This window comes from Onychomys torridus, chromosome 1, assembly GCF_903995425.1.
Source record: "Onychomys torridus chromosome 1, mOncTor1.1, whole genome shotgun sequence".
In the NCBI taxonomy this organism is placed as follows: domain Eukaryota; kingdom Metazoa; phylum Chordata; class Mammalia; order Rodentia; family Cricetidae; genus Onychomys; species Onychomys torridus.
In genome coordinates this window covers 82121978-82194066 of record NC_050443.1, presented here as the reverse complement: position 1 = coordinate 82194066, position 72089 = coordinate 82121978, and the positions used below count along the sequence as shown (strand labels likewise).

The 72089-nt window shown below is 36.9% G+C and overlaps 5 protein-coding genes, 1 non-coding gene and 1 pseudogene across 6 annotated transcripts; 4 read left to right on the top strand and 3 right to left on the bottom strand.

Moving 5' to 3' along the window:
- Nucleotides 1–1140: 1140 nt before the first annotated feature.
- Nucleotides 1141–2171, bottom strand: LOC118585218 (olfactory receptor 51A7-like). Its single transcript, XM_036189501.1, has one exon. It carries the CDS (start codon nt 2150–2152, stop codon nt 1214–1216), a length of 939 nt encoding a protein of 312 aa, XP_036045394.1. The 5' UTR covers nt 2153–2171; the 3' UTR covers nt 1141–1213.
- An 11834-nt stretch (nt 2172–14005) lies between these two features.
- Nucleotides 14006–14953, top strand: LOC118576471 (olfactory receptor 52R1-like). Its single transcript, XM_036176720.1, has one exon. The coding sequence runs from the start codon at nt 14009–14011 to the stop codon at nt 14951–14953; it is 945 nt and encodes a 314-aa protein (XP_036032613.1). The 5' UTR covers nt 14006–14008.
- Nucleotides 14954–23357: 8404 nt separating this feature from the next.
- Nucleotides 23358–32285, bottom strand: LOC118572546 (olfactory receptor 51F2). Its single transcript, XM_036172268.1, has 2 exons — nt 32258–32285; nt 23358–24316 (listed from the first exon to the last, which is right to left on the bottom strand). Exons 1-2 carry the CDS (start codon nt 32283–32285, stop codon nt 23358–23360), a joined length of 987 nt encoding a protein of 328 aa, XP_036028161.1.
- An 8893-nt stretch (nt 32286–41178) lies between these two features.
- On the top strand, nt 41179–42132 carry LOC118571410 (olfactory receptor 51F1). The gene has a single exon (XM_036170401.1). The coding sequence runs from the start codon at nt 41182–41184 to the stop codon at nt 42130–42132; it is 951 nt and encodes a 316-aa protein (XP_036026294.1). The 5' UTR covers nt 41179–41181.
- Nucleotides 42133–48333: 6201 nt separating this feature from the next.
- Nucleotides 48334–49263, top strand: LOC118576101 (annotated as a pseudogene).
- Nucleotides 49264–55766: 6503 nt separating this feature from the next.
- Nucleotides 55767–55931, bottom strand: LOC118576922. Its single transcript, XR_004944114.1, has one exon. It is a non-coding gene; the product is annotated as a U1 spliceosomal RNA (small nuclear RNA).
- A 6505-nt stretch (nt 55932–62436) lies between these two features.
- LOC118576011 (olfactory receptor 51F2-like) lies at nt 62437–63399 on the top strand. The gene has a single exon (XM_036176436.1). The coding sequence runs from the start codon at nt 62437–62439 to the stop codon at nt 63397–63399; it is 963 nt and encodes a 320-aa protein (XP_036032329.1).
- The last annotated feature ends 8690 nt before the right edge of the window (nt 63400–72089 follow it).

The following is a 72089-nucleotide window of genomic DNA, read 5'->3' as shown; positions in this document are numbered from 1 at the left end:
GTGAGATGACCCAACTCACTACAGGCAGCACTAGCCCTAGAAAGGTAGGTCTGGACTCCACAAGAAATATAGTTGAGCTCAAGCCAGTGATCAAGCCAGTAAGCATCGTTCTTCCATTGCTTCTGCTTCAAGACCCTGCCTTGAGTTCCTGCCCTTACCTCCCTCAGTGATAGACTATGACTTTGAAGTATAAGCTGAAGAAACACATTCTTCCCACAAGTTGCATCTGGTCAGAGTGTTTTATCACAGCAAAAGAAATTAAACTATAACAGCTTCCTAATTTTATATCTTTTTGTGCTACCTTTTTACCAACATTTCCTCATTTACTTCAATATTTCAGTGGGAACTGAAATATATCTACCAGGCACATATGATAGAAAAGATCCTTTACTAATAAAAGTTTTAAAAGTAAATAATCTGCAGTTCTTTGCTGCATAGGAATTCATAGTACATTTGAGTGACAAACATACATATGTACAACTAGAATTACAACTGATCCTCCAACTCCAGAGATTCAGTTCCTTAACTTTCACTGTGATGCTGCCAAATGCTGAAATCCTTTTATAATTTACCTCTCTAAAATTTATTTCACCATAAATCAGGATGGGAAAATGACAATTTTTATAATTTCCTCTTTCACATCACCCTAGAACATAATCCTCAAACGTTAATTGGCATGTCAATTACTTGGGATCTCCCTAAGATGAGCTTTGGCTCACAAGCTTGCAGTAATGCTGATTCTACAGTGTCAGCAGCTCTCTAGGTAACACTATTGCTACAACAACACTCTAAATATTAAAGAACCACTCAGTCAAACTCAGACATGCTATAAATGGTTTAATGCAACATAAGGAGGGATTAACATAAGAGACAAGATGGTAAGCAGTTTCAGAAGCTTTCAGGCTTCTCCCAGACACAATGAAGACCATATGTCCCATGTTTTCTTCAGAAGATTGTGGAAATTCTTATTCCTCCATTTTTGCACCTAAGGATAGATGTCTTCCACCATCCAAATAACAGTGAAAGGATTCATAGAAGCTCTATGAAATATGAAGCCTCTTCCTCCTTTAAACCAGAAAAATGACAGTACTCGTTGATTGAAACAAAAGATGGGCCTATGAAGTAAATGGATCTCCTTTGAAGAAGAAACACTGTCCTGTCTCTAAAGTAGCTAATTGTAGAGAAAATGGAACATTTAAGAATGTTGTCCCCATTACTTAGAATGCAGACCCAGTTTTTCTAAGACTTTTACTCTAATCTGCCGAGTTTTTACACAATACACAATGGGATTCATCAAGGGTGGAACCAGCAAGAAAGCATCTGCTATCAAAATCATAGCTAATGGAGACTTATGCTTTGCAAAGCGATGCATGGTTGCTAAGGTAATGATAGGTACATAGAAGATGAGCACAGCACAGATGTGGGAGACACAGGTATTGAGAGCTTTGAGCCGCTCCCCATGGGATGCAATACCCAACACAGTCTTCAAGATGAACACATAGGACACAGCAATGAACACACTGTCTGACATCATGCAGAGTGCAACAAACAGCCCATAGTAAAAGTTAACCCTGTTGTCAGAGCAGGCCAGCTTCATGACATCCTGATGGAGACAATAGGAATGTGATAATAGGCGTTTGTTGCAGTATCTGAGTCTCTTTAAAGTAAATGGAAGGGGGAGCACCAGAAGAATGCTTTTAACAGCAAAGACTAGCCCAATTTGCACAACTCTAGAGCTTGTGAGGATGGAGCTGTATCTTAGGGGGTGCCGGATGGCTACAAAGCGATCAAAGGACATAATAAGGAGCACTGAGGACTCCATATCTGTGAATCCATGGATGAAGAATTCCTGGGCAATGCAGGCATCAGCAGAAATTCCCATGGCATTGAACAAGAATATTCTTAGCATCGTGGGGATAGAGGAAAAAGACAAACCCAGGTCAGATAAGGCCAACATGGAGAGGAAATAGTACATGGGCTCATGTAGAGAAGGCTCTGTTCTGATGACACAGAGGATAGTGCAGTTACCCAGGATGGCTGTAAGATACATGAGGCAAATAGGAATGGAGACCCAAATGTGCACATGCTCCAGGCCTGGGATCCCAATCAGTAGGAATGAAGAGATGTCAACCTCTGAGGTATTGAGAAGCATCACAAGTACCTGTCTTGTTCAGCTGTTCCACGATCTACAGTGCCATCAACAAATAGACACATATTATCTCTTAGTTGTCATGATTACACATGGATTAAATTTAATATAGCTCAAATTATGAGATGAATATATATATATATATATAAACATTTTAAAAATATGGAATGTACTTAAACAGTTTCTTCATACTATTTGAGATCTTTATATTATTTGAATATTTTATTTTCAGATATATTTATACATAACTCTAAAGCTAGAAAAGTACAAAAGTGTTTTGGTTTCTCCATTAAACAACAACAAAAACCCTACATCTTTCTGAATTCATGTGCATGTGTACATATGGGTACAGGTTCCCTTATATGTGTTCATGAATATGGACACCAGAGGTCTACATCAAGTGTATTCCTCTATGTCTTTCACCTTACTTTTTTTAAGATAAAATCTCTCACTGAACCCAGAGCTCTCCATTTCAGCTAGAGTAGCTTCCAGTGAACCTCAGGAGTCTTCCTTTCCCTCCTCCTCAGTCCTGGGATTATAAAAACAATCCCACATACCCAGCTTTTATACATGGATACTGGAAAACTGAACTTATATCCTCATGCTTTCACAGAAAACCCTTAAGTGACAGAACCATCTTCCCAGCACCTCAAACTACATCTTTTAAGATACAAATTAAGTAAATTAAATATAGTATTTTAAAGCATGGAAGATCTCCCTGAAGTGAGTATGTGTTCACACAGACCACAGTGTTATGTAAACAGATCCGGACAACTGAAGAAATTCTTTGCTATTGACAGTATTGTTCAATGCACTCATCATACATTGTAATTCATGGCACAGGCTATGGTACTGTTAAGGGATCTATCATAGAGGCTTGGCACAGCTCTTTGACTGTTATACAAATAGGTGCTTTTTATATTTGCAAAGAAAGAAAGGGAACCAAGAAAATAAACAATTGGGACAGAGATCATAAAGTCATATTCACCTAAAAATTATAAATCATTTAAATTCTGACCTTATAGAAAAATTTAATGACCTATAGGATAGAACATATGTACTCAAGGTATGATATTATAAACAAATATGTGAGGATGGAAAATGGGCCAAAGGGAACTTCAGATTTAAGAGTGATATTCTATTTCTTTCATTCAAATGAGCAAAATAAAAGCTATATGGAGCAAATAAACAAATTTTTAAAATTAGTTATCTGAGTCATAAACATAAAGATACCCTATGTCCTCTATGCTTACACTCTGAAGGTTCTTGCAGAGCATCTCCCAGACCCACAGACTCACAACCTCAGTGAAAACTCAAGTACCCCAAACCATCTTCCAATGCTTTACAGTTGCCAGCGTGTAAGGACATCCCCACAAGGTGCAGTGGAGGAAAGACACCTTTGACACTAGCTATCACTAGTGAGTCTGGGAGCTGTAAAAAAAAAAATGACCTGCATAAATGCATGTCCCTTCACAGGGACTCTGAGCATTTTGCATTTATGTAGAGAAAAGGAAGCTTAAAAACACACAGAAGAAGTTAGCTGGTAAAGACTAGAAATAGAGCACAGTGAAGAAGAAATGAAGGAAAAAGCAGCTTTTATCACTCATGACTTTTTTTTGAAGACTTTTTCCTGAAGTTAACTTGAGTTAAGAACTATTAAGAGGGTTAGTAGGATGTATGAGCATTCCTTATGCGGAACAGAAGTAATAAACCTCGGTTAGGAGAATCTATTATCCATTCAGTGCTGGTAGTCCATTTTATCTCATTGTCTCAAACTGTGACAATTTGGTTCAATGAATGTACCACAGCTGCCACTCGCATGGATTTAAAGCACTCACGGTCTTGCCAGGCAATTGCTATTGGCCCTACTCAGAATGATCACAACTCTGTTTGTTGTTGTTGTTGTTGTTTGTTTGTTTGTTTTTGTTTTTGTTTATTTGCCTAGCCTTGGGTTCTTTCGTGGATGCTCTTGAATTCTGCGTCTCTACATTAATAATTAATCTTGATCATCAACTTTATTGGATTAAATTGGATTAAGATCTACCTGGAGAACTCAGCACACTTCTGAATGAATCTGTAAGTTTATCTCCAAAGACAATTAAGGAAATTTCTCATGTAATGGATAAATTAATCCCTGGATGTATTTATAATATGATTGTGTTATTGGGACGTAGTGAAATGTATACACTGGGATCTAGTTAGAGGGATGGATCACAGAGGATATAGTCCTATACCTATATTTTGTCCTGGCCTCTTCCTGTGTTTCCAGATTTTCTCAGCTTCTTGTCCAGCATAAAGATTCTCCACCATACATCCCCATCCCCATGATAATTTGTCTCACAATAGGTCTAGAAACAGAGCCAAGTGATGATGTATCATCCGTTGAGCCATAAAACAAAATAAGTTTTTCCATCACTTATTTTTGTTAGGTATTTGAATACAGAAATGTGAAAAATAATAGAAACTACTCATCATAGTAGCGGTGAGTTTTGGTTCTTGTCTACGTGTTTTAAACTGATTCTGCCTCTAACTCAGTGTCTCAGGAATCCCTGGCACCTGGGAGAGGCATATGAGAGAATTTGGAGGGAACAAAGGGGAGGAAGAATTGCCAAAACTGTTAAAATCTCAAAAAGAAAAATGAAAGAATTCTAAACCAAAGAATCCAAGCAGGCCAGCTGTTAGTCAGTCTTTAGGACAGTGGGATTCACACAGAGGGAAAACTGTGCTACACATGTCTTGCTCCCTCACCTCACAACAAACCTTGCCAAGGATTTATGTCTCAGTCATACTTGTCAAACTCCCGAGCTAACTCACATAACTAAAGAAATGAGTAGCCCTTGACAAACAGGGTTGTTGTTGTTTTTTTTTTTTTTCAGCTACATTCATCATGCAAATACATAGCAGTACTGTGGCACTCAGGAAGATCATAGTAATTTCAGGCATAAACTCTTCCTCAAAGTTATCTTGACCCTTAGATTGTATAATCTCAGAAGCACTACATTTTTGGCTTTTTATAAATAAACAAACAAAGAAAAACTATATCATTGATAGACTAGATTAGAGGGACTTGGTTACCCAATTCTGCCTGAGGCCTCACCATATGTAAAACCAGGACTTCAAAAATATATCTAATGTGCCTATTTCTAGTTGTTCATATGATGACCTAAAAGTGAAGAACTTAATTTGATGTGTTTCTAAATATGATGAGAGCTAGAAAGAATCTTATAACATGAAGATTTTATAGAAGGTATATATAGAGAGAAGCTTATTTCCTAAGAAACATGGGAGTTTAGATGCAACCTAATTTAAAGGCCACAAGAGGAATAACTCAAGTACACAGTGCCACATTTGGAGCCTCCATGAACTATAAAAATTCTATCCCAGACTTAAGATGTAACTGTCCTTGATGTTTTATCCTGGAAGCAAATATTTGTTTGCAAATTTCATACAAATCTCTCATTTAATTACCACAGTCTCTGTTTTCTGCCTCTTATTCCAGGACTCCCTGTCCAATACTTCTGCCCTTTGCCTCTAATTTGTCTTCTTTCATCTCTGAGTACTTCCTGCTCTACTATTGCCTCTTACCTTAGCCCTCAACAACCTCTATCTTGTGTGCTTGATCCTAGCATCCTACCTGGCTTTCAATCCAAGGAGAGGTATCTGTTCCACCTGCTGCCAAGCCAACTATGTGTTAAGTAGCTCATGATCCTGCCCCTGTATAAGGAACCAGCCATGTAACTTTCATTTCTGCCAAGAGCTCTTGGGAGTCTACAACTGGTATCAGCTGGAAATTCCTAGGAGACTACACACACCTGAGGCAGGTTAAAATAATATGTTAACATCTTCCTTCTAATTATCTTATTATCCATGACAGTTTTCAGAATTCAACATGCACTAATCTGTATATTAGTGTGGCTTGGTGTGGTATTTTAGCATGGATATAGCTTATACTGACCAAGGAAGATAATTGGCATTTTCCTTTCCCTGTAGTTTTTTGGAACCTTCAGGCTTCTTTATTACAAATTTTCATAAAATGTATGAAAGATAATTATGCACTGTGGCATTGTTCTGTAGTTTGGAATTCCAGAACCTAATCTATTTAATTACGTTTTGTTACCTGCTATCCAACATCCTGCCTTTCATTTATCCACCTCCACCCTCCACACTTCTCAGTCTTCTGTACCCACTATGCTACAGCCAAGAAGGCATTTTTAGGCTTCTATGTATGTAAAGAAAATGTGATATTTGTCTCTCTGTGTCTCTTTTTCACCCAACGGAAAGTGTTTCAGTTCATCCATTTCAGTGCAAATGATGGGCTTTGACTCTGTGACTTTATAATATTACATTGTTCATGTAAGCCATGTTCTTCATTCATTCATCTGGTGATAGAAACCTCAGTTAATTCTGTATTTTATATGTTTGTTAGAAGTAGTCCTGCCACAAACAAGAGAATGCAAGGCTCTGCATTGCAGTGAAGCCATCTTCTTTAAATGCCCAGCACTGTATACAGTTGGATCCTACGGATCTATGCTTAGTCTTTAGGGCACTCTCCATAGCATTCTCCCTAATGATTACACTAATGTATATCCTCACAGTGTAAAGGGCTCTTTCTGCACATCTTCACCAGTGTTCACTTGTAAGAAGACAGGTCTGATTGTATTTCCCCCATGGACAGTAATACCAAGCATCAGTTCTTTCTTCCTTTAGATTCGGGTTCTACTTTCTACTATGTAGAGTTCACATGCTCACATGCTTCCTTGGTTCTCTTCTTTCTCCTTTCCCATTCAGCCAAATACAGCATGACGCCTCCCTGGAGAAGATATATCAAGTAACATACAGTCACATAGCTATGTTTTCATATTTGATTTTATTTCACTTATCCATATTTTAAAAGCAGTTAACATTTAAACACAGAACATATATTATGACTAGAGAAAAGGAGGTCACACTATCCTCTCTCACAAAAATCCCTGAAAGAAACATCACCAGGTCATCAAAAGAAAACTGATCCTTTCCTTTCTTGATGAATCAATTGTCCATAACTATGTCAAATTTCTGTTTAACTTTGATCATAGCTTTCTGAAATGCTATTTATGTATTCTCTAGAATTTAAATTTTGTCTCATTTGTCTGCTCACAACTTTCTTCAGTATCTTAGTAGCAACTGTGACTGTCTGCTCATAAGGATAAGCAAATGTTTGGTATAACTTAGGACCACACAAATGCATTTTCTTGTGGGGAAAATTTGGATTCAGTGGCTCTAGACAGAGGCCTGAGTTCTGAGTTATGGTGGTATTGCTGCTCTGAAACCACATTTGGTATAGATTCTAAGATGATTCGTGAGTTTTAGTAATTCTTGGCATTACTTGATATCCTTAAGTTCAGGTAACTTATGTGAGATATTAAATAATTAAATTTTGTATACTTTAAATCTTGACTATATTTTATTTTGCTTTGTTTTGTTTTTAAGAGAGCAAATATGAGGGAATGTGAGTAGGAAGGTGGGGGAGGATCTGAAAGAAGGGTTAGGAAGAGAAATTAGTATGATCAATGTAATTCTATAAAGTTCCCAGTGAATCAATAAGAATGTTTAAAGCATAATAGTTTCATATGTAGCTAGTCTTAGTAGTAATTGCAATAGGAAATATGATTATAGATATGTAGAAATATAGAAAAGTAATCATTTACTTTTCCATGAAATTCTTTTGAATTTCAGTATGTACTTGGTGAGTGAAGTAAGTACATAGAAATTAATCTTGAGGGTAGCTTACATGCAGGTTCATTACATAGTTCTGGAGGGCAGAAGTCTAAAATCAAGGTGTCGACATGACTGGTTTGTGTTCTAGACCTTGAGGGAGAATCTGTACACACCTGCCTGTCGGCTGGCTTCAAGGGAACCTTGGATTATAGATCTAGCACTGCAATTTTTGCCTTCTAATCCACACAGTACTCCAACAGTGTGAGTGTCTCTGTGTCCAAGTTCCCACTTTGACACAAGGACTATAATCATATTGGAGGAAGAACAAATTGCCATCCAAGATGATCTCAACTGAAAAAGTTACATCTACAATGATGTATTACTAGGTAAGTCTCCCTCTGAGGTACAGGACTTAAGAGATGTGGCATCCTAATGTGAGATGAATAAAAGTAAAACATATATACTCCAAAGTAAATAAAGAACTCAAGAAACTAGACATCAAAATACTGAACAATGCAATTAAAAAATGGGCTAAAGAGCTAAACAGAATTCTCAAAAGAAGATTCACAAATGGCTGAAAGACATTTAAAGAAATGTTCAACATCCTTAATCATCAGAGAAATGCAAATCAAAACAACTCTGAGATACCACTTTACACCTGTCAGAATGGCAATGATCAAAAACACTAATGACAGTAAATGTTGGAGAGGATGTGGAGCAAAGGGAACACTCTTCCACTCTTGGTGGGAACTTGTACAACCACTGTGGAAATCAGTATGGGGGGTTCTCAGAAAATTGGGAATCGATCTACCTCAAGACCCAGCCATACCACTCTTGGGCATATACCCAAGGAATTCTCAATCATACCACAAAGATACATGCTCAACTATGTTCATAGCAGCACTATTTGTAATAACCAGAACCTGGAAACAACCTAGATGTCCATGAACTGGAGAATGGATTAAGAAAATGTGGTACATATACACAATGGAGTACTACTCAGCAGAGAAAAACAATGACAGCATGAAATTTGCCGGCAAATTGATGGAAATAGAAAATAGCATCCTGAGTGAGGTAACTCAAACCCAGAAGGACAAACATGGTATGTATTCACTCATAAGTGGATTCTAGATATAAAGCGAAGAACAATCAGACTGCAACCCACAGAACCAGGGAGGCTATATAGTAGGGGGGACCCTAGGATGACTGTGGCTTATAATAAGTTTTGGTTTTACTCAATTACTGGGCAAGTCTCAATGAAACATTTCACTACTAGGATAAGAATTTGTACTGTATCAAGCTAATAATAGAAAAATTAATTAATTAATTTTAAAAAGTAAAACATAATAAATGACCTGTCAGGAAGGACACATAAGTTTTCTGTGGAAACATGGGTGCTCATTTCACTGCCAATACAAATAGGAATCCTCTAGAAATGAGAAGATAGAGCATAGACTAATATTCCTCCCCAGCTAATTTGATCAGATTTGGAGGCAAGGAGAAAACTAATGTAAACACTTTCTTTGGTGAGAAGAAATAAGGCAGATAAAACCTGTTATACTTCTGCAGGCCAAAAAAGAGGCAGTTATCCTGCCTCAACCTCATCCAAGTGCTGGGATTGTAGGGGGGCACCTCCTGGTTTTATTTTGTTTATAAATTATTTATTCTCACTATTCTATCACCTTTTAAAGTTCAGGATTTCTTGACAGCAATAAAAAATATAACCAGAGAGGGAGTCTGTGAAGGCTTGGGATATTCATGTTGAATGAGGAAGTCCTTCCAGCCTTAGAAAAGCTCAGAAATAACTAGCATATTCTCTGCTGAAATCTTTTCTTCTCTGGATCATCAGCCCCTCATAAGAGAGAGGCCTTGTAACCACAGCTACCACAGTGTACACTGAACCATTGCGACGTTGATGGCATACATCACACACACACACACACACACACACACACACACACACATACACATGTGCCATCCTACACTGTGATCTAGGCCCATGCATTCACAAAGTACATGTATTCCATAACCATTAAATCAGAAATGATGTTATCACACTAGTTATGTATCACAAAAGCAAATATTCATACTTTTGCATGCTAACTTTATACATATATATAAATTCAGTCCCTTATATACATATTTATTAACAAACCTCATTTACACATGTCAACATGTATTAAATACAAACTTTCAAATTTCACATATAACTGTAAGTGTATACCCTCAAATTAATTAAGCAATGCATATATATATATATATATATATATATATATATATATATATATATATATATATATAATTGCTCACACTCTTGTAAGCACATCACACCTCCTGCACATGCATTCCTATCTCCAGCCTTTATATTCACTTGCACAGAGGAAAAAGGAAAGTTAGGAGTTAACACCTCCAGCTTCAGAACCTACTCTCAGAGGAAGCCAAGATGAGACAATGAGCCTTAGAATGGAGAAAGAATTATCAAGGGGAAGAAAAAGCAAGGCACATTCCTTCAAATAGACCCTAATTTAAGATCTCTGCCAAAAGCTGGATCCCAGGGGCTTGTTAGAACTGCTTGTAGTCATGCTCAGCTTAGTTAACAAAAGAGAAGTCTTCAGGTTAAGAGATTTCCTGTGCCATAGGCATATCTGCCCTTTCCAGAGGGCAGTGGGACTCATGGAGTCTCCATGAGACTAGAAGGCAAAGCTTTGAACTGTACATCCCTGGGTTCTTGAGTTCCAGATGTCTGTGAACACTGAACATCACTCTGTGATGGGAAGAAAGGACGACAGTGATTCCCACTGCTCTCTCCAGTGAGACCCAGAAAGGTAGGAAGACCACTCCAGACACAACCTCTCCAGAGTGGAGGTTATGCATGGACCTAACACACTCAGTTAGTTATTAAACTTTACAGTGTAGATTAAACACTTTAAAGTGAGAAGACAAAGCTTCAGTTTCCTTGAAGCTATTCAGCATCAAGATCTTGTCCAATTTCTTCTATTACCTCTTAAACTAGCCTCAGCAGTGTTTTTGCCTGATGCATGCGGGCATTTCCCTGCACAGGTGAAATAAAGGATATCCAACAGAGCTGGCAGGTACCTAAGATTCAAACCCATACTCACTGATACAAGATAAGCTGTACTTAATTTGAGGCCGTATTTCTCATAATTAAATTTCTCCAACCAAATGCTACACATTTTTTAAAAGTTAGATTTTATGTGGAAAATTTAAAAATTGAGTCAGTAACCCACAATGTGATCATCCTAGTGATAATGCTCCCAAAGTAGATGACTCAATTTTACCAGCACACATTATGATGGTAAGAACTCTAGCATATTAGAAAAAATAGATTATATTTAATAACAACTTAGAGAAGGAAAGGGTATTTGTAACAGGAGATTATATTGTTCTTTTTCTTATATGCTTAGAAAATGCATATAATCCTCAAAGCTAATAGCAATTTGGTAAACTGTGTTTGTTTCCGTGTTGAATGTTTCTCACACTGAACATAATTGGCCAGATATTGGTTAAATTCCTGTTTACTGTCCATAACATGTCTTTGATTTTTAAGTATGTGTGAGGGAGACAGGCAAAGGATTTTAAAACAGTGAAGGAACTGGATTCCATAAAACCCAGAGGGTGTATGTAGCATGGTAAAGAAACAGAGGCATCCACTAATCACCCAGACTCCCCCTCCACACTCAGGTCCTACTTTGGCTTTGTTTTTCTATGGTATCATATCTATGGTATGGAAGGAAAAATGATTCTGAGCTAGCAAATGAGAACAGTAAGCACATCTTTTCTGTGATGGTCCGTTGTTGAGGATGATTTGTAAGCAAAAAAGAAGAGACAGACAAAATAGATTTTCAAAGAAATTGTTCATGAGTAGCTGATAGCAAATGGGGAAATTACCAGACTATAGAAGTGTACAAAATAAATAACTCCTGCAGCAAACCTCCAGGACCGAGCCCACTGGTGTTAAGAAGAAATGACATCTCAGAGAAAGTAGCACATCTCAGAGAAGCCCATAGTACAAATTGGAGCTTGGTCCATAGTCTTCAGGCCAGTGAAGTAGCATAGGCCCTAGTTCAAATGTATGTGTGTCTCCAATTCAGTACACAGTTATGTAAATCCTTTTCATATAAGCCTTTATCACAATGAGGCAACAATCTCTACTTGACCCAACCAGGATGGGAATTCTAATAACTCATGGCTAGTAAAAGTGGCAATATGTGCTTCTAGAGGCCCTGACTGTAAGAGATTTGTCTCACACAGATTTAGTATGTAATACTAAATAAATCATTTAATGGTTCTGCATTTACTTTTCTCATGGTAAAATAAAGATGAAGGGGTTTGCATAAGTTAGAAACAATTGATTTTATGCTTTGTAATGCAAACTCTCAAAAGGCAGCAATGCTTTCACAATGGAAAGTTGTGCTTTTAACCAGCATCTCTCCCACTCTCTTCAACAGGAACAAGGAAGGTCTCATCCAGGAAGCTTTTTTTTTGTGAATGGCTGGGATACTCAGTGGTTAGGTCCCAATAAGCTCACTGTGACATACACCAGAAACTGGTGAGAAGAAAGCCCAGATCCAGCTGCACTTTTAAGATGAGAAGATGAGACCTGGAAAGAGAAAACAAAGCGCAAGCCCCAACCCCAGGTGTGTGCTCATGGATCTTCAACACCCTTTAAGTAGGAAGATTTGTTTAAGCAAACACATGGTTAACAACTATTCAAGGCAGTACAATTTCCAACTTAGAGAATGCATTATAAATTCTGAGCCCCAATTTCTGTCAAACCACAAGAAATCAAAGGAAAAATAGAAGGAGGTTAAGCACATTTGTGATCCTGGAAAAAATAAATAAATAAAAACATTTTAAAAAACTCAATTTTAGGCACTAGTTAGACGGGGAAACTACTTTCTTGCTAGAAGTTTGTTTCTATAGAAGGATGATAACTAGAGCTTCCATGCAATAAAACAATCCCCACTGAAGCTAAGGAGAGGGAAGATGTGAGGGAGAAGCAAGAGAAAGCCCCTGTACAGCTCATTTTGAGGAAAGTTGTAACCCACAGTACAATCAGAACAGAGCCAACCCATGTACAACACAAGCAGAGAGGTTTTTTTTTCCCAAAGTACACTGACGCAAGGTAACTTCTAGAAAGATAAAGAAACCTGCCTTGGTGCGGCTCAAAGCAGGGTTAAGTGAGCTGTGGTGAGACATGTAGGATATTGCTACCTAATGAAAAGTATCTGTTGCTACTAAATAAAAAAGTTCTTTTGTCATTTGCATTACAAATATTTATTAAAGTCCTACTCTGTATGAGGCACAGAGGTAACTAAGGTAGAGCAAGGCTCCAGGCTGATTTAATATAAAGAACAGGGCTGGTAAACTGCAACCTGATGGATAAATACAGCTTGTAGGCTTTAAAAATGTAAAATCTTATTGGACTGCATGGACACACATGCATTGATGAGCTGCTTTGTACTCAAGCTTAATGTGATTAGTTGCAATGTAGAGTATACTGCTTATGGAGCCAGGAATATTTTAACTGATCTCTACAGAAAGCATTGCCTGGCTTCTGGTCTAGGAAGATGCGTATAATGATGGTATTGTGTTTAGTTACAGGGTTACACTCAGTCAGTTAGTTCTACTCTTCCCCAAAATCTTCTTTAGGTTTCACTTAGACTTAGTGTTAAGTCATCATCTCTAAATAGATAGGAACATTTAAGCAGTATTGTCTTCCCTGAGAGGGATGTGGTCATATGGGTGAGACTGAATTAACTCATTTGTTGTAAATAATAGAAAGATGAAGCTGACTGCAGCATTATTAGTCTATTTCTATTTCCATTAGTGTAACTTGCTGTCCAAAGTAGATGATATATACTTCCCTGTGGCAATTAATAACATTCCCTGATTTGTTGAGCAAAATTACACTTACAACTCATATGTTCAAAACTTCTCCTGATCAACATGTGACTAAAAGTAATGAGTTACATCACTTCATGTTTCAAAGTTGTTTGTATTAACACAGTTAACCTTTTGGATAAACCCCCAATAGAATCATTCAAAAGATTTATAATAAATAATATTCATTCCATTGTCACCATCTACAGAGAATAGATTGCCTTTGCTGCTGAGAATACAGTAACTAACCATTCTCTCATGGTGGCTTCAAGGAACAACTCTTCCCATCCTCTGTTCTTCATCTTGCTTGGAATCCCAGGGCTGGAGAATTATCAATTTTGGATTGCCTTTCCATTCTGTGTCATGTATATTGTGGCAGTGACTGGAAATGTCACCATCCTGCACATAATCCGAATTGACCACACATTGCATGAACCTATGTACCTCTTCCTGGCCTTGCTGGCTATTACTGACCTGGTCCTGTCTACCTCCACACAACCTAAAATGCTGGCCATACTCTGGTTTCAGGATCATAAGATTGAATACCATGCCTGCCTCATCCAGGTGTTCTTCATACATGCCTTTTCTTCTGTGGAGTCTGGGGTGCTCATGACTATGGCCTTGGACCGCTATGTGGCTATCTGCTTCCCACTCCGACATTCCAGCATCCTGACCACATCTGTAGTCATCAAACTTGGGGCAGCTGTGATGGTCAGAGGGCTGCTGTGGGTAAGCCCCTTCTGCTTCATGATCTCCAGGATGCCCTTCTGCCCCAATAAGGTTATTCCTCAGTCCTATTGTGAGCACATGGCTGTACTCAAGTTGGTGTGTGCTGATACCAAAGTCAATCGTGGATATGGACTCTTTGTGGCTTTTTCTGTGGTTGGCTTTGATATAATTGTCATCAGTGTATCTTATGTGATGATTCTGAGAGCTGTGCTGAGATTGCCCTCAGGTGAAGCCCGTCTCAAAGCTTTTGGTACATGTGCTTCCCATGTCTGTGTCATCCTGGCTTTCTATATCCCAGCACTTTTCACCTTCCTCACCCACCGCTTTGGCCACCATGTTCCCCGAATTGTGCTTATCATGTTTGCTAATGTCTATCTGCTTGTTCCTCCCATGCTCAACCCCATCATATATGGAGTTAGAACCAAACAGATCAGGGACAGGGTCAGCAGAGGCATCTGTAGAAAAGACCCCTGAGACAAGGATCTCAGTAGCTCCAGGAAAATGATCAAAGGACATAATTAACAAATTTTATCAATTCATTAAACATTCTTTGGAAAATAAAAAAGAAAGAATTCTTTCATAAAGAAAATATATCATAAGGTTTAAGTCATAGGAAAGTCTTTAAAATTCTGGTCATACAATTAAACATTAATTTCTTTCAGAATTATCATCTTAAAGCATTTTTAAAGTATGTTTCATTTGAGTCTTTGCAAGAAAATAGTTGAACTTTCTTTCCTACCAAAGCTAAGGGAAATGACTTTTCAGAACATCCTTGAAAGCCTTAGAAAGCTTTCTAGTGAAGTCTTTCCTCAGATGGATAATGGGGAGGAGACATATAAAGCATGCAGTCTTTGGATCTGGTAAAAGACTTAGAAAACTATAGGGGAGAGACTATTAAATTGAATACTGTTTGTTTGAACTAGGTAATCATTTTCTTCAGACTGACAGGCAAACATTCCTGAGGGTAAAATGTCTACACACTGTACACTATAGTTCTCAACCTACTCTAAATTCAGACATATAAATCATTTGCTTGTGAGTAAATGTTTTATATGGTCAAGTTTAGAAACACTTGAAAATTCACTGATGGTAATTTCTACTCCTAAATGTGAGCCATTTTTCTGAATTCCCAGAGATAATATCCTGAGATCTTAATTTTCAAGTCTTTCAGGTAAAGATGAACCCTATGGTGTCCTTGCTTAAAACATGTCAAGACAAGTAATGAAAATCTGTGGAGATTCAGAATTGACTTATGTCATGAATTCTAACCACTCATAAAGATTGAATAAGATCCATAGAGAGGTTTATATCTACATTTAAGATCTGTGGCTCATCTATTCATTTATGTTCCTTGGGTTATTATGTCTCAGCCTTAGATGGTATTTTTGTTTTGTCTTCTATTGCTCTTAAAAGTTCTTCATAGCATAGCATATACATATCTCATAATGTATACAACTTTGTATATTGCTTTGTTAGGTAATTTATCTATGGGTGTTATCTCTTGTCTCCACTGCTCATCACTGAAGATGGTTCTGTTAGTGCATTCAGAGTTGATGTGGAAATAGTGGGGCTTTCTCCAAATATAGAGTGACAGCTGCTGCCTGGAAAATGAGCCCACTGTCTCAGCCACTGCTTCCCAACTCTGGTGACTAGGCAAGATGCTCTTATTATCTTTCTATCATCTAAGGTTTTGTATCACATTCCAGTAAGATCACATCTGGCCCAAAGGTAAATATAATTATAATTTCAGGTAGAATTTTGTTGTTTATATTGTTGGGGTGTCATACATTCTTGTATAATATTAGTTGGACCAGCCTTAATACTTCTCAGGGGCTCAGGAGATAAACTATGAATGGCGAGGACTATTTACCATTTTCGGGAAATGGAATCTCAGCACACCGAGGTCTTTAGTCCATTCACTTTAATTCCTCTGGCATAACATCCTATATACACAGCTTCAGTTCTGTTCTCATGCCTAGCTCCTTTCTTGCCTGATTTCTCTCTATATTTATCTACTTCTCCCTCTAAGTTCTATCTTAATTCTCTCATCTTAATTCTGCCTCATTTAGGTCCTTTTCACCTTGTTCTTATCCAGCTAGGACTTCCCCATCTGACTCTTCATCATCTTCCATCTCGTCCAAACATACACTCTAGTCAAAATCCTCCTTATCCCTCTCCTTTCTCCACCTCTAAGTTCTTCACATCTCTCAGGAGTCCAGCTGTAAACCCAAGCAATAGCAATCCCCTGGTTGAGCAAGGTCACCAGGCTTGAATTCTACAGGGTCACAAAGGTAGTTAAGAATTTTCCACAAGCAGTGACCACCAGGCTTCCAAGGTTAAATGGAGGGGTAGTAAGAATCACATACAGAGGCAGTAATTGTTAATTATCATTTGCAACCCAAAAGAGAAGTGACTAATGGGGAAATGAATTAACTAAAGACTAAATTTGGGTAATATCTAAGAAGAGGGATCTTATGTGCTCCACTATAGTCTTAAACATGATTGGTAGAAAATATTAAGAATCTATAAGTTGCTACATCAATGGGAAAAAATAAAACTGTCTTCTTTCTTCCTGTGGCTCCTATCTGTCCAAGCTCTCTGCCAGTTATCTGCAGGGTGGGGAAAAATGTGCAGTAGAGAGGCAACCTGTGTACAGCTAGATGCCTCTGGTGATAGTTAAAGGGAGATCTGGAACTAGGGGTAAGATTTGGGAAAGGAGGAAGTTAAACTTAATTGACACACCCACCACGCCTTCTCAAATGGGTAGTCTGGACACTTAAGTCTGTTCTTAGAGAGTTCAGAGGTATCTCTGATAAGGTACTTTCCTCCATCTGGGAATGGATCTGGCTGGATGCTGCCAATGATGATAATTACGGGGAGGCTTGAACTGGGGTTCTGGCTGTGCATAGCTGTCAGCGCAGAAGGTTATCTAAATATTCCTTTAGTAGAGGGGAAATGGTGCCCAATAAATGATGGAAAAGCTATAATAGCACACAAGAAACTCATAGCAGGAAACGGCTGATAATCAAAAAACAAATATCACCAAGGCTCCTTGAGCCTCAGCTTGACCTCTGGAAAGCCCTTGGCTTCTTCCAGGTATTAGCTTTGTCATAATCAGCTGAAATCCTACTTTGTATATTTTTGCAGCTTGCAGCAATACATACTGCAAACAAATGCCAAGAAAATATATGAACCCTAGCTGAAGAACTGTTGTTAGTGAACTGAGCCCCCATAACATGAATACATTTGTATTCTAGTTCCTAATACTTCTGAATGTGATCTTTCTTGGAGAAGAGTCATTGCATATGAACTTAGTTACAGAAACAAAATGTCATACCAGTCTATAGTGAACTGCTCCTCTGATGTAACTGGAGACCTTGTATACATGAGGAATTTGATACAGACAAACACACAGTATTAATACTATACAGACAAGGAGACACCAAGTTGATGCACCTAAAATCAAAGATTTTTTTCAAGTCAACAAAGCCAGGAGCAACATAAGAGATAAAGGTCAGAAAAGGAATCAATTCTCTTGACACTGTGATTGTGAACTTCACATTCCAGAACTGCAGCACAATTAAATTCTGTTCTTCAAGTCACTCTGTATAACATGTTGTAGAAGTGTTGGGATAATAATATAAGAAATATGTTTGTATTTTCCCTGATAAATTTGCATCTATAAATTACTATGTCCCATCTGGCTTGGAAGGCTTTTAAACAGGGTTTCAATTAAATTGTTTCTACAAACAAATCCTTCAAAACATTTGTCAAGGACTTCCCATTCACTAAAATTGAGCTTGGATTTATGTAAAGACAAATGAATTTGTTACAAAAATTGATTAAGAAATGAACAATCACTCCAAGTATGCAATTAACTATCAGTAAAGCAATCAGTACAATGCAACGACAACTTTTTTCCTAGAAGAAATGAAATCTGTAGGAAATAAAGCAAACTGATTCTCAACTTCTAGCTTGAGGTTGAACATATATTTATATGAGATGAACATATAATTAAAAATATTAACACAAGGCTAAAACTATAAAGTTTATAGTCAAAGTTAATACTTAGCCTCTCCCTTTCCTCTCACTTGCGCCTTCCATAAGGGTGGTCAGTTGTGTGTGTGTGCAAATGCACATCTCTGTGCAAATGTACTTGCATATGTAGACAAGTGTGTGGATACCACAGAACCACAACTGACATTGTTTTAGACACTGCTCTCCATTTTCATTGTGACAGGGTTTTTATTTTTATTATTATTAATCAATTTTTTCATTTATTTTTCATCTCAAGTGCAGTTTTCCATCCACTTCTCCTCCCTTTCCTCTCCTCCAGCCTCCCTTTTTCCCTCCACCAACCCACTCCCCCTCTGTTTCTGTTCAGAAAGGGGCAGGCCTCCCATGGGTGTCAACAAAGCATGGCATATCAAGTTGATGTAGGACTATGCTCCTCCCTTTGTATTAAGGCTGAGCAAGGCAACCCAGTATGGGGAATAGGCTCCCAAAAGCCAGCTCAAGTGTTAGGAACAATCCCTGATCCCACTGCTAAGAGTCCCACAAATAGACCAAGCTAAACAACATGACAGGGTTTTTCAGTGGCCTGGATTCTTTATATAGCCTAGGCTATCCGAGGAACCACTTGTCTCGATATCCCTGGATCGTTAATTACAAAAGCATGCTACTATGCCTAGCTTTTATTTATTTTATTTTTTATATTTATTTATTTTATGTGTATGAATATTTGGCCTTCATGTATGTCTGTGCACCACATGCATAGAAAAAGGCATTGGATTCCCTGGGACTAAAGTACAAGATTAAGCCAGCCAAAGTCCCAGCATGGATAGTGGAGGGACTCATGAAGTCCCACCCCTAGCTGAGAAGCTACTTTCATTTGATGCATGCTAGGGAAGGAAGAGTAAATTTTCTTCAGGGATGCAATCCTGGAAAGGCTATCCTTGCTCCAGTAGATGGTTCTATAGTCATGCAATAGTGATACCACTAAATGGGCATGGTAAGCATAAGAGAAAATACAAGAACACATCAGGTTGAGAGGGAAAGTGGTAGGGAGAATACAGAAGAAATTAAAGGAGAGGAAATGGGAGTGTATTTGATTAAAACAATACACTTATATGCATTGTAAAATTCTCAAACAATAAAAAATACCCAGATTAACAATATCAAAAACAACAAAACAGACCAAACATGGATTCCCATGACAGCAGGAGTAAATAATGACTCATGATATGACCAGATCTGTGAATCTATATGCTTTGAGTTTATCTCATTATCATTTATTTCTAGAGCATCAATAACAAATTATTTTGCCTTATTTTCTAATCACTGTTACAACAACCATACCTCCATGGTCAATTTCAACTGCTAATATGATTGCATTAAGACATGAGACTCATGAGGGATCTTAATGTGGCATACCTTTGAGTGTGTCTATATGATGGTATTTCCATAACTGAGGGGAAGTCCAACCCTAAATTTGGATAACCATAGATTATGGGCTGGGATGCTGGAGTCAATAAAGGGGGTGAGGAAGCTGGCTCAGTAACAGCATTCATCTTTTTCTGATTCCTGGAGGCTGTAGTCATGATGTAACCAATTACCTCACACTTCTTCCACAGTGCCTTCCTTATTTGATGGTTGCTATCACCAGAACCCTGAGTCAAATAAAACTTCAAGTTGATTCTTGTCATGTGTTTGGTAACAGCAACAATAAAAGTAACCAATAAACATGCAATCATAAGCTGGATAAGCTCTGGAGAACTTGAAAACACCTCATGATACACCAGCACCATGCACCTTTTGTGTTTTTCCTAGCTAACACGGAGAGTGTGAGACATCCAACATCACTTCTTAATACTCATTTATGAATAATCCAGATGTGTGGAGGAAATTAGGGAGCTGTGAGGTAAACTCTGTCCACAGAGAAATAAGATCTGACTTGTAAATCATTTCCTTTTAATTTCCTGGGTAGACAATCATCAAGCATATTTGATAAACATGCAGACGTAGTTATGCAAGATTAGGCAATATCCATTTGTAATAGTGCCTAGCTTGTTTTGATTTGCCAACTCTCGGTTCCACATTTCTTTTCTCTGTTCTATAATAATGCTGTGGACATAGTAACATTTTTTTTTCTTTTGCTATCTGATACAGTGTTAATTCTTGTCTGTCGATGGTAGTGAAGAAACACAGGAAGGAGAGCTTCTCTACCTAATTTCTTTGTAATTTGCTGGAGTGATGTTAAAAGATAAGCTTTTGATACAGTTGATGGTCATGCATTCTTTTCCTAAGAAAAATTTCCAGCAGTGCACAACTCTCTTCAACACTAAACCACTGACATTGTTCTCTACCTATCCTCTGTGACAGCAACGGCTAAACCAGAAGACTCATGTACATAATGAACAGCACTCTGACTGGGGTAGCTTCTTCTACATCTATTCTGCCCTTGGTATGTGCATGTACCTTAAAAGCTCCATATAACAAAAAATCTGGGAACCTGAGCACACAACGTCATGCTGAGAAGATGGCCTGTCACCAGCTGTCTGATCCATGTAGAAAGCATCTACAACTTTCAGGCACAGCAGTGCTCTCCTCCCAGTAGCATCTTTGTATGGAAAGACCTTTTCTGGCAATAGGGAGGGTGGGTATCTTTTCAAGTGTCAAAAATAAGACACCTCCATGACTTCATGGGCACAGAACAAAAGGAGAGCTTCACCTTAGTAGCTGCATCTTGCCACTCGTTGTTCCTTATATCTATGTCCACTAGATTATGTAGTTCTGGTTAATCAATTTCCTTATTACTTTGCTTCCATGTTAATGATTGTTTATATCGAATTCTACCTGTTCAAACTGATGTGTGTTTTCTGTCTGCACACTGGACTCTGACACTGCATCTAACACAGCATCTTAGTCTTAGCTTCTATTTGACATGAGTCTTCTCCCACTCATGCCCTACAGTCACAGTATTGCCACTATAGGCAAATTGTAACTAAGACTCTATTGCCTATGCTCAGAGGCTGGGTATAATCTTTGGATTGAAATGGCAGGCTAAATTAGGAAGACCCTCACTTGTAATTGACCTGGCAAATTTCCTTCCAATTTTTTTTTTTTTTAGAGACAGGGTTTCTCTGTGTAGCTTTGTGCCTTTCCTGGAACTCACTTTGTAGACCAGGCTGGCCTTGAACTCACAGAGATCCGCCTGCCTCTGCCTCCCGAGTGCTGGGATTAAAGGCGTGCGCCACCACCAACCAGTGCCTTCCAATTTTACCTGCAAATAATAACTCTAAAAATTATGGAACTTACTATTAGCATCAGAAAACTTGAAAAAAAGAAATAGTTAATTAGACTTTCCAATTGAAAATCAAATCAAAGGGATTCCTTTCTGTAGGAAAAAAACTATACACATAAATCATACAATGCAAAATCTCAGAGAGATGGTTTAATGAAAAGGGAGTCAGAGCTATTTGATAAATGGCTGAAATGGTCTTTGGGGGAAGATCTTATAAAGTGGGAATATTGAAAAAGAGTAAAGTAATGGAAAATATTATACTTTATATGTAATATATGTAAAAATGTTCTTACTTCTGAAACAGTTAACTGTTGACTTTTTATTACATAGCTTCCAAATATTTAAATCTTCCAGTGTCCCAGGCCAGTAAATAGCTTTCTTATTTTCTATCAGAAATTTAATTTTTCCTATTGTGGGACACACAAAAAATCAAACCTCCACATTGTATCTCACACATGATATCTTTCCTCCAAAAGAACTGCCCAACCAGTTCCCACTGCACCCATGCCAATCACCGTTTAGTTTTAACCAAAGCCAGAGCCAGCAAGGAAACTTATTAACATCTCAGGAGAAAATAAGCTATCTGCTGAAAGTACTAGGAAAAAAAACTGCCAACTTGTATTGACTGAAACCAAATGAGTCTCAACCACCAAAATGGATAATTATGGTTTCTCACTCCTATTCACAGAATGCACCAACTGAACATAAGTCCTGGTCTATGTGAAGTGAATTGCAATGCCAATACCAGTATAAGATAAAAATTATCTAATGTTTTCCCACAAATATATGAACCCATATATAAATTTTAGACAAAGGAATATCTGGACCCTTTGATGACTCTTGAATGTAAGCTGTAATTTATCTAATAATAAGCACCTAAATAAATTAATCATTTTTGTTTTAAAATTATTAAAAGGATTGATTACTAGAACTTTAGAAAAAAATTTTATTTTATAGTGAGCCCAATAACTTCAGATCTACTGTGATTATCCTTCAGCTGCTTAAGCATAGAACTGAGATTAATATAATTAGCATCTGAGAAAAATCTCAGATTTTATCTAGATCTGTTTTCTTCAGTATATAATAAAAGACAAGACAGATTCACTGATACAAGACTCAAAGTTAAATGCTGGTATGTATTTTAGGATTTAATCAATAATATAGTAATTTAGGAAGCAGTGAGAAAATCAACAATTTTCAGTAAAACATATAAAACTGATTAAAATAATTTTCTGTATAATTAAAAATAAAACAACTGACTCTTCTACAATTTCCCACACTAAATTCATATTTAATTTTCTGGAGAATATGATTTATTACTTATACAGATTAATAGTGCTATTGATAAATATGAGAAGTTATTCACCTACAGTAGTTCATGTTATATTAAAATTATAATTTAAATGGCATTAATATAAATTTATTGACAGAGAAAGTGAATAAGCAATTATTATACGATTTAAAAATTCCATAGCTTGACATCTTAAAAGTATTTTGGGTTACTTTGAGTAAAATTACCTCATTCTATAAAATTATTTATTCTTAAATGTTCTTTTCTACTGAGATCATTATTGTTTAGATTTGGCTCTGCTTGTGATTGAAAACCTTGATAATAGCCTTTCGAATTTGCTTTGTCTTCACACTGTAGATGATAGGGTTGAGCACAGGAGGAATGAGCAGGAAGACATTGGCCATGATGGTGTGAACAAAGGCAGGTGCTGAACGGCCATAGCGGTGTACAAGAGACAAGCTGATGAGAGGGATGTAGAAGATGGCTACAGCACTGATGTGGGATATGCATGTATTGAAGGCTTTCTGTCGCTCCTCTGAGGAAGCAATGCTGAGGACTGATCGAATGATCAGTACATAGGAGAGCAAGATACATGGGCAGTCAAACCCTGTAGTGGAGAACAGTGCAAACAGACCAAGAACGCTATTGATTCTGTTGTCCGTACATGAGAGCTGAATGAGATCAACATGGTAGCAGTAGGAATGTGAAAGAACCAAAGATCTGCAGAAGGACAGCCTCTTAACAAACAGCACGACTGGCAACATGACAGCAACATTCCTTATCAGCACAATTATGCCGATCTGGGCAATCCTGCTATTGGTAAGAATTGTGGTGTATCTTAGTGGATCACAGATGGCCACAAAACGATCAAAGGCCATGGCCAGCAGAACCCCAGACTCCATAAAAGTAAACCCATGGAGAAAGAACATCTGGGCAATGCAAGCATTTAAGTTGATCTCTCGAGCTTCAAACCAGAGAACACCAAGTGTAGTGGAAAGCGTGCACAGAGACAGGCTTAGGTCTGTGACTGAAAGCATAGAGAGGAAATAGTACATAGGCTCATGAAGGCTGTGCTCACGAAGGATCACCAGCAGGATCATGCTGTTCCCAGAGAGGGCAATTATGTACAGGAGACAAAAGGGAATGGAGATCCAGACCTGAGCTGCTCTCAGACCCGGGATACCAGTGAGGAGAAAGGTCGGAGGCTGGGAATTGGTATTATTGAAGATGAGCATAATGGAGGCTGGGAAAAGAAGGGTAATTAGACAATTGAATGAGTTTACCACATAAACATCTCTCTGGTACTTAGTCAATACTGCTTAATTATTAAAGAATTTTAATATTTCCTGATATCCTAGAACTATAGGCTTCTCTTCCAGCACATGTATTTTGCATTGAAGCAATTATATCTCAGTAATTGAATCATTAATTGCACTACTACTTTAACAAATCACTGCCTGACTCTTAAGAGAAACGTTAGAGAAAAAATAAGAAAGATAGAAAAGGACCTAACAGAACAGAATGTAAGGAAAGACAGACAAAGAAAGAGAAGGAGAAAGAGGAAGAGAAACAGGGAAAAAGAGGGAAAGGGAAGAGAGAGGGGAAGGGAGAAAAACATCCTTGCCCTTATTTTTAATGCAAAAAAATTAAAGACTGTGTTATAACAAATGACACAGTATACTATTGAAATCCAGAGGTTTTGTACCAGAACATATACAATGTGTCAGATGCTATTGTTTTCTTATCTATATTTATCCGATCATCAAAACTGTTCAAGGAAGTAAAACTTCTCCTCTTCCTCTCTCATACATATATAGAGGGTGGGGAACTAGGTAACTCTCCCCAAAGTATGCAATTAGGCAACAAAATAGATGTTCTATATCTTACACTATTTCCTTACACTCCTTATAGGTCAGAAATGCATAGGAGAAGCCTATCTACCACCCAGGATGACAAAGTTACTGAAGAACTGTTTTTAAGTATGTACTTTTCCAGAGACATACTGTAGTCAATATGCTTCCTTAGGTGTAGATTACTATGTGTTAAATATAATCCCAGGTAAATTGTGTAGATGTGGCATTCTTTAGTTTTTCTGGAAAGTGACCTTGGTATCTGTGCTCCATTATGTGCCAAGACATCCAAGCTACACTGTCAACAGAAGCTGATGAATCCAGTGGTCCATTTTAGTGACCATCAAATTCTTAGTGTATGCTGTTGAAGATTCCTCCTAAAAAATTTCTCTCCCCATCCTCTTAGGAAGCTAGTATCTATTAGTTGTTTCAAGACAGTAGATTCCTTCTTTCTTTTTGTTTTGCTTTTGTTTTCTCCTGGTAAAACCATTTTTGTAGTTTTATCTATGTCTTTTTCTGACATCGATCCTCTGCCTATTGTCAAGTCATTTTATAAAAAAGTACCTTGCTCATTTTCATGACTTCTAATTCATCTACAGAAAGACAAATTTCAAGTAAAGACTGAAATTCCAATTCTGGTTGCCGGAATCTAAATGTGAAAATAAAAGTTCTTTGAGAAAAATCTGCATGGCTTCTCATAAATAAAAGTATCAACATGTTATGAATTTCATCACTCTGTCATACTCAATTGCTTTCTCCCATAATTTATATCACCATATAAATACATTATATATAATAGAATCATATATTATTATTTTCACAGAAATGACCCAGCTTTTAGAAATATTACTGCTATGTTTTATTTATTTAACTGGCACCATTTCCAGTCAATTATCAAAACACTTTTACTCAAGCTTTAGTATTTCTTTCTATATCTATCTCAGCTCCCCTGAACACAGTATATCTTATAAATTTTTGTACAATCTAACATAAACTATTAAATTAGCTTATAAATAATTACAATTTGTTGTTTTCTAAGGATAATACTAGGATATTGGTATAAGATGGAATGCCCCCAAAGCAGAGACAACTACCACTATCAGTTAGTATTTTATCCATATCAGAAAAAAAATAAGTGACTCAGGAAAACGATCTTTTAAACTGAATAACATTAGAAAAACTACATATCAGCATGTAAGTGAAAATTATAACCTAATGAATATACATTTATTAGAAAAGATATTTATTCAAGTTATCAACATAAAAAACTAGGAAACTATTAAATCAACATCAAAATAGACAATCAATAAAGATAAGTTGTTAATATAAATTCATTGACAATAAAGCCAGTATTATATGAACTTTTTAAAACCTCATCCAGAGCCAGGCAGTGGTGGTGCACACCTTTAATCCCTGCACTCAAGAAACAGAGACAGGTAGACCCCTGAATTCAAGGCCAGCCTGGTCTACAGAACAAGCTTCAAGATAGCCAGGACTACACAGAAAAACTGTTTTAAAAAATGAGAAACAAAAACAAAACAAAAAACTCATCTAGAAAAATAATGTAAAAGATAGTTAATATATAATTAAATAAATATATATTTAAATATGATAGAATCGTATGTGAAAAAGTATATGCATGTATATATACACATATATAGTATGTATGAAGTAGTTATTTTGATAAGAAACATCAATTATCAAATTGACATAGGGATAAAATGGCAGGGAAAAATGAAAGAAAGAATATGAAGCCATATCTCAGTCAGCATCAAATAAATCCAATATCTGGGAAAGACTGGCCACTAATTTGCAATAAACTAAATTGTGTCTAATGAGGGTGAGGGAGTTAGACACAGGAAGCCATAACACTAAATACACTATCTATACCCAAGACTAGATGTCAGGTTAAACCTGTCAGAGAGCTTACTTCCTGACAAAGGAAAAAGGGATACAGAAATGACCCCAATCTCAAAGCTAAATGAAAAGCAAAAAAGAAATAAAATACATGGTGAATGTCACTTTTAGGACTGCTTGAATAATGACAATTCTGGTTACTTTCCCCATCTTTGATGATGTCACCTGGAAAGAAACATGTCTGCCATCTTCCTGCTGATGCACTTAATTCCAACACCCCGTGGGTTGTTCTCTTCCACCTCACACCTGTGGTCCTTCTGCTGTCGGCATCCCTCTCCACTCTCCTCTTTTGTCTGGTTTCTCCCACCCTCCAGTTAGACCTCAGCAGACTATTTCATGGGCTCTGTTGTAAGGGTCTTAGTGTCTTACCTGACCCTAGTGTTTTACCAACAAAAGGACCAGTGCACTTCCCACATATATGTACGGTTTGCTCTAGTGGCTCATGGATCTGACCCTCTAACAAGCATCCCAGCATGTACATCAAGCCTGTTGTCAAAAGGCCCATGAGACTCCAAAGAGGTGTGACAAGGAAAATTACCCAGGAGGCTCCTCATACTGCACTAACCAGGTCAAAATGCCTGTTTACTTCTGCCTCTCGTTTTACTATCTCCATAATATGTTTGAATATAAGTGTTCTTTGCTTTTCCATTACCTTCAGATTATGATTTTTGATAGAGTTCAGAAAAAGAACTATCATGAACTTTCCTCCTTCTCTTTTCATTCTTCCTCAAATTGAACTACCATACCATTAATGCTTTTCTCAACAATACATCTAAACTAACATACATACTCATAGCTACTATTTCATGTTTGTGTTTAAGTTTTTAATTAACTTCTGACTGGAATACAATTTAAATTTCAGTTGACACAGACATTCAGCATGTTGTGTCCATTTGTAATCTGAGCCACTTGGGAGAAAAAGTCAGGAGAATTAGGAGTCTGAGTTTATCCTTGGTTACATACTCAATTCAAGGACAGCTTGAGTTACATAAGACTCGTCTTTAAAAAATGAATTTTTAAATATAAAATAATAACTAAGATAGAATTAACCAAGTGTCTAAGAAAGAATGACTCAAGCCAGTAGTGAGAAGAGAGCTAACTCTTTCTTAACAATGACTCAGTTGTTCATTGTTATGTAAATTTTGTTTAAATTTATTTTAAACCATGTTTTTCTGAAGCAAATTTTTTTCTTAGAATTCAAATTGTAGCTACAAAAGGATAAGCTTTCTTCATTACCTCACTATTGACTTATGACGGTTTATAAAAAAATTAAATCTTTGTACCTCATGGTTTGCATATCAATGCCCATATCTTGTTAATATGAACAACATGATTTGGGGTCAGAACTAGGGCCTGTGTTCTGAGTTTCTAACATCTCCCCTTCTCTGAGGTCATACCTTGTGCAGGATTTTAACACTCTCTGCAGATTACATGCCATGTCAATTTCACTCCTGTATTTACATTGGGAGGTTTCTGAGTTCATGTCACTTGTACTTACTTATTATAGGTTCAGTGTATTGGATACTTATTTATTCATTGCAGCACCTGCTCCAGATTCTAATGTGATTCAGAGAAAAAAAAATGCACAGAAAAGATCATTTTTCTGTATTCTTGCTTGTATAAACCCTCTACTTTTTCTGTTATGTTTATACTTAGTTTGAAAATGTAAGGATCTGTGCCATGATGGTTTTACCTGAGCATATTCTAGGTCTAGGTTAATATAGTGGACATGACTACTGGCCCTCTTGATAACTACAGATCATGTAGTCTTACCTACTAAATTTTATTAAGCCATAAATATGTTCAGGCAAGTTATTTAAAATGTTACAAATATTATATCTAGGTCTTACTTTTTTTCCATTCTTGGAACATTGTTGATGTTCACTTGATAAAATGTAAAAATAATAGACTTAATCTGTGACTGACAGATTTTTTATGTACACTGTAGATGTACATTGACATCTCATTGTAATTTCTTTTCATTTTTTAATGAATAAGAGTTCTGTGCATATTTTCATCTCCAAATTGGCTATTCACTAACTTTCTTTGTGAAATTTCTGTTTAAACAAGTTGCTTATGCCTTTAATAAGCTGTCTTCTTTTCTATGAGTAGATCATGGGCTTTCTCTGTCATATAGTTTCATTTATGAACATTATCACCATGTTTTGCATTTTCATTTTTATAATTGAACATTCTTTCTTTTGATGAAGTCTGTTGTTGGTTCTATTTCTTTTCTTGTTGTAGCTAATGCCTTTTGTATTCTTTAGAATTCCTTTCAGAAAAGCTTCCTCAGGCAGCTGGAGGGAGCAGATGCAGAAACCCACAGACAAACATAAAGCAGAGAGAGCCCAAATTGAAGATCTACATAGGATCCTTCCCACTGGAGCTCAAGGAACCCCTCAAAAGATGGAGAGGAAGAATGTAGGAGCCAGAGGGTACAAGAACATCAGGAGAATATGGTCCACAGAATCAACTAAAGAGGGCCCATATGAGCTCAGGGAAACTGAAGTGACAATCACAAAGCCTGCATAGGTCTTTTCTAGGTCCTTTGCAAATATGTTTGTTGGTTTGGTATTTTTTGTGGGACTTCTCTAACAAGAGGAGTTGGAGTGTCTCTAACTTTTTCAACTGCTCTTAGGATACTTTTTCCTCCTACTGTGTTGCCTCACCCATCCCTGTGTCTCCAGTCTTATTGTAACTTGTTATGTGCTATGGAATAATCCTTCTGTACACTGTGAATATGCATTACTCTCATTAGTTAATAAAGAAGATGACTGGCAAGTAGCTAAACAGAATTAAATTGAGTGAGAGAGCCAAACTGAGAATTCTGGGAGGAAGAAGGGCAGAATCTAGAGTTGCCAGCCAGACACAGAGGGTGCAGGAGATAAATGTGTCATGCTAATAAAGGTACCATCACATGGCGGAGAGTAAATAAGGATTACGGGTTAACTTAAAATATGAGTTAATAATAAGCCTGAGCTATTGGCCAGGCATTGTAATTAATATTAAGCCTCTGAGTGGTTATTTGAGAGTGGCTATGGGACAGGAAAACTCCACCTACAGAGGTAAATTAGGTACAAGCCTTTAGAGTCAGGCCAGGTGGCAGTGGTGCACGCCTTTAATCCCAGCACTTGGGAGACAGAACCAGGCAGATCTTTGTGAGTTCAAGGCCAGCCTGGTCTATAGAGTGAGATCCAAGATAGGGACCAAAACTAAAAAAAAAAAAAAAAAAAAAAAAGGACTTTAGAATCACAAAGGCAAGATAAATAACAGAATGTTTTCTCTAATTTTGCCAAATACAAATGGACTAGATATTGTAACTGTACTTGATAACTGATTTGTTGTATATAAGTTTACTACATTAAAGTAAAAACTTTCCTTTTTAATTAGGGGGAAATTCTGTGGCATAACCCTTCTTTATACTGTGAAAATGCATTGCTCTCATTATTAATAAAAAACTGATTGGCCAATAGCTAGGCAGCATTTTTCAGGACAGAGAGAAAGCTGGAAAGAAGAAGAGTAGAGTCTGAGGAGTCTTGAGTCAGACACAGAGGAAGCAGGACATGTAGAAAATTAGGTTACAAGCCATGAGCCACATGGTAGAACTTTGATAAGAAATATAGGTTATTTTAAATTGTAATAGATAGCTAGTAACAAGGCTGAGCTATTGGCTGAGCATTTATAATCCATAATAAGCCTCTGTGTGGTTATTTGGGAGCAACTACCTGGACACATAAAAACTCTGCCTACAGTTATGTCATGTTTGTTTGATATCTCTGGAATGCCTGCTTTTTTCTGAAGGGAAATGGAGGAGATCTGAGGGAAAGGAGAGGTAGGAGGTGGGGGATACAGGAATGGATGGAGAGAGAAGCACCTGCAATTGGAAGTATATTATGAAAGAAGAATTTTTAAAAAGGAATTCCTTTTTTTTACAGGCTCCTGAAAACTTATGCATACCATTATTGCTTTAAGCAATAATTTTAACTTTAGTTTTATGTTTATTTTGTTTCTCATATAATTTTTTTAACATTTAGGTAAAAGTTAAAGTACATTATTTAATACATATAACCAGCATTTCTAGCACTACTGCAATATCTGTTAATTGCAATGGCTCCCCTATATATAATCAATTAATTACACATTGAAGCAATTTCTACTTTCTTCACCAATAAAAGAACCTACTAGCATAAATATAAGATCCACCATAAGTTACATGTGATACTTGAGAAATTGTTAGACAGTCTCCATCTAGAAAAAAAATTCACATAAAAATTATACTTAATCAATCAAACTAAGAGTTGGGGACTCAGTGCCCATGGATTCATATACAAAAAACAAAAAACAAAAACAAAAACAAAAACCTCCCATGCCTAAGGTTCAGAAAACAGTGCAGAAAAGAGAACTGGAGGATTATAATAAAAGCCAGAGATTAGAGTTTGCTGTGAGAATATGTCTCCTAGTAATTTCAGAAGCTATGTCCATAAAATCTCACCACCATGACTGCCTAAATATGAGCTGAACAAGAACAACAATAGACAGCCAAAGTGGACAGGCAAAAGCCCATGAGGTCTCTTCCCTACACAAAGAACTATAGGCAAGCAAGCAATGTTGAGGGTGGAAAAAGGTTTTCCCAGGGAAAAGAACACCAATTGGTTATCCAATACCAAACGTCAACCTTGAAAACATACAAGTAACATTATTCAGGCTGAATAGGTTATATCTAGGAATGTATATGTATATACAAATACTTTATGCATACAGTAACAGTAATAGAAAAAAAGAGTCTATGAGTTTGAAAGACAGATGATGAAAGAGAGCAAGCAGGGGCATATGGAGGTTTGCAGGAGGAAAGAGAAAAATGTAATTATATTATACACTCAAAAATAAGAGAAAAATAAAAAAAAACAGTTCTTAAAATTCTATCAGTTTAGTTGTATCATGGATGATGAAAAGGCTCATGAGACTGCACCCCTCCCAGGACATTTTGGAAATTAATGGTTATTAGGGGATGGGGTGCTATTTTCTTTTAGTAGGTTAGCCATAGATAAGGTGCCCTTGCTCAACTAAATTACCTCCCATCTACACTCAGTAAGTGACTTGTTAAACCCAGTAAACCACAGACAAAAATACATGAAAGTAAGAAGAGATACATGAAGTGCTCCAATGTGAGACGCAGAATGGGGGAGTAGAATGGAGATAAAATGGCTAGTATTCATGTTATAATGTAGAGAATTATCAATCAATAAAAATTGTCATGCATTCATACAATTATTTGTATGCTAAACTTCATTAAAAATTAATGTAAAGGAAAGACCTGCCTGATGCCACTTGGATCAGGTGGGTGGAAGCCACCCACAGGCCAACCTGTGTCCTCAAGGCCTGAGCTGGCTGAAGACATTCACAAGTCCATCCAGTGCCTTGTGACGCCAGGCAGGAGGGTGTCATTGTGATGAGCAAATGTGTGGTGGAGAAATGGGAGTGAAAGAGAAATGGAATGGCCCATGTGCTATGGAAAGAGGTAAAACAGACAAAGCAAAGGAGATGTGGAGCAGGATGATATGGGTAGCCTGCTTGCCACCCAGAGACATATGATATATGAGCCCAGGTTGCTGCCAAGAGCCATGTCTGGATCCCTGGTCCTACAGCAGCTGGGGTCAGTATTAACATCCATGACCCATGTTGCCACCAAAGACTGTGTGGATGCCCCAGTCTAGACCACCAACTATGGCTATGTTGGTGTCTAAGGGCCCTGCTGCCACAGGGACCATGCCAATCTTTGTGACCTGCATTGCTCTCCTGTAGCCATGATGTTGCCTGCAGACCTCTATAAGTAACCAAAGACCCCCCCCAAAAAAAGGGTACAAATAAATGACATTGTAATTTATAGGTCCTATAGACACAGGGGCAGATGTAACAATAACTGCCCCAAATTGACCTCTTTAGGAGGTAAATGTTTTCAGCTCTTAGGGATTGAAACTTTATCTTGGGTAAAACAAAGTATAAGATGGGTTGAATCAAATGTATGGGGCCAGAAGGGCAGAGAGGAAAACTAAAGCCATATGTGGCTAATATAATAATAATTTATGGGAGCTTGATTTGTTACAGCAATGATAGAATACCCAGCTTAACATTCTTCCAATCTCAAAAACAAACCATAAACTAACATATGTTTCTGCAAAAAATATTAAAAAGTATTATAAAGAATAGTCACCAACCATTCAGGTTGTACAAAAACAGGGCACAACAGCTGTTAATCTTTCAAAGGTACCAACAGTCTTAACTCTTAAATAGCTGATTGACAAACATGTCTGGGTGAAACAATGGCCTTTGACATCAGGAAAATTACAGGCCTTAGAACTGCTGGCACAACATCAGCTAAATGCTCAACATATTGAGGAATTGACCAGTCCTTGGCATTCTCCTATATTTGTTATTAAAAAGAAATCTGGAAAATGGAAAATGGTAACAGATCTAAAAGCTGTTAATAAAGTGATTCAGCTAATGTGATCTTTACAGCCTGGAATACTGCTGCCCTCTTTGATACCTAAAGGATGGCCTATTATAGTTATCCATTAAAAGCCTGTTAAAGCCAGGCAGTGGTAGTGCAAGCCTTTAATCCCAGCACTTGGGGAGGCAGAGGCAGGTGGATCTCTGTGAGTTCAAGGCCAGCTTGGTCTACAGAGTGAGATCCAGGACAGGCACCAAAACTGCATGGAGAAACCCTGTCTCAAATAAATATTTATAAATAAATAAATAAATAAATAAATAAATAAATAAATAAATAAATAAATAAATAAATACTTGTTGAATCACTACACATTTACAAAAAAAGGATAGAGAAAAACTTGCCTTCATGGTGCCTACTTATAATAATTATCAGCCTCCTAAGAGATATCAATAGAAGGTTCTCCCACAAAGGATGTTAAACAGTGCCACCCTGTGCCAGACATTGGAAATGATTCATGTACAATTTCCTCAGTCTATAATTTACCAGTATATGTATGACACCTTATTAGCCAATTCAAATGTAGATACTTTAGGGAAAATGTTTGAAGAAGTAAAGAAAATTTTCCTTCCTGGAAATTACAAATTGCTCCTGAAAAAAATACAAAAAGGAGAAATGTTGTATGATATTGTTTTTGTATTCTAACCAAGAAAGCTTGCCTGGAGATCAGAGGGTATTGATAGCCACCAGTTAACCATAGAGGCCCTCCAGTGATGGCACACACCTTTAATCCCAGCACTTGGGAAGAGGAAGCAAGAGGATCAGGAGTTCAAGACTACCCAAAGACATAGTGAAAAACTAATTTCTTACTCTGGATGTAATTGACTTTTATGTAACACTTACTGTAACTGTTATTTCCACCTAGAAATACCACATTACTTACAGATATTATCTATAAGTCTGGATTTGTAGATTATAAATATTTCTACTAGACTAAACTATGTATAGCTAAATTTCATCATCTTCAGTTTAAGAAATTATGTTATGTTTTTAGACATATGATTAATGGTTTCCTGATCTAAGAATTTCATATTCACTTGACACTCACAATTTTTTGCCTCTGTCAAAAATAACACATGCTCATTACTTGCTTACTCACTGCAATGGGTAGTCTCCTCCTCAGATGTTAGTATTACAGTCATCATCTGTTGCCAGCACTGTGAATAACCACCCACATCACCTACCACATACATCTATCTCTGTGTCATTCTAGGGTGGGCATTGCCCCAATTCTGGATCTACTTCTCATTTTATTTTTTAGTAGTTTTCAAAGAAGTAAATTTCCTCATGATATTTTCTTACACAGTTACTTAGGGTAATTTCCTCATCTCCCTCTCCCTTTCCCCATTTCCCTAACATCTTTCCCCCACTTACAGCCTTCCACCCCATTTTCTATTGCTATTTATACTCATTGATGCAGCAGTGCTAAGTACTTCTATGAACCCCTTCAATTTTTCCTGGACTCTCTAGCTTTCATGAGGGAGGTGCTTTTTTACCTAACCTAAGATTGACCATTTAATTGGCTTTTAGTCTGCAAAATCAAGTTCTACACCTGCTGTACTCATTCCAGGCCTGTCTCATCCTCACTGTCCCTTCTGGTAGCTAAAGGTGGGCGGCACACACAGCCTTTTCTTCCTCAGTGTTCCATTTTGTTCTAATCATTACCAGCTACAATGACACAAAGTATTTTGAGTTGATCCCCTGATCTTCATATTCCTGGACGTCCATCTGCCTAAACCAGATTGCCTCATATACCTACTGTGAACAAGTGACCATGCCCACACTGATCCATGACACATCAGACCATTTCCAGGTTCTCATGGCCTTTTCTGTGGTTGTTTGATATTGCCAATACAATGGGTGCTATGTAGGAGAAACTGTAATTGGAGAAACTCTACCTAGGATTTAGTGCAGATGTTTATTTCTATGCAAACTTACTATTATGAATATCCATGCTAAATTCTTTCTTCTCCCTTTGCTTTAGCTTCTGTACTCTAAGAGGGGTTCCTATCATTCTTGTCAGTCTCAACCTACTGGTTCTTTCTACCATTGAACCATCATCAGGGGCTAGATAGAGTCAAAGGTCCTAAAGTGTTAAAGTTTTAAACTTTTCTTCCCTGATAAGGTCATGCTTGGCAAGGCAAGCAAGAGACTGGCACCAGCATTCTGAGGGTCCTCAAAGCCAGAGACTGGGGCCTGACAGTTTCCCCAAGAGCTATGGTCAGGTGTTCCAGACACTTAGATGCAAAATGCTGTCCTTACTGTTTCAGCATGCACCTTGCACAAGAGGACACTAGTGCTGTTCTGATCTCCCTGAAGTCTGGATATCTAACGCTCTTTACTGACTTATTTTCTGCTTTCTCATTTGAGGGGTGTATGAGAAGCTATGATACGAATACACTCACTGACTTGGGTCATCAGCCCTTGCAGCACACCTTTTGACTATTTGTTTTTCTCATCCCTGGTCCTCCGTCCTTGGAGTCCTGGAGTGGACCCAGCAAAAACCACTGGTCCAGTTCAAACTATGTCTTTCTTGCTTTTATAGGAAAGCATGGTACAGAGATTTTGTGGGAAATTTCCCTATGATAAAGTCATCAGCTTGAATTCCTTTGTTCTCAATAGTCAAGTACCAACAAAGTGTAAATAACAAAGCTCATCTTAATTTATTGTTAAATTTCATCCAAAGATATTTCTGCAAGACTGCCTAGTGACTAAGTGCTCACCATGTTCTTGGAGACCAAGCCCAGGAATCTTTAGCATAAAAGGGGCATCAACTTTGAGTATTGTGCTTTAAAACATGTATTTTATCATGATTTTAATAGACAAAGAACTTTTCTTAGGACAATGTATAGAAGAATTCACATTCTAGATTTTCCAAAGACTGCATTAACACATTAATTTTAAGTGAAAAGGACAAAACCTAAAACTACAATGCTGAGCATTACTTTGAATCAATAGATGAAAAGATAGAAATATTAATTTCTATGAGAAAGAAAAAACACTGGGAAGTTTGTTTTGCTTCTGCATTCCACAGTGACATTTGCATCTGAATGTCAGATAGCAAGCACACAACATAAATTCAATTGATGCTATAGGTCAAGTAGGAAGATCTCAATTCAGTACCCATACCTACCTACAAAGTATGACATTTATAGCTGTGTTAAAAAGTAATGGCAAAATTAAATGAAATTATTTTTGTAAAAGTAGGAATATAAGTAGTCTTCCTGCATACTATCCCTACACACCCATAGAAATGTGTTAATCATCAAGCAGATTGATAATTTAAATCTAGCTCTGATTCATTTTGGAGATTTACTACATTTATTTATTGTATCCTATTGTTTCTACTGATGTTAAGATAACACCATACACTAATTTTATAGTACTATAATGAAATGAACTACAAGTCAATTGGCCCATAGCAGTCAGCAAGCAAATTTCCATAAGATAAACAACAACACAGATAATCTTCACATTGATGCTTTTCTGTGCATTTCGAGCTAAAAACTTACAGTCTCAACTCAGTCAAAGATCACCTATTCCAGATATGGTTTGAACATGAAATGTCTCCCCTGGGCTCATGGGTCCAAGGCCTGACACTCCTCTAGAGGTAGAACCTGGCTAGATGAAGTCAGTCACTGGGATTCTGTCCTTGGAGCTAATGCCCTTCTGTAGTCCAGTCCTGTCTTTCTCTCTTTCCTTTCCTGCAAACCATTTGATAATATGCTATTATCAACCAAATGATGCAAATGAACATGAACCAAATAAATCCTCACTGTGTGTGTGTGTGTGTGCATGTGTGGTGTGTGTGTGTGTGTGTGTGTGTGTGAGCATGTGTGGTGTGTGTGTGTGTGTGTGTGTGAGCATGTGTGTGGTGTGTGTGTGTGTGAGCATGTGTGTGTGTGTGTGTGTGTGAGCATGTGTGGTGTGTGTGTGTGTGTGTGCATGTGTGGTGTGTGTGTGTGTGTGTGTGAGCATGTGTGTGTGTGTGAGCATGTGTGTGGTGTGTGTGTGTGTGTGAGCATGTGTGGTGTGTGTGTGTGTGTGTGCATGTGTGGTGTGTGTGTGTGTGTGCATGTGTGGTGTGTGTGTGTGTGTGTGTGAGCATGTGTGGTGTGTGTGTGTGTGTGTGCATGTGTGGTGTGTGTGTGTGCATGTGTGGTGTGTGTGTGTGTGTGAGCATGTGTGTGTGTGTGAGCATGTGTGTGGTGTGTGTGTGTGTGTGTGAGCATGTGTGGTGTGTGTGTGTGTGTGCATGTGTGGTGTGTGTGTGTGTGTGTGTGAGCATGTGTGGTGTGTGTGTGTGTGTGTGAGCATGTGTGGTGTGTGTGTGTGTGTGTGTGTGTGTGTGTGTGCATTTCCAGAAGTTTGTAACTCTGATGGAACACTAAGGAACACAGGTTACTAGAGGGTTAAACTCCATCCTACTTTCTTGTATTTTGATGCCTTGTGTTCTAGTGAAGGCTAGCCCATCCTACTGAAGAATACTTTCTACATAACCGTTCTGACCACAAGGAATAAGAGTGTTTGTTTCTTCTTCATACTTTCCTTAGGATAACAGATAAAATGCACAATTCAATCAAGGTCTATCCCTACCCCAAGATCATTTGGTATTAGCCAACAAGGCATTGTAGCAACCAATTTGCCCAGGAAACTGACTGAGAAAATGGTTATAAAATAGTTTATCTTAATTATATGACTAACAATTGTTAAAGGTCTAAGGTAGTGTTATATTAGGGCCCATTATATTTCTTCCTCTCTAAGATGAAAACTGTCACTCAATAACATAATTCCACAAATATTTTTATTTGTTATCTATAATTTTTGTAAATTGTATGCCTTTAAAAAATTTTGTGCATTTGTATATAAGTATGTACATAGTTTTAAAAACATAGGCATTTGAATGAATTCAAGGTCATGCTTTATTCTCAGAGTCAAATGATTGTTCTGTTTTCTTCTTATTTTTTAATCAAAAACACCAAACATCAAAACACACAAAAGTTTTAGCATTGAAATATGATAAATGTCTGGGGCTGTGAATATACTAATTACACTGATCTGACAATAGCACCTTGTATTACATGTTTTAATGTACCACATTGTGCACCTTAGTTAAGTACACTTATAATCTATCATACTCTATTGCTGAAGACACCACATATCTGAGCCATAAAAGAGAGAGAAATCAATGAGGTACTGATCTGAAAGCTTCATTTCCCTTGGCTGACTTTCATTTATCTAGAAGATGGTAGGCATAATCCTACTCATATATGAACTCTATGACCTGTAACAATGACTACCTTGGCAAGATATAGCTACCATTGCAAGAAAGGCTCAAATATTATGGGAGTAAGTTTTCTTACTTATTTCTGATCAGATTTCTGATCAGATTTAAAGTCATCTCAACTAGATAGAACCCATGCCTGGCAACATTACTGGGGTCAATAACCTGTTACTAGATATGTCATAGGCCCTAAGGAAGAACCTACTATTCTGCTAACTGATCTTAACATTGAAATGACTCATAATGCTATTGCTATACCTGTAGATTTGTGCATCCATCAACTCACATCAGAGAAGTTTCTACTTGCAATACATGGCAATTAATACAGAGACCCATAATTGGTCAGCATTTAGAGAGTAAGAGATTATGGAGTACCAGTCTTAAATGGGACATCTAGAGAGCAGCCTTTTCCACAAGAGTCAAGGATCATCACAGAAGATAATGTGGAAACATTGCATGAGCCAGAGGTAGTGATGGATAGCTACAAGGAAATAGTGTTTATTCAGACACAACAGTGCACATGTGAACTCACAGTGAGTGTGACAGAATGTGCAAGAAAGAGAACACATCAATATGGAGAGTCAACTATTTATGAATGCTTTATTTATCATTCAGTACTCCACTGTTCATTTGAGATAGTAGCTTAAAACCTTCTGGGAGTCAATGGTGATACCTTGTGTTTTTATACATGTTGTTTCTTCTTTGTCAGGTTCCCCAGAGAGATATACGTCTTACATATAATTCCACAGTTCAGTTCAAACTTACTGTGAAGTCCATAGGTCCCAGCATGATAGCCTATCTGTTGGCAAAGACATAGAACTTTTCTGTTTACACACAACACTGGTAAGATAGGTAAGGATAATCTCTCTTTTGTCTTTGTATTTTGTTTATTATTTACACATAAATATTCAAAGAGACTCACATAAAATTCAGGTAATAGTATACTCTACCCTACCCTTTGGGATCCATAAAATATTATCAAGCAGTTTGGAGCTACATATTGTAATTATTCCTCTCAGATATAGTTGAAATTCATAAAATTAGAGATTTAACAAAAGAAAAATAGCATGAGAAGAATGATAAATTAAAAACACATCACAAGATTTATTAGCCTAAAGCAAATTTCATGCTAAATTTGACTGAAAACTTGAACAAGGTGAGTAACATTGCTACTATTTGATTTTTTTTAGTCATAATATGAATTAATTAATGAATGGCTTATAATTTTAAATGAACAGGGCTCTGAAACACTTATACCTATAGAATAATTTGACTGCCTAATTCTATAGTCTACCTTGTCTTCAAGTAAACATCCATCACTCCATACTTTTTGGAAAGGAACAAAATCTACCCTTCATAATTCCCTGAGAGAACTATAGCTACTGAGTGAAAACTCCCTGGTATGACTTTCCGTAAAACTACCAACTTGACACACCCTAGTGTCAAAGAAAATGCTTAACCTTATCTTTATGGAATCTAACTACTCTCTTGTACTGTGTTCACTCACATGATGCTTTCAGACTTTTATATATCAATTGAATTCACCCATTCTTTATGTAAAATTCATCACTGTCTACTGTATCTTGTATGTTTATCTAAATTCTCCCTTTTCATGATACCTCCATACCTCTTAAAGCCTCCATTAGTCACACTCTGTCTCTATCATAGCCTTACTTGGTAAATTTCTGAGAATGAAATTAACTGTACCATCACATTTCTGCACCCATTCCCTAAGCCCTGTTGCAATGTCAGTTTCAGTTAGCAAGTGCACCTGCTTTTCTCATGATCACTAACATACTCTGAACTGAATGTGAATGTTTTAACACTTACTAGACTCGGCTGCTCAAACAGCTCAGCTCTGTTATCAACCTATATATGGAGAAACCATGGTTTCTTTGTTTTTACAGTACTCTTAAAGCATTCAGAATCCCCATGGCTTAGGAGATATAATTCTTCCCTTAGACTTCCACAACAATCTGTCTTCATTATTTTTCTTTTAGTAGTCCATTCTTCTTATCTGTTCATCCATTCTGTAGGATTAAAATGATCTATTCCTAAAGATCTATGTCTGGAGCATCATACCTGCAGGACCATTCCAAATTTAAACATCTTTAAATAGGTTTCTCTTGCTCACTTTAAACATAGCATATTCAAAATCCACACTTATTTTGCTGTGTTTTACAAACTGAGTCTCCCACATTGAAACATTCCTATTTTCTACATTCCTAGAAATGAATATCTATGCACACAATCTGTTGGGAATTAAAGGTCAATTAATAAAAAAATAAATATGTAAGAATACAAAATTACATGAATGTATTTTCTTCGTTTAAAGATTTAAAAATTGCCTTTGCTAAATATCTCTAATGATAATTGCTAGATTTATTGGTGAAATTATTAAGGGGAATGGCTACCCGCTACATAGATTGATAAATATTAGTTTTCTAGATAACATAATTTATTTCCTAAGGTAGATTTTTTTAATCAGAAAATTATGACAGTACAATTTGTTGCTTCTTAGGATGTGAGCATTGTAAAGGCAAGTGCTACAAATGCAGGGCAACACGGAATTCCTGAGCAACTTCACATCGAAATTACCAACCTTCTTGTTGACTGGCATACCGGGTCTAGAGTCTGCTCATGCCTGGATCTCCATCCCCTTCTGTTGTCTTTATGCCACTGCCCTCTCTGGGAACAGCATGATCCTCTTTATCATTGTGACTCAGCATAGTCTGCATGAACCTATGTACTATTTCCTCTCCATGCTCTCAGCCACTGACCTGGGTTTGACTATTTCTACAATGACAACCACCTTGAGGATCCTGTGGTTTCATGCAAATGAAATCAGTCTAGACTTGTGTATTGTTCAGATGTTTTTTCTTCATGGGTTCACATTTATAGAATCTGGGGTACTGGTAGCTATGGCTTTTGACCGTTATGTAGCAATCTGTAATCCTCTTAGATACACCACAATTCTTACTAATTCTAGAATCATTCAGATGGGTTTCCTAGTGATTATGCGCACTATAGTACTAATAATTCCCCTACTTTTGCTCCTTAAGCCTGTTTCTTTCTGTAAAGTGAATACCCTCGTCCATTCCTACTGTTATCATCCAGATGTGATTAAGTTAGCATGTTCAGACACTCGGGCCAACAGCATATGTGGATTAGTTGATCTCATTCTGACCACAGGGGTAGATACTCCATGCATTGTCTTGTCTTATATATTGATCATTCGCTCTGTCCTCACTATTGCCTCCTCTGTAGAACGGTACAAGGTCTTCAGCACCTGTGTGTCCCACATTGGAGCAGTTGCTATTTTCTACATCCCTATGTTTAGCCTGTCCCTGGTGCACCGCTATGGTCGGTCAGCCCCCAAAGTAGTCCATTCAATGATGGCCAATGTTTATCTTCTTTTACCCCCTGTGCTCAACCCCATCATCTATAGTGTAAAAACAAAGCAAATCAGAAAGGCTATCCTTAGTTTGCTCCTTGAAAAGTAAACAGAGATTGCCCTTTACTTCTGAAAAACCTGGTGTGATTTTCTTGCTGCAAAAACAACTGTTATTGGAGATTCCCCATTATATATGTGAGTTTCCAAGATTTTAATTTATTTAGCAATGTTAAGTGAATATTTAGGTTTTTCATGTTTAAATACAAGTATACTATGCTTTCCCAGGAGTTTTAAAGTCTAACTAGGGAAATGTAAATAATAATAATGAAGAAATAAAACTATTATTCAAAGTAACTGACATTTCCTGATAGTTTTGTGTTAGGTTTTCTACTAATGGCCCATAAGACATAGTCTATCCATCCTTCAAAACAGCCCAACAAAATATATAACCTATTTACAATACAATTAAAATATGCATTATTGGTTAAATGAAGGTCTAGAGACATTTAGTCCATGCATCCAACATGGAGAAAAGTTGATATTTTAATCTGTGATTCCCATATCCTAGACACAATGCTCTGTATTACACACTCTGAGAAATGTACCCAGGGAAGATACGACATGGTCAGAAGTAAAATATGGAACAACATGAATCCATGCCTCACTTTAAATGTTTCAGAGCTTTTTCAAAACTACTTTTAACTTATTGCATTAATAGATAACCATAATATAAATGATAAGGATAAATAGTTCAGACAAGTCATTATCAAGTGATAGTCAAAAGAAAAGTTTTGGGAATTAGGTATATTTACTTTTTTATTAGATGAATGGAATGTGACTCTTAGTTTAAAAGAGATCATCATGTAAAATGAAAAAAAACCCAGATTCTATAAATGTGAACCCATGAGGAAAAAACATCTGAACAATACACAAGTCAGCAGAGATTGTTGTGTTGTTTCTGAACATTTGTTCATTAAAGATTTAATACAATCATCTTATCTTCATCACAGGAAAATCAAAGCAACATCAACATACTCATATTACTTTTGATAAAATTGCATCTTCTGTGACTGTCATAAATGACACACATGGCTCCCTTAACCAGCCAACACACTCAAATTAAGGTTGATAGATGATTCTCAACTGATAAGTAATTTACACAAAACCAGACACAGAATACTTGATTTCTAAAAAGAGACTCAGGAAACTATTTGGATTTAGAAGACAGCCAAAAGCTAAAACTCTCTGTTGCACAGAGGAAATTAGAGATGTAATTACACGCTATTATATATGATGGATGTCACATCCTTCTCACAAACACGGGGATGCCAGTATGATGGGGCCAGTTTACATTAGCTTGCAAACCCATTTTGTATACTTTTTTCCAACTATGAACTCATTCAAATGACTTTCCCCCTCAAGATACTTAGTTTATCAGCACAAATGTGACTGTAGGTATACTTTACTGTGTTAACCCTTGCATGGAGTAATAGAAATTAGAGGATTAACAGGTATACACCCTTCTGTTCAATAAAGTTTTGAGTACATATGTGAAACATGAACATGTGCAAAAAATTGAAATAATGCATTTAATGGTATTGTTGCAGATAACTCAAAAGCAGTATTCTACCTAATTTTCTTTTCAATCTAGAGTTTAAGAATTGTTAAGAACACATCAAGAAGGCATTTTGGAAGCAATTCTATAAAGAATGTAAGAAGTGTTATGTGTACAATATTCATACAGAAATATAAATTTTAAAATCATAGGACTTATCTGAAATAGATCTTGAGATAATGAAAACACAGACATTCTTCTGAATTCAGTGGAATATGATTGTTTTTTAAATGCCCAGTATTAGTGTTTATGTCTTGCACTGTTCTAAAATTATAGTCACAGAAAAAGTAGAAAGCCTTACTCTTACAAAACTCACAGAAGTAAGACAAGTTAAAGATGTAAGAAGAATATCTGGTAAATGTATCATGGCAGAAATTAGTTGTTATATTGGGTATCCACATATTTAAAAATTAAAATAAATCCATTTTTTTCTAGAATGATCAACTCAAAATGGATAAAACACTTAATGTAAAATATGTAATGTTGAAGCTGATAGAGGAAAATACAAAGAAAACACATCAAGATACAGGCATAAACTATTCTGAAAATGACCCCATGGGTATAGAAAATATTCCTAAATATTAAGAAACATAATCACATGAAGTTAAAAAAGCTTCAGTACAGCAAACTAAATGATTTCAAGAGTGATGAGACCTGAAAAATATTACAAGCTACACATCACACAGGAATTGATAACTAGACTATATGAAGTGCTAATATTAAACATCCCCCCAAATCATGAATGAGCTAATAAAGTAAACAGATAGCTCTCAAAATAAGCACAAATATTAAATAAATGTCTGCTAATGTTCTGCATCCTTTGCCATCAGAAAAACACCAATTAAAACTGCCTTCAGATTCCATCTTAGGTCAGACAGTGACCAAGAAAACAAGCAAATGCTAGTTAGAATCCCAACTTGAGGCCACATTATGAGAGGGGACCCATGCCAGGAACCAGAGGCAAGACAGCCCAGAGACCCAGACTCCAAACACCACAGGCAAAAAGGAAAAAAAAAGTCACTGAAATGATAGCTAATGATATTCTGCAATATTCTGCTATAGTTAGTATAATGATACTGCTACGGATTAGTGCTTAGTGCAAGTGTAATCAGAGAGGTGTCATCCAGCAACCGATGGGAGCAGATGCAGAGACCCACAGTCAAACAGGAGCAGAGCCAGGGGAACCCTTTGGAAGCAATACTGGGAAGCACACGCCTTTAATCCCAGGAAGTGAGGGCTGGGCGGAGAAAAGCATATAAAGTGTGAAGAAACAGGAACTAAAGTAGTTCAGCTGAGAGCCTTTCAGATGAGGACTCAGGTTTTAGTCTGAGGATTTGTGGAAACAGAATTGGCTGAGGAGCTGGCAAGTTGAGGTTGGCTGTGGCTGCTTCTCTGATCTTTCCAGCTTTCACCCCAATATCTGACACGGGGTTTCTTATTAAAAGACCATCTAACATTTGAACAATAGACATTTGCAGGAAAATCAGTGGAACTGGAGATCATTGTCTTAAATATGTCAGATTCAGAAACATAATAGCATTTTTCCCTCATAGATGGAACCTAGATCTAAGTTTGTGTATGGGTGACGATCTGGAAAGTAGACAGATGACATGAGAGGGAAAAAAAAGATCTTCATGGGTTGAAGACGGCTGAGAGTATAAGGTAATTATTATTCAAGCCTAAAATTTCAAAGCACCAGGATTAGTTCCAAATATAAAAAAGAAAAAAGAAAAGAAAAAAAGAAATAGAAAATAAAAAAGAAATGGGAAAAGTCTATGGAAAGTTGAACATCTTTTGTTATTGCAGTGTCAGCTGGCTTGGATACAAGGGTCCCAGTTCAGGCCCGTAAGCAACAGCAGTATTTATGCATATGCAAAACAAAGAGAAATGGATTCAAATTCTCAAGGCTTTAGTTAACTTCCAGGGGATATGTTCTATGTGTCTATCTTATCTTCTTTAACAATCAGAGCCTCAGCTGACACATATTCAAAATGATGAGAAAGATGCTTCCTGATCCCATTTGTGTTCAACCTGCTGCTTCCAAATCAGTTATCTAAAGGATGACAGTGACCTTTCAAACTGCAGTGTATTTATGAGCTTTTCCTGCTGTTTAACCTTTCTTCAGTTTTCTACCACTTGAATATAAAAATGTAAAGATTAAGGTTTCCACAGGAAAGTTGTCTGGCTAGGCAGTATCACATCCCATCTTAGTTCACCCTTGCTTTCTAGGATACAGGCACATGAACTACATTTTAGATTCTTTCTTTAACATTCACACACACACACACACACACACACACACACACACACACACACACTCACATCTTCCTTCCATTCTCCTATTCTGTTTTATGTCCTATTCATGCCTCAGATCCATACACAAACTAATATCAAGTGAGATTAATGTGGGTGTTTTCCCACTGCAATGCCAAGTGCTATAAAATGAGAATGCTTAGAAAATATTTGATATGATTATTGAATTAAAATGAATATATTAAATAAAACAACAAAAAGTGGATGAATCACTAAAGGCAGAAAATAGATGGTCAGAAAAGGCAATTATAATTATCTCAGAAAGTATCAAAAATTATTAGGATTCGGCTTTTCTTGTTTTTGTCCTTTTTATTTCTTCTTGAGTTTGTTACCTTAAAGGTAAGGGGGAAATGATGTAATTAATTTCAAAAATAAAAAAATATATTACATTAAAAAAACCAGATAAGATTTTGTAGTATTTACTTCTTTCTGTTTGCTCTAATAAGCTTTCTAATGCAAAGAAAGGAATAAGAACTTAATGAATAGTATTAGATCATAAGTTCATAAATGCTCCATGAGTTAGGTTGTGTTAAATCTTCACTATTACCACCTTTTCCTTCCCCTTTGGTGACATTTTCAAAGAAGGCAAGATTTGCATAAAATATGTAATGTGGTGTCATTTTAATGAGCTTTGACCCAACTCTAGCAGGCTTGTGAGGAAATGTACTATTTTTTTCCTGCATTCAATCATCTGGGGAAAGCCATTCATATGGTACGTTGATCTTGTCAGAAGGGCTGATACTTGATTCCCACCCTCCTCGAGTATCTCAGAAAGCAAGTGCAGCTACTTGGCTGTTTTGATAACACTTCTAAGCTTAAATTCTCTTGTTGCTGATAGTTTCTACGAAGACAAAGTAACCTCTCCAGGTGACATGTTAAGAGGGTAAACAGGGAAAGGGGAACTACAGGGAGAAGAACCAAGAACAATGAATATTTTCAAAAGTTGAGAAAAGACTGAATCTATTTTTTCTGCTTACCTGAGCTTTGGGGAATAGTGGAAAGGGAGATTTAATGAGTTTGTAAATATTAAACCACACAGTAACTTTCTAGAAAGTTTAAATCAAAAACTGGAGGTTAAGTTATCCCACCATAATCCAGCCAGAAAAATTTATTCTTTTCTCATTCATGAAGGTATGAAAAGATATGGAAGGATAGTAATCACAAAAAAGAAAGAAAATGAAAAAGAAAATGAAGGAAAAAATCCAGGACTACAGTAAGGGAATTAAGCCTCACTTGCCTCATATGCAAAATTTATGAAAACACAAAACCCTCAGTACTATGATAACTACTATTGTAATAAGCATTAAAAATATTATCTATTATTTTATAGATGAAATATTACAATTTAGGTAAAGACCAGAGTCATTCCAAGCTATAATAAAGCCTCAGGCAAAAGGAAACATGTTTTCCTTGCTTCAAGGAAGTAAAAACATCAATAATATTCAAATTTTACTTCTTTGTTAATTTATTTTTAACTAAGAGAATGACTATATTTGATTGACATTTTCTCTTGACTAAGTGAGGATTAAAAATACTTTTAAAATAATCTTAAGTAGAATATAATTATAATAGTTTATGTTTTGGTAAAAAATAAGTTTAAAATAATTTTGTGAGATTAATATAGTATCTTCTCAATTTTTCAATGTATTTCAAGCATCTTAATGGTATAGAAAATAATAAAATATGTAAAAGCATATTTATATGTGCCAAATTTAATTTCTCTCTTGCTTTAGACTCTACTATGGCTGTCAAAACTCTAGATATTATTTTTGGCTTTTTAAGAGAATTTTATGTGAGAGTGAGACATTGACATCATTCTCCTCTCTCCAATTTCCCCAGCTCCCTCCTACTCCTCAAATCTTACGCTACATTTTTGATATTTAGCTTACTGTAGAGTTTGTGCATTACCATTGAGCTTATAAAATATTATAGGCAATGTCATTCACTGATTGCTGGGTTTTCTAGCACCCTCGATGATATTTTTTTCTGCCTGATGTCACATACTCTAGGTCAGAATTACTGTTCATGGCACATGATAAGTATGATAACAACAGAGCAAACGAGAACTTTAAATAGAAAGATTTGTGTTTAATGAAATAACTAAGCTAAATCTTTAAATGAAAATGAACATGACAGGCTCTAACTCAGAGTGGGAGGAGGAAAGAGATGGGGGATCTGTCGTTGGTATCTAAAATGAATAAAAATAAATTCTTAATAAAATAAAACACAGTCAGAGAGAAAGAGAGAGAGAGAGAGAGAGAGAGAGAGAGAGAGAGAGAGAACTCTATAGTATACAAGAACTACAGTAACGATCAGAATGCCCAGAAATCAGCAATTTAAACACGTGAGCTGTGTCATTTCAGGAACTTCCTACAAACTGCCATGCTTTCCATTAACTCCACTTCCTCAGTTTTCTTCTTGACTGGAATTCTAGGGCTGGAAGCTTTCCATGTCTGGTTTTCCATTCATTTTTGCTGTCTCTATGTGTTTGCCCTCTTGGGGAACATCACTATCCTCTATGTGGTGGTGAGAGATGTCAGTCTCCATGAGCCTATGTACTATTTCCTCTCCATATTCTCTGTTACTGACACGGGTATCACTATTTCTTCTCTTCCCAATACTGGGTATCTTCTGGTTCAACATCAGGATCATCAGCTTTGATAGATGCATCATACAGATGTTCTTTCTGCATGGATTCATCATTATAGAATCATCTTTGCTTTTAGCCATGGCTTTTGGCCATTTTGTTGCCATCTGCAAGCCCCTGCAATATGCTAGAATCTGAACCAACTCAGATCACAAAAGTGGGGGTAGTGATTTCTGTATGTACGCTGTTCATTCTGAGGCCCTTGCTCCTGCTCCTTAAATGATTGACCCTCTGTGGCCCTAATGTGCTTTCTCATTCCTATTGCTAGCAACCGGATGTGCTCAAGTGTTCTTGCTCGAATGTCAAAGTCAACAGCATTTGTGGGTTAGTTGCTCTCATTCTGAAAACAGGTATAGGCATCCCCTGAATTTTTCTTCCTATGTGCTGATCATCAAGTTTATCCTCAGCATTGCCTCCACAGAGGAAAGGCAAAAGGCCTTTGGCACATGTGTCTCTCATGTTGGTGGTGTCATAATCTTTTACATCCCCTGCATCGTCTTGTCTCTGGTCCATTGCTTTGGTCATAACGCCTCTCCATATGTTCATACCCTAATGTCCAATCTCCATTTTCTCCCCCCCCCCAAGTGTTAAACTCTATTATATATAGTGTAAGGACCAAACAAATCTGTAAGGCTTTTATCAAGATTTATCCAAGCACAGAATAGATTATCTGATCAGGTAATTACCTAGATGGGGCAATCTTCCTTTCATCCTCTATTTTCTTCTTTCTTCAACATTTTATTTCTTAACATCAGGTTTTTTTCTTAGGGATGATAATACAAGTATACATAAGAATCTTTTCTCCCTTCTCCAATACTTTCTGTGGTCACATAACAGAGACATGAAACTAAATAATAATAACAGTAATACTAATAATTAAAAAACAATAATGATGATTGCCAAATCATTCAAGAAGCTGTATAGACACTGAGGCAAATACAAATCATCCTTAGAGAAAGTGATTAGTTGGACTAAGAATAAGTTACAACAAATACAGGTATAATATGCTGAGGCCCAGAGCACATCGTTATGAATCCAACAAAGGATTCTACAAGGATCTACATACAGTTAGTGTAATAGAAACAAATGTTACATCCAATATGGAAAGGAGTAAGAAGTATAATATATGAGATTATAAAAGAAACTTTATACTTGGCAAAGTCACAACTATAAAAGCTTCCTGAAGGAGATGATGAGTAATGAAACAATCGTAGTGACAATGAAGAAAATGGAAACTCTGCACTGTAGTCTATTGGCAGCTGTACCCACATTCTCTCCTTGATCCACAAAGATCATATGTCCATCCTCAAATAAAATTATTTATGAGCCAATTTTTCAATATTACAAAAGAGAGCCCAGCCAGTGCAGCATGGTAAAAAAAATATAAACAGACACATATTCACAAATAGAAAATGGAAAGAAATGAACAAATATGTATATTAACACTTAAAATAATGTTATATAGAAACCCAAAAAGAATCTATATATAAACTTCTTATAGTTAAATGATTTGGAAACATATCTAATACAAGACTACCATGCAAACGTTAGTGCTTATATTTCCTACTAAAACAAAATAAATGTAATGTGTTATTTTTTAAATATCCAAAGCAATGAATATTTAAGGATAAATTTAAAGAAGTCTAAGACATCTCTACCCTAACTCTGAATTAGAGAAGTCCTAAATAAATGGAAACATAAGCCATTCTCATTGGACAATTCATTACTTAAACTGTTGTGAAGTTTCTCCCAAAATTGACTTGTACATTCAATGCATTTCCACCAGAACCTCAGAAATGCCTGTGTGTATATGTTTATTATGTATGTATATGAGTGTAATTGCGTTAAGTTGCTTTTAAATCCGTGATGAAATTATAACAGTGAACTTTGAGTTTTATTCTACTTGTTATCTGTTATTACAAAGCTTTGCTAATTTAAACAACATGGTTTTACACTGACGACACAAACTAAGGACAAGACTGAACAGAATACAAAACTGATAGCCACATATTTGGTCGATGTAATTATATAATGTAACAATCCTATCACAGTAGGAGAAATGATGGTTTCCTTCGCAGAATTTACTCAGTTATTTGTCTGTGTTTGAAGAAGATGCAGCTGACCCCATTTAACACCTTAAGAAATAGATTCCTTTTCTTTAAAATTCTTTTCTTATACATTACATCCTGACATCAGTTTCCCCTCTTTCCACTCCTCCCACTTTCCCCTCACACCTCCCCTCCCCTCCAGGTCCACTTCTCCTCCATTTCCCTTCAGAAAAGATCAGACCTTCCAGGGAGATCAACTGGACACAGCTTAACAAGTTAAAGTAAGACTAGGCACAAACCCTCCTATCAAAGCTGCACAAAGCAACCCTGTAGGAGGAAAAGTTCCCAAGAGTGGGCAAAGAGTAAATGAGTTTCTAATGGGTTTTATTTAAAAGTTTTTAAAAAGCTACTATAGATGATGTAGAGCAATATACTTGTTTAAGAACATCACAAATGTCATATGGAAAACACTAAATAAAAATTTGAAATTTAATAGAAATGTTGATTAATCAAAATACAATGCTAATTTTATATCAGTTAGCTAGACCACGATGTACAGGTATTCACAAAGATCTTTTGCAAGTTTATTCATGGTAGCTTTATTTAAAACAGGTAAAATGAGAAGCAACACAAAATGTTCATCAACAGATGGGAAGGAAAACACATAAGGATTACTGACACACAATCAATATTAGCAAGTTGCAATTGACTTCTATAACCACTGGACCCATTTATACATCATGTTGATTCTATCCCATTTCTATGCCTCTGAGTATCAACTGGCAAGTCTGAAAGAAAGATTCAATAGCAAAGATTTAGTACAAAAATCAATAGCTCCCTCCACCACGTTTGGCGCTGAGATCATAACTTATGTTCATCACTGCCTCCCTTTACCAGATTTTTACTGGATTTCTTTTACTGTGAGCCACTTCCCATGATGTAGGTTTCTGCTCATTAGACTAATCTAGTTCTTTACTCTTGAAAAATATAAGAACTTCATTATCAATCTCTCATAGGCTATAGCTTGTACAATTGTCCCTTTCTCCTTTTGTTTGTTTTAGATTTTCACATATGAATACTGCATTTATAACATTTTCTCTAAAAAACTCTTGTCACACTTACTCCTCAAATTCATGGTCTCTTATTATAAATATATAATATACAATTATATATATTATTCATACATAAATATGTATTTTTGTGTATATATATACATATATGTATATAGAATGCTGAGTTCATTTGATGCTGCTTATATATGTCTGTGTATGGCAACTTTTGTTGAAGTCCCCAGTGAATGTCCCAAACCCAGATGTAAGGCCCTGACTATGCACCAACAGCCTTAGTTCTTCATGGTGGTGATAAATGAGTTAATAGTCACAATAGCACAGTACATAGACAGTATGGTAAAAATAAAAACATAAACTGTTGTGTAGTTCTAAACAGTTACTTGAGGTCATTAGATGTCTTCAAGTCAAAGCCACCAATCAGGGCAGTCCTGTGTCTTCCAGGAATGAGCTTTATTTAATTTCCAAATCCTCATCATTTCTAGAAGCATGGAGAAGAGGTCATTATGTCATATGATGATGATCTGGGACCATTAGTATTCCTAACTTGAAATGTAAAGGGAAGAATGAACACCTGCCAAGTGTATCAAATTAAAAGAAACATAAACAAGGTGAAACAAAACAGGGCCAAACCACCAAACCTCCAGACAAAGAAATCAGACAATCTATGGACGACTTCTTGAGAGAAATTCAATGATAGGCCACTTTTCAGTCTTCATCTGCCTCCCTTAAAATTTCAAATGATCAAGAAATGGTGTGTGAAACAGAGGATATATGACAAATTAATAATCTTCACACAACTTTTCTATATCTCTGAATGTTTTTGAAATGTGTTCAGAAAAGGGGAAGTATTTTGCCAAAGAAATACTCAATACCACTTATACCTACAAATTCACTGATCATAGGAAAAACAAAACAATTTCACAAAAATTAGAATATACACATTTTGTTATGTCATCAGGGGCAGAAACAGACACTTTAGAGTAACAACTAAAAAATAATCAAGATTAAAAATTTATGTTACTAGGCTAAGAAACAATAAAATCCTTTATACATAATTTAGATTATACATAAAATTCTCATGCTTGTTATATTAAAGAATTGCTTATTCTGACAATTATTGTTTTATGAATCTCATTTAATATTAAAACTTAGCTAGTGGCAAATGATGTAAACTATTAGATTTTTTAAAAAGTTAATATTTCTTAATCTGTGACAATTTAGGAGAACTAAAATATGCAAAACTAATCACTAAAAAAAATCTCAATAGTAACTTAAATTTGTTTTTGCACTCATTTGGTAGAATGATTTGGTAGAACTCCATTGTTCAAAATTAATTTCACAAATTATGTCCTTCTTGTTCATTGTTCATTCACTGAATATTTCTCAACACCTGCTCCATACAAATATTAAAATGCACTTTTCTGACCACCTTCCTAGACAACCCACACAAAATCCTTCAAGTTTCCTCGGTCCTTCAAAATCAGAAAGTGAATCCAAGTCAATATAGCTTGCCTGGAGCGTTCCAGCCTGCCCCAGTTGTCAGTAAGGAATACAAGACAATTAAAGCACTTTACTTTCAGAAAAATGACATTTCCCAGTCTCCTGTCTCTGTGTTTAAATTTCTTTTTTTAATCAAAATAGCATTTCTTATTTCCCGTTTTGAGATGTCATCCTGTTTGACCAGCTAAACTGGATTTATTAATGTCACTTGTGACTCATCTCTGAAACATCATTCAAACTGATTCCACCTTACAAAAAATATGATTCGTTTGTTTGCACTCTTCATTTATTTTACCACTTGGGCTTCATCTGCAGACTCTCTTGTTACAGGCACATGTAGGGGTGGTTGTCTGTGCTTTACCCTGAAGCACTGCCCCTAGTGGGCAGCAGGTAACTGTTAGATACCTACCTCCCCTGGGGCGTGGCCAAAGGGGGACTAAGAACTGGAATGCATACATGCTGGCACTCTTGGCTATCTCGTGGTCTTGGATGCTGGATGCTGGTGCTACAGAAGGCAAAGTTCTCCAGAGAAACGTGTTGGACCATGCCACACCCCTTCCTGGATCCTGCAACCAACTTCCTTATATGTATTGTAAGTTAACACAGAATAAATCCCTTTTGAACTACAGACAGACTCTGCAGAATTTCCACTTCAGGCACATTTTATCAGGAGCCCCTAACTGCATCCAATTCTCATTTTTGAGTTTTCATCCATGTAAATATGCAGTTGATCTTATACTGAAATCACATATTAAGTGAAAACATCCTGAGGTTTCTTATGCTCTCTAAATCACAAATCCACCTGCAAAGAAGATACTAAGTCATAAGACTATATATTGACTTTAGATTTTTCAGAAGTTATCTGTGCCATCATTCTATTCTGCTGATAAGAAAACAAATGCCTGTAAGTGTGGTGTCTTTTCTTCCCACTACCAGTATTATCAAGGCAGAGTGTTCTGGATTTCTCCTCTTGCTCCACAGAGATCTTGATGCTCTGAGATGCTTCTCCCCAAAGCAGGGATGTTTGAGCCAGTTGCCTATCATCCTCCAAATATATCACCAGTGCTAGCAGCTGGACCCTTGGAGAGCATCCTTTAAGCAGCAGTAGCTTACTACCCCGTTAAGCAGCTATCATCTCTTTTTTGTATCATTTCTCAATGAGTATAATTATCATAACGGGACTTTTACATGGCACATTGAATATCTTGCTAATTACAAGGAAAATAATACAGACTTACAGTTTTCAGTTTCATTAAAAGGCTCAACATGAAAGAATGAATGCATCAGTAATTTCTAGATTAAAATAAAATATAGCCGGGCCGTGGTGGCACATGCCTTTAATTCCAGCACTTGGGAGACAGAGCCAGGCAGATCTCTGTGAGTTCAAGACCAGTCTGGTCTACAAAGTGAGTTCCAGGAAAGGCACAAAGCTACACAGAGAAACCATGTCTTGAAAAACAAATAATAATAATAATAATAATAATAATAATAATAATAAATATTAAACATAGGTTAAAATACTTCTGGCTCATGTTATATCACTTTTGCTAGTTTATTAACCTAATGGCCCAAATAGAATTGAACAAAGTGTCTTCTACTTTTCTACTTTCTTTACTCCCATGATTATCTTTTCCTAGTCTGAAATATTTAAGAGTGAGAATAATATCCCCAATGAGAATCCACTGAAGAAAAGTATTTTTTCCTTTGCAGAAGGTTGTCAAATGCCCAGAGTAGTTGGTCAACACAAAACTAACTCAATGTATTTTTGTAGATTTTTTGTCTCATGCTGCTTTTTTTTCATTTTGTCCTATTGGTCTTTTGCTTGTATATTTTGTTTTCCTCTACGTGCATATGGTGTGTATATGTGTGTATGCGCATGTATGTTTTCATTGTTGTCTAGTTTTTTGTATGTTTTTAAAGAGAGAGAAAGAGAGGATGAGGAGTGAGTGGAGAAGAAGATCTGGGAAGGATCAGAGGAGGGGGTAAACGTGATCAAAGCAGACAGCATGAAAATTTTTCCACTAAAAAGAGACATTCAAAAACAGTGAAGGTAAGTTATTTCAACAGACACTCTGTGTGGTATATAGTTCATCAAACACCAAGTTCATTGAGACAAAAGGTAAATTAAAAGGTATGCCTTGGCTTGGTATGAATAATCAAGGTTAAATAGGATAACTTAAAACTACTTAGAAAGCCTTAACCACTGGGTGAGTTTTAATCAGTATAAAAACCTTGAATAAAATTTTCTTCCGGAAATTTCTTTCACTTGAGTTCCCAAGCTGCCAATTCTTCCTTCTATTGAAAGAGCAACTCTTAAAGGAACCCTTGATTTTTCATCTCCCTATTTTACAGCTTACTTCTGAATCTTGGAGATGCGTGTCTCCATTTTAACAGATACTTAGGACACACATACTATGTAATTTCTGTTAACTGTAACCCTCTTGAAGTTTCTGTTACTCCAAATATACACATAACAGATTTTAGTATTCTGACCCACCCCTTGAAGATCCACCCAGAGTCCTGATGTAAAGTCCCCTTTATTTTTTTTTCCAGAGGAGAGCGTGAACGCAGTCCCCCACTACCACAAATTAAGCAGTCAAGTTTCCCCGCATTTGGGAAAATCACAGGGATCAGCACATCCAGTGTGCAATGGATAAGCCTCGCCCTGGGAAAACCACCTTCGTGATCATGGTATCTCCCCTGCCAGTCCCCTTTAAAAAAGAAAACTTTATTTGGTTCTTTTCCATATGTCTAAGCCTTCATGAGCCCAGAGGTCAGTTAAGCACCCCAGGGGGGCAGAGCACTGAGACATAGCAACTTGGCCCAGAAATCCCACGTGCTTGTGTTTACTCCAGCTGAGTGCGTGATTCTGTCACCAAAACTCCTTATAAAGACTCTCCATTCATAGAGAGAAGTGGGTGGCCTTTATATATTCCACTATGTAAGAATAAGAGAAACCTCCACTAATTGTCCAGACAACTAATCATTTTCTAGTAGGAACCATACTTGCTCTGCCTATAATAAGTTTGGTCATTTTAAACTGAGCTGTAATTCATCTCAAAAGACACAAGATTATCAGTGGACATAAGTAAAAAGACCACTGCAAAGTTTGTGGTGTTTTTCCTTCATCATACCCACCTGTAAGGCTTCTAATTCTCCCCGTTGTTCAAGGTAAGACCCTCCTTTACTTAGCCTATGCTATTCTACTCCTCTGAACTCCTCACTAGACTTATGATCCCTGTTCCATTCACTTCTGTGGGACTACCTACTCAGAAACTTCAAATTTCATGTGCATGTTTTACTTATATATGTTTAAGTAGTCATAGTAAATGTATATACAAGTGTGAAAATATCTAATTAAACCCAACATTTTGTAAGACATATGTTCTGTATTTAACTTATAATGTATTTGTGGTATATGTAATAATGAAACTTCCAAGTACAGACATGGGCACACCCTCATCATTAGTAACTTACATTTCTAGTTGATTTGCATTTCGACAGCACATTTATTCCATTCAGGGTCCTGGGGCATCAATTAAATTAATACTTATACTTTAATTCTGATCAAGCGAAAGATAATGTGGCACAGTAATGACCACACTGAAAAGACCTGGATTCACACACTGGGTCCACTACATCATTCAGAGGAACCTTCAATAAGTTCTTCACTCTGAAGCTACATGGTCATTCTTTTGCCTGTCACTGATGTCAAATCATCCTGCATTAACTAGTAATTATTTAGTGAATTCCACTTTTTCATTTTTTTTTCATGAACGAGTGAGTTTTTTGGGTTACTTCCAGGAGTATATGTGAGGGGTGACTTACAGAAGCAGAAATGACTTCTCATGTTTCATTGTTTCTTCAGTAAGCATATTATCTAACGGAATGGTGTGTTTGTTTCAAGCATTTCCATCACTTTGCAATCAGCTTTTTAAAGATGGGAGACATTTTGCTATAAAATGATTCTTCATATTTTACCAAAATAAAAACATCAAGCTTGACCCCATTGGCTTTTAGCTTTAGTTTATTAGAAATTCTGTTCTCACTCTGCAATTATATTAACGTTTACCTGCATTTTGTTTTAAAGCATCTGTGGTTTATTGATATTTTCATATTTAACTGTCAGGAAATAATTTCAATATACTTTTGGTGATAAGTCTTATTTATGTTATTTTTTTACCAAGTCATTTTAGGGAACACTTTTTCCTCACTACCTCATTTAATTGCTACTGGTTTTAAAGCCCACTTAGTGTTTACCTGGACCTATTTCTATAATTATATTCCAGGACTCTGTATCCAAATGGGAACTAAATTTTCCTATTTATGTCAGTATTTAATACAATAGTGCAGATCACAGCAAATCTTTCTATGTTGATAAATACCTGTCAATCATTTTAGATTAAAAATAAATGTTTCCTTGCCTGTTCTTATTCCATTCTCAAAAAAACACTGCAGCATTTCATGTTTTATTTTAAAGCTACATTTTATGTTTTATTTATATAAAGATGTGTTTTCTGAACTTTTGTGTATTGCTTATGAAACCATCACCACTACCCAATTTTAGAAGATTTTCCATCACCCAAAATAGTTTCCTGGTTGTTGTCCAACTCCCACCCCTAGAGAGACACAAGTGCTAACCTGCTTTCTGTCTTTAAAACAAATATCTTTTCAAGACTAAGGATATAGCTCAGTGGGTAAGAGAGTTTGGTAGTCAAGCATGAGGACCTGAGTTTGAATCCCAAATAACCATGTCAGACATGGCCATTCACACTGTAACCCCAGCTCTGAGGAGGTGGGTCAGAAACAGGTGGCTCACTGAGTCTTGCTGGCCACCAGCCTAGTGGCAGCTTCAGTGGCAGACCCTAACTTGTAGGACTAAAGTGAGAAATGATAAAGCAGGGCACCTGATGACCTCCCCTGGTCTCCGAGCATGCACGAGCAGGAGCACCTGCACACACATGTATAGTACTCTACACACACAGGTCACACACCAATTTTTTTCTCTTTTCTAGTGATTTGATTCAAGTGGATCACACTGTAATTTTCAAACCAGGGCTTTTCTCATCCTGCACAATGTGTCTGCGATACATCCATATTGCAGTAGACTAAACATCATTCCTTCATGCAGGTGCTCCATAGTGTGTTCACTGCACATCCAGCAGAGAGAATTTGGATTGTTCCCAGTTGGGGGCTATTGTAACTAATGCTGTTATGAGCATTGATGTGTAAGTGTATGTACATATGCTTTCCTTTGTCTTCTAGAAGAAGAATTTCTGAGTCCTATGGTGAGTTTATGGTTGAATTAAAAAATGCCAACTCATTTTTTAAAGGGAATGTACTGTTATGTGCTACCAATATTTACGTAGCCTTAGCTCATTTCATTTAGAGAGCCGCTATCTTGCATGTTGACCTCTCTAATCACTTTATGGGGACAATTTACATATTAATATCGTATATTTCACAGTGTCTAAACTTCTACTTAGTTATAGCTTATAATCCACAATGTCCAAGTCTTAGTCATGGAGGGAGGGTAGATAAGTTTGCATAAAAGTTTATTATTATTTCTACAGCTTAATTTAAACATTTCTTTAGTTAGTCTAGCTTTTTTAAATGCCTTGATTTAAATTTTTTATAGAAATCCATATTTTATTCTGAAAAAATGTGTAACTTTTTAAAAAACTTATTAAAGTCAAGAATTTTGTATATGATTTCATGGCTTACCAAATATTTTCTGATTATTTTCTCTTCACTATTCTTTGTTTCTATAAGAATTTTTCAAATGAACTTGTCCAAATTGAGCTGATTTAAACAATTACACTTCCATTTCACTTTTGATTGCATCCAGAATGTTCATTAATCCTTTTTTTTTTTTTTAAGTGTTTCATTATTTGACTCTTTTTTTTCTATGTACTTTTTCCTTTCCTGGTACAGTGTGGTGGTGTTATATGCACTGCTGTAAGGATATTTTCTTTGAGTTCTACAAAAGTTTGGACACCTATAATGATGACATAAAACAATTTTATGATCTAATAGACTCTGTTCTGGGTGGCTTACAGATACTACTACACATCTCTATATATGTACATTCTCTGAATTTCAGATGCTATTTTCTTTAAATGTAATGTTTTTAACATTTCATAATACTATTTTTTCTTTATATTTTCCCAGTACAAAGGAAAATCTCTTCAGTTTTTTGTTGTTATTGTTTTTGGTTTTTGCTTGTTTGTTTGGGTTGGGTTTTGCTTTGTTTTGGTTTTTGGTTTTTGTCGTTTTGTTTTGTTTTGTAAGCTGGGAACATGACTTACCCTTGGCGGCTGTCTCAATAGGCATTATTATATGGTGTGTGATCTGATTCCTCAGTTACAGAAGACTCCAGCTTCCACTAAGACAACACCCATCTGTAGCACTGTGTAGTTCATTTCTATTCTGAAATAATAAAGAAAATCAGAATCCTAAATTTCTAAAATATGTTTTTTCCTTGTTTCCACTTCTGATGAAGACATGTATGTTAATGGTAATTACAAAGTTCAATGTTTCTCCATCAGAACCACACTATATGCCATTGTCTTTGCCTGCTTTTCCTAATAAGAGGTATATAAAGAAGCATTGTCCTACTTTTTCAATCAATCCATCTCCATATGCTTTAGTTTAAAGGAGTTACTCTCAAAGATATTTGTTTAGGATGGTTATCAATTTTAGCAGTAGATCATATGTTTGCACATCTTTATCAGTGTTGAAAATTTAATAGAAATAGAATAGTTGATGAAGACTTTTTTCACACTGACCTAGTAATAAAGTTATTCTGAAATGAAAGTCTCAGAAAACAGACAGTAGAGTAAGCTAGACACAACTGCAGCAAACCAGAAATTGATGATTAACAAAGAAAAAGAGGTTATGAATTTCAGAGAGAGTTGGGAGAATGAGGTTACATGAGAGGAGCTGAAGGGAGAAAATGAGGGTAATTGTATTTGAACTTCAAAAATTATGAAAAAAAAACCAGATGGAGTGATAATATGCAGATTTCTGAATTTGGGGGCATGCCTTATGGTGCTGCCATGGATCTGCAGATAATGTCTGTAAGACTATCATATAACTCATGGAAAGCTACCAACTGAAAAGAGAAAGAAAATGCACAGGCTAAGTTTCCATGTATAAGACTGAATTCTGATGCAGATTTAGTGTTTGAGCTTACATTCAGAGAAAAGTGAAGAAATTTTTTAAAAAGCTAGATGGATCTACTATTCTTAATGGCAGTCTAAGAAGAATAATACTTTAAAATAAAAAGACAAGGAAAGAGTAAAAAGTTTTGTCCTTGCAATACCCAAGAAGTTTAAATTTATAACAAACAATACTTTGTACAGAAAGGCAAAATCATCTTCATCTACATCCATAAGTTAGCAGTGTAAATAGAGGAATGTATAAAAATAGGCATAACTGATTAAAATGACCATGGAAGTATTCTATAGAATCATTAGAAATCTGAAAGAAGTTTAAAATACATTTTGAAGAATATGTTGGCTTTTACAGTAAATATGTCATTTTCAAAATGCACTACTTTATGTATTCACATTATGCCAAATAATCTACTACTTGTTAAAAGCAACTCCCAGCAATTTAATTATGGGTCACAAAATGGATACACAGTCCAAAAATATGTGTTTTAAGTCTGGACAATAGACATTTTAAGTAATTTGATATTTTCCAACAAAGATATATATCCCACATTTGCTTCACATATTAGTAGAAAACAATAGTTTTAATTGAAACAAAATCATATCATAATTACTGCCATCATAACTACCACCAGACAGGGTGGTTTGGTTTGTGATGACATGGACCCTAGAGCTTCTTATTCTCTGATTTCCAATGCCACCTCCCTGTTTTTATAAACATGAAGAGTTTATCCAAACTTCTAAGATTTATCCATCTAGAAGAAAAATATATCTCTCAGATTCATCAGAAGGCTCAAAGCAAATCTATACAAAATATTTTCAGGAATGTGTAAAACACTCTTATTGACACATTGGTATGTATCTCTCTAATACTAGAACAGATCAACTTCAGGTTAAGAATCAGGCAGTATGTGTTACCAAAGAAGTTTATAATTTGACTCAGTAACCACTGCTACAGGAGAAGAAGGGTCAATAATCACAAACAAGGCAAGGTTTTAGGACTACAAAACAAGAATCCCAAACTTCAGAGTCATAGGAACTGAAGCATCTTCTCTCTAATAACATGCATGAAGATTGGCATTAACTGGACAGAATCCTAGGTACATCCAAAAAACAGTTGTTCACTGCTTACTAAATGGATCAAGTAAAACTTAGTATTACCATTTACTACTCTAAAAATCCAAGTAAAAATTAATTATTTTCCTAGACTAAGTCCTGACTGTGGTACAATAGCATGTTTTAGAAAACATACATAAACCAATATAAATTAATTAGAAAGCACATATTTATACACTATGAACAAATAGTACATTAAACAAATATTAGCTTAAAACCCATTTCATTCAGAGAACACATTAATAAGAATGTTAAGAGACATTTTGATTAATTTTTTTATTTATGTGTACTGTGAGTGTGTGCCATATGTACACATGTGCCTGGCCTGATAAGGTTGTCAGATACCCAGAGCCTGATATGTAGAAAGTTGTGAGCAACCCAATGTAAGTCCAGGGAACTAACTATGCAAAGCAGCAAAAACTTTTAGCCCTGAGCCATCTCTCTAGTCCCTAAAGAATGAAAGTTTTAATTGAAAGTAAATTATTGATAACTATACAAAATACTAACAATAAACGTGAAATAAGTTTAGCTGCATAAATTTAAATTAATTCAAACTTATGGCTGAGCTTTCTGATAAGTCTATATATAATTTTTAATGGAAAAACTCCCAACAAAATAGTATCGTTTGCATGGTTCTACTTATATCAAGTTCAAAAATAGGAATTGGTAATTATGGCAACAGAAGTAAAAAAAAAAAAATGTGATCTCTGCTAAAGTAGACAATGGATAGCATGGGGCATTAGGAAGCCTTCGGGGTAATGTTCTCCTAACTGATGTCAAAAGTAGTTACCTGGTATGTATAAATACCAAACTTAATTGGGCCACACTCTAAAGTTTTGTGCACTTTATTGAATGCATATTAGACTTCAACTAAAATAATTTTGAAATTCTACATTTAGGAAGTCAAGATCCTGATTGGACAGACCATAATGCCAATCTTCCATAACTCCACCTCTCCTACTTTTCTCCTGACTGGCATCCCTAGACTAGAATGGGCTCATTCCTGGATCTCCATCCCCTTCTGCTGCCTCTATTTAACTGCACTATCTGGAAATTCTTTGATCCTGTTTGTAGTCCTTACTGAGCCAGCTCTCCAGGAGCCCATGTACTATTTCCTCTGTATGCTATCCACCACTGACATTGGCTTATGCATCTCCACAATGGTGACAGTGCTAGGAATACTCTGGCTCAATGCCAGGGAGATCAGCTTCAATGCCTGCTTGTCCCAGATGTTCTTCATTCACCTCTTCACATTCATGGAATCCTCAGTGCTCCTGGCTATGGCCTTTGATCATTTTGTGGCCATCTCAAACCCTCTGAGATATGCCACCATTCTAACTCATGTGAGTATTGCACAGATTGGTCTGGCAGTCATTACTAGGGAAACTGCCATTTTGACCCCACTGGTCCTGCTCCTTAAGCATCTATCATTCTGCCATAGCCACGTGCTCCACCATTCTTACTGTTTCCACCCTGATGTGATGAAGCTATCGTGTTTGGACACAAAAGTCAACAGTGCATTTGGACTAACTGCAATTATTTCTACTGCTGGAGTGGACTCTATCTTTATCCTGCTCTCCTATGTCCTGATCATTAGCTCAGTTCTCAGCATCACATCCCCTGGAGAAAGGAAGAAGGCTTTCAGTACCTGCATTTCTCATATCACTGCTGTAGCCATCTTCTACATCCCCTTGATTAGCCTCTCCTTTGTCCACAGATTTGGAAAACATGTGCCACCCTATGTGCCCACTCTCATTGCAAATGTGTATTTGCTTATCCTCCCTGTGATGAACCCTATCATCTATAGTGTGAAAACAAAGCAGATTCAGAAAGCTATTCTCAGACTTGTATACTTCAAAGGACCTCATGTTTTGAAATCATTAATCACATAAAGACTTTTTTTAAGATGAGAAACAATTATCACATATTAAATGTTAGAGTGATATGAATCTAGGTATAATCCAATCAAACAGATTCAAAATAATCTTCTCTAATACAATTTTTTTTATTTTTTTAACCACCAGAACACTTACTCAGATTCTCATTATCTCTTAGCTTCCTTATTTTGTATTTGATTTTTTTTTACCTTTTATTATATTTTTAATTTAAATTTTTCATAAAATATGCTTTTATCATGTTTTTCCTTTCCCTAACCCCTCTCACTACCTCCCTACCAACCCAACTCCATGATATTTCTCTCGCAAAAAAAGCAAAAATAAAATAATAAAATCAAAATGAATAATGAATAAGACAAAAAAATAACAAAACAAAACAAAATGAAACAAAAATTCCACAAAAATAAAATAAAAACAATGAGCCTATTTATGTTGGCCAATAACTCCTAGGCATGGGAACTGCCTTGGAGTGTGGTTAATACACCCAGTGACACTCCATTGGCAAAACTAACCTTCTCTTTCCCAGAAAGTATAAATTACAGATTTTTTTAATTAAGTACTCTATTGGAAAGAAATTTTAAAAGAGAAATAAACAGGCCTCTTGGGTTTATTTCCTATATACAAACTGAATAAGCTCATAACTTCTATAATATGCTTCAACTTTCTATTAATTTTAGCACATGCCTCACTGTCTCAAGAGTATAGGAAAATTAGTCTAAGTGTTCCTTTGGATTTTTGTACCTTTCCTGGTGGTGCACTTTACTGTCTACTCCAGCTCAATCTTCCACCCACTTGCCACTGCCACCTCCAAGTTTTATGGTTTTATGACTTATCTTTAAATATCTTCATTCAGTTTTTCATAATCTCTCCAGTGACATTCAACACTGTCTTATCACCTGCCTTTACTAGTGTTTTGCTCTTATCTGTTCACCTCTATATGAATATGAGCATTGATATGTATGTATACTAATCACTCAAGTTCTCACAAGGATATAAATTACATAGATAAGAATTGCCTTGATTTGTAGAACTTCTACAATATCTAACTGAATATTATCCATGAAACAGGCACTCACTGATAGTTGATGAAACTGTTCCTAATAGTCTTTCATATAAACCCTTAGAACAATTCCAATGTAACCAATTCCACTTCATGTATGACATGTATGACCTAAGAAATTGCTTTTATAATTGGTGACAAACTTTCTGCCTATATCATCTAACAACTTACCTTCGTTCTGACACAGCTAATGTTAAATTTTTTTAAAAAAAATCTACTTGAGAAGCTGAGTTGTCCATACCTTATCCCAGTTGGAATAAAGTGAACTCTACGAATGATTTAAACTGTATTTTTTCATGAGTAAGTTTCCCCATTGGGTTTTTTTTTTATTTTCTGATATTCTTTAACTCTCGAGGTGCTAGAAAGCTAACAAACTGCCCTTCACCACTTGCTCCCACATACACTGCTTTTCCATCTTTTCTAATATTGAATTTTCTGGTCTTTACCTTTGGGCTTAGTCTAGAGCCCTCAAAATGTTGTAGCTTCCTCTTTGGTCTATAGATCTCCAACTTCATCATTTTCCTTCTGTTTTCTACAAAATAATCAGGAAAAAACTTTTTAATAACCTTTCTGCTAAAGTTTAATTACAGAAGAAATAACGATTATGCTCTAATTAAAAAAATATGGCACAGAAAAGGATAAGGTCCTCCCTGCTGTTCTCTTCCAGCCTAATCTGTAGTTCTACTTTCTCAGGTAACAATAGTATATTGTTGATTCTTATCCTTCCTTCTACATTGAATTTATACACATGGGGATGCAAAATATATTCAAAAGAGTAGCGTTTAAAGCAAAATTTTATTATTTATAAACTGGAAAAACTATAAAATTCCTAGGAACACTTTATTTGCATTTTCAATTTCCATTTTTGTAGGTTTGGCCTAAGAATGATATTTCATATAGACCTAGAGATGTATGGAGGTCTACCGTAGGAATCTCTTACCAGGTCCCATTTGCATCAAACCTTGACTCTCAAATTTCCTGCTATGATTACTCCAAAACATTGCCTGTCAGGTTAACACCTTAGACTATGACAGCAAAATCTACGTTTGATTCTTGGGATTCTCACGAGGGAAAAGAGAGAGCTGACTCCTGCAAGTTGTCCTCTAATCACTCCAAAGACAAACACACACACACACACACACACACACACACACACACACACACACACACACACCTAAATAAATAAAAATAAATTCTACATCTACCCCCAAAAAAGGATGTGGCAGTCTGATTTATCCTACTCCTATTTTACACAGTCAGGTTGTTTTTGTTGTGGTTTTGTTTTGTTTTTAAGATAGAGTTTCTTTGTGTAGCTCTGGCTGTCGGGAAATTCACTATGTAAACCAGGGTCGCCTTGAACTTAGAGATCCACCTGCCTATGCCTCCTTAGTGCTGGGATGAAAGGTGTGGGCCACTACCTTTTCTATGATAATAAGAACATTTTATGACAATAAGAATGTTGCACATTTTACCATAGAACTACCCATCTCTAAGTTCTTGTGGCCTTAGGAATAGAACACTCAAGACTTTACTGCTCTTCAGACAGAAAAACGTATTTCATGTCTTTGCAAACTAGATTCAGAAGATAACGAGAAACTAAACATAAATTTGAATTCCACAGTAAGAAGAAAAATGGGTAAAGATCGTTTTTCATTAAAGCATTCCTTATAAATGCATCTTATTTCAAGAAATACAATAATGAGCACGAGTATTGTGTAAAGCAAGTTAGAAAAAATAGAAAATAGTACATCTTCACAGTACTGCAACCAGGGCATGACATCATAGTCTACTTGACATTTAAGTAGACATAAAGAACCTCTCCCAAAAAATAATGGAAGCCAGTCAAGATTAAGCTTAAAAATGCTCTTGCACCTATTATTACAAACACTAATGACATCCAAAAGAAACAAACATTCACAATAAAAATTTAACTGGCATTAAACATTGGTGGTGGCATCTTTCCTCTGTGAAATGTAATGGGTGAATGTAGAAAAATCATGATTGGTACAAGGCTAAACACAGTTTGTTATTTCATATCTCTCCAGTTTTTGTCTCTGTATCTCTCTGTCTCTATCTCTATCTGTCTGTCTGTCTGTCTGTCTCTCTCTCTCTCTCTCTCTCTCTCTCTCTCACACACACACACACACACACACACACACACACATACAAACAAACAAACATACACACATACAAACACACACACACACACACACACACACACACGCACGGGGTAAAATAACTCTGCTTAAAGTCCTAGAATACAGAATGATTTTTGTGATCCCCTTCCCAAAACAAGTATGGAAATTATATCCCTAAACTGTTTATATGTTCAACACTGATATTTTCCCTGACAAAATTTTAATAGCCATCACCAGTTGTTTTTTATTATTATTATTATATTTGTGTTTTAATTTTACACATCAGCCATGGGTTCCCCTGTCCTCCCCCTTCCCGCCCCTACCCCCAACTTCTCCCCATCTCCTCCCCTCATTCCCATCTCCTCCAGGGCCAAGACTCCCCTGGGGATTCATTTAAACCTGGTGGATTCAGTACAAGCAGGTCCAGTCCCCTCCTTCCAGGCTGAGCAAAGTGTCCCTGCATAAGCCCAAGGTTCTAAACAGCCAGCTCATGCACTAAGGACAGGTCCTGGTCCCACAGCCTGGATGCCTCCCGAACAGTTCAAGCTATTCAATTGTCTCACTTATCCAGAGGGTCTGATCCAGCTGGGGGCTCCACAGCCTTTGGTTCATAATTCATGTGCTTCCATTCATTTGGCTATTTGTCCCTGTGCTTTTCCCAATCTTGGTCTCAACAATTTATGCTCTTACAGTCCCTCCTCTTTCTCAACAATTGGACACCTGGAGTTCCACCTGGGGCCTGGCTGAGGATCTCTGCATCCACTTCCATCAGTTATTGGATGAGAGTTCCAGCACAACAGTTAGGATGTTTGGCCATCTGATCACCAGACTAGGTCAGATCAGGCTTTCTCTCAACCATTGCCAGTAGTCTACAGAGGATGTATCATTGTGGATTTCTGGGAACCTCTCCAGCACTCTGCCTATTCCTGTTCTCATGTGGTCTTCATTTATCATGGTCTGTTATTCCTTGTTCTCCCTTTCTGTTCTTGATCCAGCTGGGATTTCCTGCTCCCCTTAGCTTTCTTTCCCTCAAACCTTGCCCTTCATTACTCCCACTCTTGTCCAGGTTGTTCATGGATATCTCATCCATTTCTCTGTCACTGGGCGATCCCTGTGTCTTTCCTAGGGTCCTGGTTTTTTAGGTAGCCTCCCTGGAGTTGCATAGCAGTCGAGTCATCTTTGTTTCACATCTAATATCCTCCTATGAGTGAGTACAAACCATGTTTGTCCTTCTGAGTCTGGGTTACCTCACTCAGGATGATTTTTTCTAGATCCATCCATTTGCCTGCAAACCTCATGATGTCTTTGTTTTTCTCTGCTGAGTAGTACTCCATTGTGTATATGTACCATATTTTCTTTATCCATTCTTCAGTTGAAGGGCATCTAGGTTGTTTCCAGGTTCTGGCTATTACAAACAATGAGTGCCTGGGGTCACACCCAGAGAGGCCTGCACCTGGGTCACAGCTTGGGGCACCAGCCACTCCAGGGAAGACCTGCCCAACTGGGCCCCAGGTTCTGGCCATAGGGCAGGACCCCCCCATCCCCACTGGGAAGGTTCCTCCTCTCCAAGACCCTCTGGTGAACCCTACAACCTCCATGCCCTGCCCCCACACCCATCTGCCGGAGACCTCAGCCACTTCCTGAGACTTAGAAATCAGCCCCCAGCTTCCATCCTGCCCCAGAACTCCCATCTGGACCAGAGGTGAGTGCCTGGGGTTGTAATTAGAGAGGCAACCACCTCTGGGTCCCACCCCTGGGCACCAGCCATCCCTGGAGGACCTGCCCAACTTGGCCCCAGTTTCTGACCCTTCGCCAGGCCCTGCGGGAAGGCTCCCCTTTTCCAAGACTGCAGGCAGACCCTGCAGTCTCCACACCCTGCCCCCACACCCATTTCCCAGAGACCCCAGTCACTTCCTGAGACTCAGAGACCAGCCCTCAGTTCCCATCCACCCCAGAACTCCCATCTGGACCAGAGAGCCCCCAGCTCCCATCCTGCCCCAGAACTCCCATCTGGACCAGAGCTTCCATTCTGTCCCAGAACTCCCATCTGGACAAGAGGAGCTCCCATCTGGACAAGATAAGGAGACCCCAGGGACTTCCTGAGACTCAGAGTCCAGCCCCCCAGCTCCTATCCAGCCAGCACTCTCATCTGGACCTGAGCTTCCATCCGGCCCAGAGCTTCCATCTGGACCAGAGAGAGGCTCCCTAAATCTGTCAGCTCTGTCTGGACCAAGTGTGCTGATAAGACCAAGAACAAACCCAAGAGGAGATGGGCAGACATCAAGGCAGAAGTACATACAACAAAATAAAGAGCAATACAGCATCACCAGAGCCTAGCCCTTCTCCAACAGCTAGACCTGAACATCATGGAATGGAAGAAGAAGAAGAAAACAACCTTATAAGTAACATCATGAAGAGGCTAAAGCCTTATATAGAAGAAATCAAAAATAAAGTGGAGGAACAGACAAACAAAAAATGGGAAGAATGCTATAAAAAAAACTAGAGGAAAGGACAATTAAAGCAGAAGAAAACAATAAGTCCCTGAAAGAAAATCATGAAAAAGCAAGGGAGACAGTCCAAGACCTGAAGAGGGAAATAGAAAAAATGAAGACACTAGCAGAAGGAATGCTGGAAATAGAAAATCTGAGTAAACAAACAGGAACTTCAAAGGCAAGTATAACCAACAGAATGCAAGAGATGGAAGAGAGGATCTCTGGTGTTGAAGATACAGTAGAAGAAATAGATTCATCAGTCAAAGAAAACACTAAAACCAACAAAGTCATGACCAGTTTTTTAAAAAGCACCTCATCAACTGTGTATGAAGCTACTGGGTAAGTAAGTTGTGAAGATCTAATGTTCAGCATACAGAGAGCTAATAAAACTATGCTGTAAACTTGAAATCTGTGATGTTATATTGTGTATCCTAATCATCTTGCATGTCTTACATGAGTATCAGAGAACAGAGCCAGCCACTAGATTGGACACAGAGGCCAGGCAGTGGTGGCACACACATTTAATCCTATCACTCGGGAGGCAGAGATCTGTCTGGATCTCTGTAAATTCAAGGCCACACTGGGCTACATGAGATTGATCCAGTATAAGAGAGAAAGAGAGCCAGGCAGTGATGATATACATCTTTAATGCCAGCACTTGAGATCTCATGCCTTTGCTTGGGAAGCACACAGACCTTTAAGCCTTTAATCCCAGGAAGCAATATGGCAGAGTAGAGAAAGGTATATAAGGAATGAGGAAATAGGATCTCTTTAGGCTGAAGATTTCAGAGAGGTAAGAACTAGTGACTGCCTGTCCTGCTTCTCTGATCTTTCAGCTTTCACCCTGATATCTGGCTCTGGGTTTTTTATTATAAGACCATCTAAGATTTGAACAACAGAAATCAGCTATGAAAGTTAATTGTGAAACTCATCAAAAAAGGAGTACCTGTATGAGATGATGGCTGTGGTAATTAGCTAGACATGCACTGTCAAATTACTCAAAACAAAGTTGAAGTTTTAAAAAGAAAGAATCTGCTTTATTGTAGGATGGCTTTTTCAGGTGTAACATGGTCACCATCTTCTAGTAAAGACGACTTTGGCCCAGAAGCCATGGCAAAAGAGTACAGAGATATAATGGTAGCTAGATCTATGGAAATTGTAATAGTGCCATTGATACTATTCAGAAGAAGAAAGAAGAGAATCGCAGGACCCTCATCAGGGATTTCACACATTGCACCCTCCTGCCACACTCCAGTAGATGCAAGAATATATAAAAAGTAGAATCTTAATTGAGAGGGAAACTCCATGGTGAGACTCCTGAAAGTGAAGAATGATTAAATACAGCACTTTAGATAAGCCATGAGATAACAGGACATAATCATTACAAGTGTGTGAACACAGTGCCCACATAACTAATAGATTGCATAATTGAACTTTGCAGTAAGAATATTATTGGAAGAATCCTCATATTACTCATACTACAGGAACAGATATAGATTATTTTAGAAGCATATTCTTATTCCCCAGAACATCGATATGAGCAGAGAGGAACACCCACTGATGTCTTCAAATAATACAGCATTGGCAGCCTGGAGCTGCTTTCTGAATTGCTTTATTCTGGCTCTGGATCATTTCTAAAACTGAAGAGTCTTGAGCACATTTCTGTTAGGATTTGCAAGTATCTGATTCTAAAATGGACAGGTAAAGGAAAATGCAAATAGTTTTTTTCAAATGAGCCCATAAAAATTCTTGTTAAATAATAAAATTTTTATATTTGGTATTTAGAAATGTTTAAAGACTGTAGGCAAACATTTTAGCAGGTGTTGTTAAAAAACACCATGTGGGCAACAGCACTTTCTAAGTGATTTGCTTGAAAGTACAAGATGATACAGGTTGTTCTTTATTATGGAAGTGGTGTTGACCACTATATGCAGGGAATTTATTCTTAAAAAACAAATGCAGCTTTTGTTCTTTTAGAGTTGCTGAGTTGAAAACAGTCTTTCCTGATGCTGGAGAAAAAATGTGGCAAACAACATCTGTTTTCTGCCTACACTGGGAAATAGAAAGCCCCATTAAATATGTTTTCAATTAAAACTATATAAAGGTCAGTTCAATAATCAGATTAATGTGTCTTCATTCAAAGATAATTTCCCTTCCATCTGTCTGATCTATTGCTGGCTGCACTTGGGCCTCTGGATATCAAGAAAGATGGTGTCTTCATTTTTACTCACATCCTAGGAAAAGTTTTTTTAACATTGCCAACTCAAGTTTAAAGAAAGACAAAAGACATAAAACCAATAGAGGACTTCTTGTTTACATGGTATTATTGTATGATGCTTCCATATTTGTGAGGCCTAGAGATTTTACATACTGACACTTTTGAGAGTCCATCAAAGATCTCCCACTAAACAGCACTGCTTTCTCAGAGGCTTCTTTGATTTGGACATACTCTAAGACAGTATTCTTAACAATTAAATACAAAGAGTGTGGGCCGTGTTCTTCCTCAAGGATCATTGACTACCGATACATGAAATTGGAGGAGCAGAAGCAGGGTTCAGATGGCTGTAGATACAACGGAGATAGGCCTTTGAGAGATAACTTCAATGAGACAACTCAACTTTATGCCAGAGTATGGGAAATATATCAGATTAGGAAGCCTGGGGAAAAACCCTAATTTGCATTTAATAGCACAAACCTATCATAAAGCTGGATTAGTGAAAGCAGGGCCTTATCAAAATGGCTAGACTGTTAATGCAATTATGTAGGCAGCAGGGAAAGAGCAGTTGCAGGGAACTATGTTAAGGGTCTTCCTTAAGATAAGGCATGCATCCAGGCCTAGAGACATTTCCAGACAAGGTTAGGTAGGGAGCAGGAAGCCCCTCCTGTGGGGGAGGGAGTCCTCCATGCTGCCAAGCTTGGAGAGAGCTGCCAGGCCATGGTAGGCTGCAGCCTCTGACCATCAGGGCCTTCCAACAAAGTAGCTTTCTTTTCATAGGA

Coding starts and splice junctions, on each gene's coding strand:
- LOC118585218 (XM_036189501.1), bottom strand. CDS start 2,152: ATGCTTCTCAATACCTCAGAGGTTGACATCTCTTCATTCCTACTGATT.
- LOC118576471 (XM_036176720.1), top strand. CDS start 14,009: ATGGTGGCTTCAAGGAACAACTCTTCCCATCCTCTGTTCTTCATCTTG.
- LOC118572546 (XM_036172268.1), bottom strand. CDS start 32,285: ATGACACCCTCCTGCCTGGCGTCACAAG. Junction 24,317..32,257: donor CTCCTGCCTGGCGTCACAAG/GCACTGGATGGA, acceptor TTCTTTTCCCAG/CCTCCATTATGCTCATCTTC.
- LOC118571410 (XM_036170401.1), top strand. CDS start 41,182: ATGCAGGGCAACACGGAATTCCTGAGCAACTTCACATCGAAATTACCA.
- LOC118576011 (XM_036176436.1), top strand. CDS start 62,437: ATGCCAATCTTCCATAACTCCACCTCTCCTACTTTTCTCCTGACTGGC.